Source organism: Aegilops tauschii, chromosome 2 (genome assembly GCF_002575655.3).
Source record: "Aegilops tauschii subsp. strangulata cultivar AL8/78 chromosome 2, Aet v6.0, whole genome shotgun sequence".
Classification (NCBI taxonomy): domain Eukaryota; kingdom Viridiplantae; phylum Streptophyta; class Magnoliopsida; order Poales; family Poaceae; genus Aegilops; species Aegilops tauschii.
In genome coordinates, this window is record NC_053036.3 from 475,091,726 (window position 1) to 475,163,814 (window position 72,089).

The 72,089-nt window shown below is 47.3% G+C and overlaps 2 protein-coding genes and 1 long non-coding RNA gene across 4 annotated transcripts; 1 reads left to right on the forward strand and 2 right to left on the reverse strand.

Annotated features, from left to right (window-relative positions):
• The first annotated feature begins 16,364 nt into the window (after positions 1–16,364).
• On the forward strand, positions 16,365–18,422 carry LOC120973608 (uncharacterized). 2 transcript variants are annotated; one of them, XR_005768805.3, is made up of 3 exons: positions 16,365–16,596; positions 16,729–16,816; positions 17,910–18,422. It is a non-coding gene; the product is annotated as an uncharacterized lncRNA (long non-coding RNA). The 2 variants fall into 2 exon arrangements; XR_005768804.3 differs by having other exon boundaries at positions 16,365–16,816.
• An 89-nt stretch (positions 18,423–18,511) lies between these two features.
• Positions 18,512–20,147, reverse strand: LOC120973607 (salutaridine reductase-like). Its single transcript, XM_040399450.3, has 5 exons — positions 20,041–20,147; positions 19,698–19,941; positions 19,522–19,584; positions 19,100–19,294; positions 18,512–19,012 (listed from the first exon to the last, which is right to left on the reverse strand). The coding sequence occupies exons 1-5, from the start codon at positions 20,076–20,078 to the stop codon at positions 18,632–18,634; spliced, it is 921 nt and encodes a 306-aa protein (XP_040255384.1). The 5' UTR covers positions 20,079–20,147; the 3' UTR covers positions 18,512–18,631.
• Positions 20,148–20,269: 122 nt separating this feature from the next.
• Positions 20,270–23,904, reverse strand: LOC109768420 (salutaridine reductase). Its single transcript, XM_020327142.3, has 5 exons — positions 23,736–23,904; positions 23,404–23,644; positions 22,909–22,974; positions 21,310–21,504; positions 20,270–20,762 (listed from the first exon to the last, which is right to left on the reverse strand). Exons 1-5 carry the CDS (start codon positions 23,768–23,770, stop codon positions 20,379–20,381), a joined length of 921 nt encoding a protein of 306 aa, XP_020182731.2. The 5' UTR covers positions 23,771–23,904; the 3' UTR covers positions 20,270–20,378.
• Between the last annotated feature and the right edge of the window lie 48,185 nt (positions 23,905–72,089).

A 72,089-nucleotide genomic window follows, 5' to 3' on the forward strand; every position in this document is an offset into this window, starting at 1 on the left:
TTCCAACACTTTATACATGAAAGTTGCTCAGAACGACGAGACGAATCCAAATATGCAGTCCGTTCGTCCGCCACATATCCCTAGCATAGCAAACGTGCAACAATCCCCCTCCGGTTCGTCTGTCCGAAAACGTCAAACACCGGGAATACTTTCCCGGATGTTTTCCCCCTTCGTCAGTAGCACCTACTACTATGTTAGGTCACCTCTAGCACCACGTAATGCCATGTTACACTTTGTGATGCTTTGATTGCTTTGTTATTTATTGTGTTCCCCCTCCGTTACTTCTTTCCGGTAGACCCCGAGACTGCCGGCGACCCCCAGTTCGACTACGGTGTTGACGACCCTTCCTTCTTGCCAGAGCAACGAGGCAAGGCCCCCCCCCCTTGATCACCAGACATCGCCTATTCTTCTCTGTACTGCTTGCATTAGAGTAGTGTAGCATGTTACTGCTTTCCCTTAATCCTATTCTGCTGCATAGCCTGTCATTGTTGCTACAGTTGTTACCTCTTACATGCAATCCTAAATGCTTAGTATAGGATGCTAGTATTCCATCAGTGGCCCTACACTCTTGTTCGTCTGCCATGCTATACTACTGGGCCGTGATCACTTCGGGAGTTGATCACGGGCATATGCTATATACTTATACTGTTACATTACTTATGATACTGTTCGGAGATGGGGGCTGAAGGGGCAGGTGACTCCATCCTGGTAGAGGTGGGCCTGGGTTCCCGACGGCCCCCGACTGTTACTTTGTGGCGGAGCGACAGGGCAGGTTGAGACCACCTAGGAGAGAGGTGGGCCTGGCCCTGGTCGGCATTCACGGATACTTAACACGCTTGACGAGATCTTGGTATTTGATCTGAGTCTGGCCACTGGCCTATACGCACTAACCAACTACGCGGGAACAGTTATGGGCACTCGACGTCGTGGTATCAGCCGAAGCCTTCGTGACGTCAGCGATTGAGCGGCGCGCGCCGAATTGGACTATAAGCCTGCGCTTGTATTAAGGGGGCTAGGTCTGCTTCCGGCTGCCCTCGCAACGTGCAGGTGTGCAATGGGCGATGGGCCCAGACCCCTGCGCCATAGGATTTAGACCGGCGTGCTGACCTCTCTGTTGTGCCTAGGTAGGGCTGCGACGTGTTGATCTTCCGAGGCCGGGCATGACCCAGGAAAGTGTGTCCGGCCAAATGGGATCGAGCGTGTTGGGTAATGTGGTGCACCCCTGCAGGGAAGTTTATTTATTCGAATAGCTGTGATCTTCGGTAACAGGACGAATTGAAGTTGTACCTTGACCTTATGACAACTAGAACCGGATACTAAATAAAACACACCCTTTCAAGTGCTAGATATAACCCGGTGATCGCTCTCTAACAGGGCAACGAGGAGAGGATCGCCGGGTAGGTTTATGCTATGCGATGCTACTTGGTGAACTTACCATCTATTCTCTTCTACATGTTGCAAGATGGAGGCTGCCAGAAGCGTAGTCTTCGACAGGACTAGCTATCCCCCTCTTATTCTGGCATTCTGCAGTTCAGTCCACCAATATTGCCCCTTTACACAGATACCCATGCATATGTAGTGTAGATCCTTGCTTGCGAGTATTTTGGATGAGTACTCATGGTTGCTTTTCTCCCTCTTTCCCCCCTTTCCATTCTACCTGGTTGTGGCAACCAGATGCTAGAGCCTAGGAGCCAGACGCCACTGTCGACGACGACTCCTGCTACACCGGATGTCGTGGAATTGTCACGGCAGATGTCCTTGGGCTAGGACTTAGTCGTGGAGCCATCGCAACTAGGAAGCTTGAAGGGGTTATGCGGGACAAGGAACACGAGGGTTTATACTGGTTCGGCCCCTTACGGTGAAGGTAAAAGCCTACGTCCAGTTCGAAGTGTTATTGATTAGGGTTACGATCGCCGGGGAGCTAAACCGCTATCCCGGCTCTCGGAGAGATTGTTGTCACCCCCAAACCGCTGCCGGGTCGTCCCTTTATATAGGGAGGCTGACGCCCAGCAGCCCTTAGAGTCCCGGCCGGCTCATAAGAGTGTCCGGCTCGGGCTCTAAAACAATACTTGCCTTACACTACAAGTCTACTATAACAATGATTGTAACTACGGGCTTTAAGCCATATCCGGGTCTCAGCCCATCTCTGGCCCATTATCCTGAAACTTAGCTCCGGGCTTCTGGTAATGATCCTTGGAGTAACCCGGCCCTCCTGGCGGGTGACCCCCAGGTCTATATCCTCAACATTAGGCCCCAGATTGACTTGAGCCGGCTCGTGTCAATCTTCAGCTCCGCAGTCAGAAAAAATCTCCGGCTTATCATTCATGTGAAGGTCATAACCCGGAGTGACGTCATCCTCTGGACTCCGGGTAATCCGCCGTGACGTCATCCTCCATTAAGTCCGTTTTTTACTCCGCCAGATCCGCAACGGATCTTTGCTTTTACTGTCCTTCCGAGAATCGAGGCGCCGTGAGGGGGAGATAACCACACCGTGGCCTCCTCAAATCCCGCGCCCACTTATGACTCGGCCTTATAAATAGGCCGGCCCGGCACTCTCTTCTTCACACTCTCCTTCTTCTTCCTCGCACTGCCGTTCCTCTGCCCGAGCTTCTGCTGCCGCCGCCGCCGTCGCACCCCTGGTCTTCCTTAACCCGGCCGCTGCATCAACCTGACTCGGACCAGATAACGTCGGCGACCTCCGCTCTTCTCCAGCTCCGGTGAGTCCCCTCTGCCTTACTAGCATAGATCTAGGACAGAGTTCATCTGTGTTCTTCATGTTCATCACTGTTACCGCAAGTTTCGGTAACCCCTGTAGCCACTGCCCCCGTTGATCCTTAGGCTTGTGTAGAACCACCGCGGTAGATATCTGAGGTTCATTTCTTCTGCAAGAACACCTCTTTTTACTGCATAAGGACTGGGTTCCATCTCAAGAACCTCCCCTGCTTCTGTTTTTTAGGTCTAGAAAACTTTCTCTGCTCCGACTATTTTGATCCAAAAAAGTTACTGTAATATGTGAAATCTGTTTACCACACTTAGTAAAAACTGCAGTCCTTGAATCTTGGCGGCTTATATTTCCGACTTAGAGAAAACACGCGCCGTAGAACTTTCCGGTTTAAAGAGAATCATGCTCTGTAGTATCTTCCGACTTAACCGCAGTAAGCCATAGACGACCAACTTATCCTGAAAGCCCCGACGGCTTAGATAACCCACCGTATCAGTACATACCATTAGTTCCCTTCATAAGCCGTCATTGTAACTTTGAATGATAAACTCCGGCTTATAATTAACCCGGACACTTTTCTCTTCCTCGTAGACCACCAACCGTCACCATGCCTCCCAAGGCTCCCATCACTTGCAACTGGATGAAATCCAGCGTCACCGAAGAGACCCTGGCCAACTTCGTTAAGTCCGGATATCTGCCTAAGAAGGAAGTGATGTCCTACCGTGCCCCTGACCCGTTCGAAGAAAGGCCACAGCCGAGAGACGGGGAGGTAGTGATCTTTGCCGACCATATGAGCCGGGGCTTCGCACCGCCGGCTCAAAATTCTTCCGGGACGTGCTCAACTCCTTTGATCTTCGGCCTCAGGATATAGGACCCAATTCCATATCCAACATCTGCAACTTCCAAGTTTTTTGTGAAGTATATCTTGGAGAAGAGCCGAGTCTGCTGCTCTTCAGAGAGCTGTTCTATTTGAACCGCCAAACCGAGTGCGCAAACGGTCCAAGTCTAGAGTTAGGCGGCATCTCCATCCAACGGCGCAGGGATTGTCTGTTCCCTTATGCAGAACCGCCAAGTCACCCCAAGGACTGGAACATGACTTGGTTCTACTGCCAAGACACGTCCCCGGCTGATGAGAGCCCGCTGCCCGGCTTTCGCCCAACGCGCCTGGAGCCAACTCATCCATTATCCGACAAGCTGACTGCCGCAGAACGCCAGCCTCTGCTTCCAACGATCAACAAGATCAAAGCCCTGCTAGGCAATGGTCTGAACGGAATTGACCTGGTCCGGGTCTGGATCTCATGGCGGGTGATCCCATTGAGCCGCCGCCCCGGCTTAATGTGTGAGTACACCGGGCGAAAGGATGACCCGCAGAGGCACAGTCGCAATGATCTTCCAGAAGACGTTGCTGAAGAAGAGACCAAGGCTCTTTTAAACGAGAGCCTGGCAGACTGTGGAAGAATCGGGCTAGCCCCGTTCTGCAAGACCAATCCAGCCCCAGCGGTAAGCCGCTGACTTTAACCTTTCCATTTTGTTTTACCTGTCATCTTACTAAGAGCTCATTACTGTATTTCTCAGGCTGATGATAAATTCTGGCGGGTCAAGTATGACCACGAGGCGGCCAAGAAGGCCAGGAAGGCGAAGAAAGCCGCCAAGAGAGCCGCCCCTCGCAAAAAGGGAAACAGACCCACTGCTTCGGAGCTGCTGCAATTAAGCGATAGCTCCGAGTCAGAGGTAACCCTTAAATCTTTTAAATTCTTGCAGTATATGTTGTCTGATGCTGTCCGCCTTATCAACACTTGCTTATTGACAGGATGACACCGGCGCCAGTAACCCGGTGGTCGAAGAGGTAACATCACTTTCCTCCGGCTCGGAGCCTTTACCGCAGCTGAAAGTCCGAAGGGTAACCCGGAAAGTAAGCTTTTCCCATCGATTAGCTCACCGAGACCCTCAATTTCTTTTGAAGCAGCAGGTTCACGAGAGCCGGCGTCACACCCGGGCCCGCAAGGACACCGACCTCTCCACTGGGTTACCCGACGCAACAAAGGAAACGCCGCACTGAGGTTTTTTCTCACATGTACCCTTTTCATCCATTGGCGGGTGTCATCCGTCAGCCACTCAACTCTTCTGACTCCAATTACCAGGAGACCTCCCCCTCCTCGGGTGACTCCATGCAGTCAAGTCTGCCGGCCTTCAAGACTGCCCCCGGGTAATAACAATCTCCTTACATTATCTGTCTGTACTTACCCTTTGTATGCCTAACACTTCTGCCTTTTCAGTGCCCAGGAAAAGCTCACCAAAAGAGTAAAGAAGACCAGGTCAGCCGGAGTGCCCGACTTGCCTGAGCCGGAGACGACGGCTCAAGAGCCGCCAGTCGCCTCCGCCCCTGAAGCCACCATTCCCATGGATACGGCGCCTGAAGCCCCTGCCCCGACCACCAAGACAACGACCGAAGCGTTAGCTAACCCGGAGGCCTCCGGCTCAGCCCCACCAGCTAACGACCCGGACGTGGTAATTACCCGGACGGGGTTTGTTGAGCCGGGAAGGCCGAACGCGCTGGCCAAATGCTCCGCGAGGGGGGAGTTGCTGCAACCCCACCGGGTGAATCTGGATCTCTCCAGCTACACCGACTTAAGTATTGGAGAACTCGTCTCAGGCTACATCAGCCAGGTTCACAAGAGCCGGGACGCCGAGATCGCCATGGTCAACCAGATCCAACAAAAATCTGAGGTAACCTTCTGCTGTTCTCTTACTTTCCGCATAGTGATCCTTGCCATTCTAGCCCCCAAGTCTAGGACTTATACTTGAATATGTTGTAGACTTTAGATTCCGGCTTACTGAACTGAGCCGGCCGTACATAGATAGATACGTTCAATATGCATTAGCCCCCAAGTGCCAAGTGTCTTTGCTTGGAAAGCGCTTGGGACTTTATAGAATGACTGTTAATAACCCGGAAATACATGCAGGCTGTTGGCAAGAAATTAGAGTCGGACCTGGCGGATCTCAAGAGCCGGCTGAAGGCACAAGAGATGGAGACCCGGAAGGCAAATGCCAAGTTTGTCTCCAGCATCGCCGCTCAGGAGAAATTGAAGACTGAATTCGACGCTGGGCGGAAGGCCTGGGCTGAGGAGAAAGCTGCACTGGTGACCCGGGCAGAACAGGCGGAGAAGGCCCTCACTGAGAAGACCGCTGAGCTCTCCGGTCTAAAGCGCCAAGTGTCCCAAATGGTAGCTGCCATCTTCGGTAAGTTGCCTCACCGGTTTTCATTCAAGTTGGAATGTTTACATCTCTTAACTCATCCTTATCACCGGGTCATCTGATGTTGTTTAAACAGGTTCCAGAAGCGCCAACTTGAACCAGAGCGTGGTCACCAAGTTAAAGGCCGTGTACACCCTGGTGGAACAGCTCTACACCGGGTCACAGCGGGCCTTAGCTGTGGTGGCCCTGTCAAATGAAGTGCCGACTCATCTGGCCGAAGTCCTGCGCCGGCTTGCAGTTCTGCCGCAGCGGATCCAGGAGCTACGACGAGCATCCGCGAGATCCGGAGCAATCGCCGCACTGAGCCGGGCCAAAGCCTTCTTGCCGGAGCTAGACCCGGCAGATATCGCCCTGGGTTACCCCAGCCTGAAAGAAGACGGCTCAGCGTTCGACCAGAAGGACTTCGCGGCTTGTGTGAAGGCTGTGCGCCCGGTGGCCACCATCATCGGGAACGACACCGATTTAACCAAGTATCAGCCGGGATACAACGCGGAGAATCAGAGGATTCCAACCCCTCGCTATGAAGCTATCAATCTGATTCCCCCGGCTCGCCAGCACACCTTCGCCCCGGAGATTAACCCGGCCGGGTTAATTGATGAAGAAGCTCAGTTCGAAGCTCTCAGCGGCATCAACTGGAAGTCGTCGACCTTCGAAGCCTTGGGATCAGCCGAAGCAGAAGATGAGCCGGGGACTTCAACTCAGCAGGCGTTATAAACCGGCTAGCGGCTCACCAAACAACGCCCCATCCTTGAAACTGTGAAAGACTTTTGTAATAGAGTAGGTGCAACAATTTATCTCTGCCGTGCCATCGTGCACGTAATGAATGCTGAAATCCTTTGAAGTCATTCTTGTGATGCTCCTCCGGGTCGTAATTATCCCTTTGTCCTTCTCAACCTTAAAAAGTGCCTTCAAATATCTGCATAAAAAGGCAAATTACAAGTCGCAAGGCGGCTTACCGCCCTGAGAATCAGGTGTTTGAGACGGATAACCCGGGATACGAACCAAAAAAGATTGGTCCTTAACTATACTCGAACATAGCTGTGATGACACACTTAACAGCCTGTAAGCATGCTTTCCGGGTTAAATAACCCGGGTAGCACGGTTGGTACCTTAACTCGAATTTATTTGTTTTGATGACATCCATGATGCTCAACTAACAAGATAAACCAAAATTAAGCCGGCAAGTGAAACCCGGCAGTACATACTTTGACATGATCAAAGCAAGTTTGTGGTAAAATATAAAAACTTAAGGGCTTCCGGTTCGAATACGACCAGAAACTCGGTCCAAAGGGGTTAAGCTAAGATTCGGATGCGATCATATAGCCCCCAGTGGGTTTGGCGATGCCAATCAAGAGGGTATCGACAGCTATGTTCTCTTTGGTTCGAATACGACCCATGTTTGAACAGGAAGGCCCCAAGTGATTCTGAAAATTTGTTTAACGACGCTGATTCGAATACGATCCACGTCGGCTCTCAGAGGGGTTACACTATGATTCAAATATGACCAGAGGCAACTTCCCAATGAGCTCGGCACTTTGCCAATCAAATGGGTATCGACAGCTATGTTCTCTTTGGTTCGAATACGACCCATGTGTGAACAGGAAGCCCCCAAGCGACTTTACTGCTTACAGCTAGATTCGAAGATGATCATAAGCCAGATCTTCTGTAAGTCAGCATGTAACAACACACATTTTTGGAAGAGAGCAAAGGACAGAGGTCCTGCTTTATTGCTTTATCATAATATATACATGGCTGAGATAAATATGTACATCACAAGAGTCGGAAGCTCAAGTGTAGTAAGGCCGAAGCTGAGCTATGTTCCACGGCCGACGGGTCTCCTCCTCAGATTTACGTGAGTCCTTCTGCTCCCGGATATCAATGAGGTAATATGACCCGTTGTGCAAGTTCTTACTGACCACAAAAGGCCCTTCCCAAGGTGGGGATAACTTGTGTGCATCTGTTTGATCCTGGATGAGCCGGAGCACCAGGTCGCCCTCCTGGAAGACCCGGGATTTGACCCGGCGGCTATGATAACGGCGCAGGTCTTGTTGGTAAATCGCTGAACGGGCAGCTGCCACATCACGCTGTTCGTCCAGCAAGTCCAGAGCCTCTTGGCGCGCCTGTTCATTATCCGTCTCAACATAAGCCACCACACGAGGTGAATCATGACGGATGTCGCTGGGGAGAACTGCTTCTGCTCCATAAACCATGAAGAAAGGCGTGAAGCCTGTAGACCTGTTAGGAGTAGTGTTGATGCTCCATAAAACGGAGGGCAACTCCTCCACCCAACAACCTGGCGTTCGTTGCAAAGGGACCAAGAGCCGGGGTTTAATGCCCTTCAGAATCTCCTGGTTAGCTCTCTCAGCTTGACCATTGGATTGGGGGTGTGCCACTGAAGAGACATCAAGCCGGATATGCTCTCTTTGACAAAACTCCTCCATAGCGCCTTTGGACAGATTAGTGCCATTGTCTGTTATGATGCTGTGTGGAAAGCCGAAGCGGAAGATCACCTTTTTCATAAATTGAACCGCCGTGGCTGCATCACACTTGCTATCTGGCTCAGCTTCCACCCACTTCGTGAATTTGTCCACTGCCACCAAGAGGTGGGTCTTCTTATCCTTGGACCGCTTAAAAGGCCCGACCATATCAAGCCCCCAGACCGCAAAGGGCCAAGTGATCGGGATCATCCTCAATTCCTGAGCCGGCACATGAGCCCGTCGGGAGAACCTTTGGCAGCCATCACATTTACTGACCAAGTCCTCTGCATCAGCGTGAGCCGTCAGCCAATAAAAACCATGACGGAAAGCCTTGGCCACCAGAGATTTTGAACCGGCATGATGGCCACAATCCCCTTCATGGATCTCGCGCAAGATCTCTTGACCTTCCTCAGGGGAGATACAACGCTGGAATGCCCCTGAAACACTGCGATGATGCAACTCGCCGTCGATAACAATCATTGACTTAGCCCGCCGGGTTATTTGCTTGGCCAGAATTTCATCCTCAGGCAACTCTCCCCGGGTTATATAAGCCAGGTATGGCATTGTCCAGTCTGGTATGATATGAAGAGCCGCCACCAGTCGCGCTTCCGGGTCAGGGATAGCCAAGTCCTCCTCTGTAGGCAACTTAACCGAAGGGTTATATAGGATATCCAGGAAAGTGTTAGGCGGCACCGGCTTTCGCTGAGAGCCGAGCCGGCTTAAAGCATCAGCCGCCTCATTCTTCCTGCGGTCAATGTGCTCCACTTGATATCCCTGAAAGTGCCCGGCAATGGCATCAACCTCGCGGCGATAAGCCGCCATTAGAGGATCCTTAGAATCCCAGGTGCCTGATACTTGCTGAGCCACCAAGTCTGAGTCACCAAAACACCTCAGCCGGCTTAAGCTCATCTCCTTAGCCACCCGAAGACCGTGGAGCAAAGCCTCGTACTCAGCCGCATTATTAGTGCAAGGAAACATCAACCGTAGCACATAATGGAACTTGTCACCTTTAGGGGAAGCCAAGACCACACCAGCCCCCGAGCCCTCCAGCTGCCTGGACCCATCAAAGTGAATAGTCCAATAAGTGTTATCCGGCTTTTGCTCGGGTACTTGTGACTCTGTCCAATCATTGATGAAATCTATCAAGGCCTGAGACTTAACAGCAGTGCGTGGCACATATTTGAGGTCATGAGGTCCAAGTTCTATAGCCCACTTAGCAATTCTCCCTGTAGCCTCTCTGTTCTGGATAATATCACCGAGAGGGGCGGAACTGACCACAGTGATGGGATGACCTTGAAAGTAATGCTTAAGCTTCCGGCTCGCCATAAACACCCCATATACGAGCTTCTGCCAATGCGGATACCGCTGCTTGGACTCAATGAGCACCTCACTGACATAATAAACCGGCCGCTGAACCGGATGCTCCTTATCCGCCTCCTTGCGCTCCACCACAATAGCCACACTGACGGCTCGTGCGTTTGCCGCTACATACAGTAGCAAGGGCTCCTTATCAACCGGAGCAGCAAGGACGGGGGGCTCTGCCAGTTGCTTTTTCAAATCCTCGAAGGCGGTATTAGCTGCATTATTCCAGACAAAGTTATCAGTTTTCTTCATCAATTGATATAAGGGCATAGCCTTCTCACCCAAACGGCTTATAAACCGGCTTAACACAGCGATGCGACCCGCCAAACGCTGAACGTCATTTATACATGCCGGCTTAGCTAGAGAAGTGATAGCTTTGATCTTCTCTGGGTTAGCCTCAATGCCCCTGTCAGAAACCAAGAAGCCCAATAGTTTGCCTGCAGGAACACCAAAAACACATTTGGCCGGGTTAAGCATCATCTTATAGACCCGGAGATTGTCGAAGGTTTCCCTTAAGTCATCTATCAGGGTTTCCTCCTTGATGGATTTAACCACAATGTCGTCCACGTAAGCGTGAACATTGCGCCCGATCTGCTTATGAAGGCAATTCTGCACACAACGCTGGTAAGTCGCCTGTGCACACTTGAGTCCAAAGGGCATAGACACATAGCAGAAGGCTCCAAAGGGAGTGATGAACGCCATCTTCTCCTGGTCCTTAACTGCCATCTTAATCTGATGATACCCGGAATAAGCATCCAAGAAACTTAAGCGTGCACAACCTGCCGTGGCGTCAATGATTTGATCGATACGGGGGAGAGCAAAAGGATCAGCCGGACACGCCTTGTTCAAGTCCGTGTAGTCCACACACATCCGCCAGGTGCCGTTCTTTTTAAGTACAAGCACCGGGTTAGCCAACCACTCTGGGTGAAAAACCTCAACAATGAACCCGGCCGCCAAAAGCCGGGCCACTTCTTCACCAATAGCCTTCCGCCTCTCTTCGTTAAATCGTCGAAGGAACTGCCTGGCCGGCTTAAATTTTGGATCCACATTGAGAGTGTGCTCAGCGAGTTCTCTAGGTACACCTGGCATGTCAGAAGGTTTCCATGCAAAGACGTCCCTATTCTCACGGATGAACTCGATGAGCGCGCCTTCCTATTTCGGGTCCAGATTTGCACTGATGCTGAACTGCTGAGATGAGTCACCTGGAACAAAATCAACAAGTTTAGTCTCATCGGCTGATTTAAACTTCATTGCTGGTTCATTCTCCGTGGTTGGCTTTTTCAGAGAGGTCATATCTGTTAGGTCAACATTATCTTTATAAAATTTCAACTCTTCTGTGGCACAAACAGACTCTGCATAAGCCGCGTCACCTTCCTCACACTCCAGAGCCACTTTCCGGCTGCCGTGAACTGTAATGGTCCCATTGTGACCCGGCATCTTGAGCTGTAAGTACACGTAACACGGCCGTGCCATGAACTTGGCGTAAGCCGGCCGTCCGAATATAGCATGGTATGGACTTCTTATCTTGACCACCTCAAAGGTCAACTTCTCCACCCTGTAGTTGTTTTCATCACCAAAAGCCACTTCCAATTCGATCTTGCCGACTGGATAAGCCGACTTACCGGGTACCACACCATGGAAGATAGTATTTGACTGGCTGAGGTTCTTATCAACTAGCCCCATACGACGGAAAGTCTCATAATAGAGGATGTTGATGCTGCTGCCTCCATCCATGAGTACCTTTGTGAACTTATAGCCTCCCACCTGAGGAGCCACTACTAAGGCTAGGTGGCCCGGGTTATCCACCCGGGGAGGGTGATCCTCCCTACTCCACACTATGGGCTGCTCCGACCACCGTAAGTAGCGTGGAACCGCCGGCTCAACAGCATTAACAGCCCTCTTGTGAAGCTTCTCGTCTCGTTTGCACAAACTAGTGGTGAACACGTGATACTGTCCACCGCTAAGCTGCTTCGGGTTGGTCTGATAACCCCCCTGCTGCTGTTGATGACCCTGACCAGACTGTTGATTAAAGCCCCCTTGACCGTTCTGAGGACCGGAATTTGAACCGCCGCCCGGGCCATGAAAGCCGCCGGCGGCTAAGCCGCCGCCCGGACCATTGTAGTTTTTAAAGGCCTTCATGATAGCACAATCCTTCCACAGATGAGTCGCTGGCTTCTCTCTAGAGCCGTGTCTCGGACAAGGTTCATTCAACAGCTGCTCCAGAGAAGGTCCTGACCCGCCGCCTCGGGGAGGGGGCCGCCCCTTGCGTCGCTGGTTGTTGCCTTGGGTGTTGGCTACGAACTCCAGGCTGCCATCGGCCTTGCGCTTGCCTCCTCCTTGATTCCCCGGGTTAAACTGAGGGCCCTTGCCATTGCCGTTCTTCTTTCCCTTCCCTGTCCTTTCATCATCTGAAGGGGGATCCTTGGTACCATCGGAATCAGCGTATTTGACAAGAGCCGCCATTAGTGTACCCATATCCGTGCAGTCACGTTTAAGCCGCCCAAGCTTCATCTTTAGGGGCACAAAACGACAGTTATGTTCTAACATCAAGACTGCCGAGCCGGCGTCCATCTTATCTGATGAATGTATGATCTCTTTGACCCGGCGAACCCAATGGGTCGTGGACTCACCCTCCTGCTGCTTACAGTTAGTCAAATCCACAATTGACATAGACTGCCTACAGGTATCCTTGAAGTTTTGAATGAACCGGGCCTTCAGCTCAGTCCAAGACCCAATGGAGTTCGGTGGCAGCCCTTTTAACCACGTGCGGGCAGTTCCATCCAACATCATGGTGAAATACTTGGCCATGGCCGCCTCGCTGACCTCTAGCAGTTCCATAGCCATCTCATAACTCTCAACCCAGGCCGCAGGCTGTAAGTCAGCTGTATAGTTAGGCACCTTCCTAGGGCCCTTGAAATCCTTAGGTAGACGTTCATTCCGGATGGCCGGCACCAAACAAGGGACACCCCCGGTCCTGGTAGAAATACCCACATCAACGGACGCCGCTGGATAAGCCGGGGGGGGTCTGATAAGCCGTCAATTGCGGCACCTGCTCCGCCTCTTGCCGTGCTTGGTCTGCGGCGTAAAAGGTTCCAACATGAGCCGGGCCATGGCCAGGGGGTGGGTCATGGCGTCGGACATTACTTGAGCCGGTCGCCGAGACCATGTGCCGGCTGTAACTCGGGCTCTGGCCTGGGCGAGGAGTTGAGTGGATCCTGTCCCGGCTGTAGGAGTACGCCTCTTGCTGCGCTAGGGCTGTCTGCAGGAGTTCCCTGACCCGGCGGGTTTCGACGGCTGCCGGAGAATTACCGTCAACGGGAAGAGCCGCCAGTCGTGCTGCCGCAGCTACCATGTTCTCCAGCGGGTTATCGTAATGACCCGGGGGTATCGGCACATACTGAGGCGGGGCAGGGGCCGCCTGGGGAGGCCCCATTACTAGTGGCTGAATAAGGGGTCCCGACCCGGGCGCAATGACCCCTGGTGGGTTACTGGATCCCGCACCCGGCGTGTTGAATAGATTGCGCGGATCGTAAACCGGCGGGAGTCGAGACTGGGCCTTCTGATGCCTCCTTCTCATGACCTCGTTGGCCGCGTTCTGATCCATCGTGAGTTGGAAGGACTGCGCCTGAATCAACTGAGTCCGGGCGTCGAGAGCCGCCCGCTCCGCCGCCAGCCTGATCCCTTCTGCTGCAAGATCCTCTTTTGCTTTCATCAGATCCAATTTTAACTGTGCCACCTCCGCGTCATGCTGGGCTTGATCTGCCGGGTCAACCGTGGCAGTTAACAGGGCCGTCATCTTATCTGTGAGATCCATCAGCACCTGAGCCGGGGAAGGCTCCGGGGTTTCTGATCCGGTAGCGGGGTTCTGAACAGGCTGCGCACCAGCCATAAAAACTCCGACCTGACTTGGCGGCTCAAAAAGGTCCGGAATACTGTTGCCATCGGAATAACTCATGAGCCTGCCATCTTGAAGTTGGTACAACGAGTTTGACTCATCAGCGGCCGACTCGCCGTCAGAGCCGGCGGCCGCCTCATCCCCAGACCCAGATGGATCGGAGGGCTTTCCATGGATGCATCCCACAAAAGCGCGTTTTAAGGCAGGCCGGGCCCGGGCGGGTTGTGCGCGCTGAGCCGTTTCGACGAGATCGGCGCAGAGACCCGGCTCGGGGCCCGGCTCACCAACCTTGCCAATGAAGACATGAATTCCGCCAAAGGGGACCCGGTACCCGTACTCCACTGAGCCGGCGTCGGGGCCCCAGTCCGCGTCGTCGATGTAGAGCCTGCCACGACGACTCTTGGTCATCCGGCCCACAGCGTATCCCTTGAGCCCTTCGAAGCTGCCCTTCAAGAACTCAAATCCACCGTGCGCTGGCCCCACGGTGGGCGCCAACTGTCGTGGAATTTTCACGGCAGATGTCCTTGGGCTAGGACTTAGTCGTGGAGCCATCGCAACTAGGAAGCTTGAAGGGGTTATGCGGGACAAGGAACACGAGGGTTTATACTGGTTCGGCCCCTTACGGTGAAGGTAAAAGCCTACGTCCAGTTCGAAGTGTTATTGATTAGGGTTACGATCGCCGGGGAGCTAAACCGCTATCCCGGCTCTCGGAGAGATTGTTGTCACCCCCAAACCGTTGCCGGGTCGTCCCTTTATATAGGGAGGCTGACGCCCAGCAGCCCTTAGAGTCCCGGCCGGCTCATAAGAGTGTCCGGCTCGGGCTCTAAAACAATACTTGCCTTACACTACAAGTCTACTATAACAATGATTGTAACTACGGGCTTTAAGCCATATCCGGGTCTCAGCCCATCTCTGGCCCATTATCCTGAAACTTAGCTCCGGGCTTCTGGTAATGATCCTTGGAGTAACCCGGCCCTCCTGGCGGGTGACCCCCAGGTCTATATCCTAAACACCGGAGGTGCCTACTACTACGTGGAGGTCGCTGACGACGACCAGGAGTAGTTTAGGAGGATCCCAGGCAGGAGGCCTGCGCCTCTTTCGATCTGTATCCCGGTTTGTGCTAGCCTTCTTAAGGCAAACTTGTTTAACTTATGTCTGTACTCAGATATTGTTGCTTTCGTTGACTCGTCTATGATCGAGCACTTGTATTCAAGCCCTCGAGGCCCCTGGCTTGTATTATGATGCTTGTATGACTTACCTTTTTTTAGAGTTGTGTTGTGATATCTTCCGTGAGTCCCTGATCTTGATCGTACACGTTTGCGTGCATGATTAGTGTACGATTGAATCGGGGGCGTCACATACGGAAAGAGTAAAGAGACTTGCCGGTAATGAGATTGAACTAGGTATGGAGATACCGACGATCGAATCTCGGGCAAGTAACATATCGCTGGACAAAGAGAATTGCATACGGGATTGACTGAATCCTTGACATCGTGGTTCAACGGATAAAAATCTTCGTTAAATATGTAGGAATCAATATGGGCATCCAGGTCCCGCTATTGGTTATTGACCAAAGAGAAGTCTCGGTCATGTCTGCATGATTCTCGAACCCGTAGGGTCGCACGCTTAACGTTCGGTAGTGCTAGGGTAGTGTTGAGATATTAATAGTGGAAAGTCCGAAGGTTGTTCGGAGCCCCGGATGGGATCCGGGACATCACGAGGAGCTCTAGAATGGTCCGGAGGTAAAGAGTCATATATGGAAAGTTATTATTGGGGTTTCGGAAAAAGTTTGAGTTTTTTCGGTATTCTACCAGGAAGGTTCTAGAAGGTTCCGTAGTGGGGCCCACCTACTTTGGGGGACCCACATGAACGTCGGTGGGGAAAGTCCCCACAACCCTGGTCTAGGCGCACCAAGATCCTCCCTTAAAAGGAATAGTATCATATCCCGAAGGGACAAGATCAGGATCCGTAAAAAAGGGGATATCGATCTATGGGGAAGGAAAGGAGGGATTTCCTTCCTCTCCCTTTGACCAACGACCCTAGGGCCTTGGAGGGAAAGCCACCAGCCCCCTTCACGCCTATATAAAGGTGGGGAGGCATTGGGGGAAGCCCCCATTCGACCCTTGCCCGTTACCTCTCCCAACTCCTCCCACGTTTTACCGATACGCGCTTGGCGAAGCCCTGTCGGAGTTTCGCTGCCACCACCACCACCATGCCATCGTGTTGGTTTACACCTCATCTACCTCCTCTCCCTCACTTCGTGGATCAAGAAGGAGAGGACGCCGCCGAGCCATACGTGTGCTAAACTCGGAGGTACTGCGCGTGTGGTACTTGGATCGGATTGGATCGCGACGCGAGTATGACTACGCCAACCATGATCTCTAGATCGTTAACGCTTTTGGTCTACAAGGGTATGTAGACACCACTCCCCTCTCGTTGCTACACATATCCTAGATTAGATTTTGGGTGTTTCATAGGAATTTTTTTGATTTTCATACTTCGTTCCCCATCATAAACTATTGAAGCATTTTTTCAGTTTTGCTAATTTTCATCCGATTGAAAACAATTCATTTTCAGTCAGATTTTGTGTCCGTTCGATCCTTGCGCAGCAATTCGTGCATGGTCCCCTCATTATTTGTTTATTGGTCTCGTTGTTGTGTTTATGGTCTCCCATTAACTCGTGTCGCTGCATGTGTGTTTTCCCTCTTGACTTTGTAGTTGTTTCCTCTTTCCCCTTTTATCTGCGACTGTTCAAACAGAGATTTGGAGAGAGAGAGAGAGAGAGAGAGAGAGGCCATCTCCATTCAGAGCTCCCCTTCTCTCGTTGCTTGAGGCGTTCGGTTACTGTTGTCGGCCCACTAGTGGTTAGAGTGCTCTTCCAAGTGGTTTGCATCTGTTGTTCTCTCTCCTCTCCATTCATTGTTCTTTTTCTAGATCTTGGCGGACGTGATTCGTGAATTTTGTGAGTTCTCACCCGTCCAATCCTAGGTTGTTCATGTTTTTGCCTTGTTTTTTAGCTCTTCAAATCGATTGGAAGGATCCCTTGCTTCAAGTTTAGATTGTTGTGGTCGGCTTGCTGGTGGTTGGAGTCTTCTCTTCCCAACGGTATGTTCTTCTTCTTCATCATCCATTACTCTATTTTCTAGATCTGTGAGCTATGGTCCTACAATTCTGTGAGTCCACTGATGGTTGTGCTTTGTTGAATCTGTGAGCTATGGTCCTCCAATTCTAGGTTGTTCATCTACTTTGTGTTGCATTTTGCTGTTCCCATCCTTGTGTTTTGGGTCAGCCTTTTGTGCTTGTGTATGTGTAATGTTGGTGCAATTCTAGAGTATTCTCTGCAATATCCTCTCGTTGGAGAGGATTTAACTTTATAAGGTTATTAGATTCTTATATGTTGCTTCCCATCTTGAATTTTTTAGTGGTTGTTGCTCCATAATTCGTTTTGTTATTTTGCAGTAAATTGAGTGAGTTGTCTCTGTAAGTTATGTTTAGGTTAACATACACAACAATTTAAAGTTATTTTGTTGTAACTCAATAATGAATTGCAGTTTGAGAATATCTCTTTAACCCATTATGATATATTAGGTGTTACTTAGTGTTACCTTGTTTTATGAGTAGTGGTTATTGTTTATATTACCCCTGCAGGTTCTAATTGGACGTTTAACTATTTTTCTTACATTAAGCATAATTACACTGTCACGTTATTATATTTCTCCAACAAGGCTACTGTAATTTTCAAGACCCTACCAAGATTTAACTATTTTTTGTTACATTGCATTTATGTATTATTTACAGTGTCGGAAAAAAGTAATTCCCAAGCAAGGCTACCGTAATTTTTACTACTCCTTTAGGGTTTAACTGGTTTTCTCGTTATAGTGCATTTCTGTATTATTTATAGTGTAAAAGTATTATAATTGTGAAGCAATGACAAGCGAACACACACACGGGCACATATTTACGAACTTTAATGAGGAAGCTTAGTTGGAATCATCTGATTGAAACAAATCAGAGTAAGGGGTCACACCCCCTGAAATTCAAGGGGTGAAGGTGTGTCTATGAAGAATCAGGCTGTAGGTGGGACTGTTAATCCATTAGTCCCAACACGGTTTGGTGAAAAAAATGATGGAAGTCCCATCTAGACTAGCGTAGATTATGTGGGAGTAAGTGGGATCCTACTTAACAAATGCACTTGCAGGCTTGCGGCTGAAAACATCGGTAGATGCTTATGGATGCCTCAATTTAAAGAGCAGATCCCGAAGCAAGTGTCAGGGTTGGGGCTGCTGTTGACCTGCCAATCGCGTCCGGACGAGTCGAGGGGATCGTCGATTCTTGATTGGAACAGCGGTGAGGCGAAGGAGGCAGAAGCTGCGAGGTAGGGGAGGGGATACGTGCGAGCCGGAAGAGGTGGGGTGCGAGGAGGAAGAAGCAGCCGTGGAGCGGCGGCGGCGGCCATCGATTCTCGACGGCGGTGGAAGTACGCTGCGACGCCGCCCTCAGCTCCCTGCATGAGAAGCTATGTGGATGGCCTTTTTTTTAGAAGAAGCTATGTGGATGGCCTAATAGGGTACCAGTGGGCTAAAGGGGCTAGCCCATTTAATTTCTTTCTGGTCCAACAGGCTCCCACTATTGCGTTTATCAAACTGTTGAAGCATACTTTTTTACTTAACTTGTCCTAAATTATTATTTTTACGAGAATGAGAACGCTTTGAGATACTCTCATGATTTTTCGGTAGCCTTTTTTTGTGAGTGTGTTTTCTCGGTAGTCTGTTTCTTGTGAGATGACACATCCTATTTCCCTAAAAGAAAAGACACATCTTATTCGCAATCTCAATCTAGCACGTAAGGTAACACATCCAGCCAGTAACCCAGTGTACGGCACACGAGCCGCGCAACACGCACGCACGTACCGCCGGTATCTCACACGAATGGTGCCTCCTCGCCCTGGGCGAAGTAGGCGCCGGTTGGCCCGCCGCCAGGCAGCAGCGCCACCTTGGCCAAGTTGCATGCGCCCTCCTCCGGCGTCAGGACCCCGAACCCCATGCTCATGTCGGTCTTCACGAAGCCTGGGTGCGCGCAATTGACGCGCAACTCAGGGTGCCTCCTCGCCAGGATCCTCGAGTAGGCGTTCATGGCGGCCTTGGACACCTTGTACGCCGAGAACTTCGTGGGCCACCCATGCATCTCCAACGAGCCGGCCTCGAAGTCCTTGATGAACTTCTCGAGCAGCTCGTCAAGCCTCCCCTGTGTCAGGTTGTCGACGTCGTTGAGCTCCTGCCTCACCTCCTCGTTGCCAATATGCTGCAAAAATTGACACGGAATCCCTCACATGTTGTACTGGGTTAGCTATGAATGATCAGTGGGAAAAAAGAGTACTAGCTTACTTACCCTTAGCAGTCCATAATTGGAGGAGACGTTCACTATTCTTCCTTCGGAGGAAGCTTGAAGCAGAGGCAGCAGGGCTTCGATTACATGCTTAGTACCGTAGTAGTTGGTCTGCACGGTGTTCTTTGCGCTGTCGATGGGCTCCCGGGCATTCTTCAACATCCACTCAACTCTCTGGTGGAAATCAAGGCCAGCGAACTGTTGTATATGTATAGGCAAATAAACTTGTTCAGTCTGGTGTGTCCGAACAATTTTGGAAAAAAGTCGCGCCGATTTCACTTTAACGAATGAACCAATCAAGTAAAATTGCTCGCTGCGCTTGAGGCCTATCCTTGGTTCTTGGTTGGGTTCCTCCAGGAGTATATATAGCAGTAACAAATTACAAAAACGCTAAGAAAAGAAAAGGACAAAAAAGGTGATATCACCTTTTCCTCGTTGATATCGAACTCTTGGCCGTACTCAACCCCACAAACCGCGGCATTATTCACCTGCAAATCATCCGAGTACATCCATCCATCCATCACCGGTGCTTCAAACCTTGGATGCTGCTAGCAGCCGTGGTATACTAGTAATAAACTGAAAATGAAACGAAAAGACTTGCCAGAATGTTTAGCTTGCCAAAGCGGGCCTTGAGAAAACCAGCCAGCGCAGCGGCGCCCGAGGCGTCCGTGATCTCCAGCCGATGGAAGACGACACCAGAGAGCCCCAGCGCTTTGAGCCTCTCCACGGCCTCCCCGCCCCTCGTCTCATCCTGGGCCGTCAAGACGACGGTGATGCCGCCGCTGGCCAGCTGCCGGCACACCTCGAAGCCGATCCCCTTGTTCCCTCCGGTGACGACGGCGACCCTTGCAACCCCAGTGGATGAGATTCTTGCAAGTTGTAACTTGTAAGGCTACATGGCCACGTCAAGAGCTGCTAAGCGCGTATAGTATAGGATAACTAACCTCGTGTTTGGCAAGCTGGGGAGGATGGCTCCTTCCATGAGGTCGGGCGCACAACGAGCTCCAACAGCACCTGTGATGGCAGAGGTCGATGGGCCGCTCCTCGCAATCTTGACACCAAAAATCCTAGAGCTATCTGAGACGGTTATGGTTATGGTTATGGGAGGAAGGAGAGCAAGACACTTATAGCGGCTCCGGTCGGTCGCCGTTGTGGTGCTCGTCGTCGTCTTCGTCCGGCACAAACATCGAGCATGATTTATAGCATCCTCACAAAAGGATCAACTTTTGGCAAGTTCGAAACATTCTGAAAGTAAAACCGGACGAAACCATTACACGTACAGTCACACAAATGACACCACGCCATCCCTACCAAAATAAGCACCCATCGGGCCATCGTCGGGCAAGAGAGCGACCTTCACCAGGTTGCTAGCGCCCTCCTCAAGCGTCAACACTCCCATGTGCATCGTCATGTCGCTCTTGACAAAACCAGGCGTCAAACAGTTGATGCGCATCGCGGGGAACCTCTTGGCAAGGATCCTCGTGTATGCATTCAGGGCAGCTTTGGCGACTTTGTAGGCCGACGAGCCACCGGTCGGCCACCCATGTGCCTCTATCAAGTTGGCCTTGAAATCTTCTAGGAATAGATCCAGAAGCTCCTCTAGTCTCTTTTCAGTAAGGTTGTCAATGTCGTCGAATTCCTTCTTCAGTTCTTCGCTGGTGAAGTTCTGCTCAAGAAAACGATACTTATTAGAAGGAACTAGTTTCTGAACCTGTGCTTTCTGACAGGGAGAAAAAGATCACATGGAGATGATGAAGGATGAGGATTTGGAAGAAAAAAAAATCCATATCCCACAATCCAAAAAATGTGAACCTATGTTGTATTATTTGGAATGAGCACGAAGCTAAACTGAAATAAGATCCTGCTTAGTGCATCTGACAAAACAAGTTAAACTGAAATAAGATCATTTATGCGAACAGGCATGCCCTATCTCTTACTCCCTCCGTCCCATAATATAAGAACGTTTTTGACACTAGTGTAGTGTTGAAAACGTTCTTATATTGTGGGACAGAGGGAGTATTTAATACTCCGTAGGACTGTAATAATATTCTGGAAGACACAACACAAGGCTGCACAGATACTTTTTAAAAACTAAAAAACTAAATAAAGTGGTAAAGAAAGCTATATCAGAAACATACTGGCACAAATAATGTTAAATATATTTTCTGACTAGTAATTGGTCTTATCGATCTGTAGCGTGGTTAACAACTTACCCTTAGCAGTGAAAAGCCTGATGAGACATTGACAATTCTCCCAGAGGAGGACCACTGAAGAAGAGGCAGTAGTGCTTCCGTGACAAGCTTTGCCCCATAGTAGTTTGTTCTCATGCATTCTTTTGCTTCCTCATATGTCTCCTTAGAATTTTCTTTCATCCATTGAACTCTTTGATCTACATCCATGCTTTCAACCTATCCATGCATAAATAGGTTAATTATTACACAACATCTTATTAGAAATGCAGAAGCCTAGATGCTAGGCTGGTTGGGTCAGGCAGGAGTATTCATCTTTAAAATCTAATTAAAGTATATGAAGTGAAGCACCAATTAAACTATAAGTTATTTTTGTTAACTAAGCGAGTTGAGGCCGACCCACTTCAAATTTTCTCTATCCATTAATAACTTAATCTTGGAGCAGAACACGCGTTATAGGAATTAAATTAATAAATGGAAAGGATCGGGTATTAATTCATGAGGAATTCTGCTTGCATGCCCAAACTTATAATAAAATATTCATTGCTCCTGTATGTAATATGGACATCCATCAAACACCTCTTTCTTGATTGCCCAATGGCAAAAATACTATGGCGGTCTATCCACATAGCATTTAATATTACTCCTCCGAATACTATTAACACGTTGTTTGGGACGTGGTTAGATGGAATAGATTCGGAAACGGCGAGACAGATTCGTGTAGGAGTATGTGCTTTATTATGGGTAGTATGGAACTGCAGGAATGATATGGTTTTTAACAGAACAACAAATTTTCACTTCTTGCAGGTTATTTTCCGGGCCACTGCATTGATCCGTATGTGGTCGCTACTCACTCCGACGATGCCAGGGAGCGTATGGTTACTGGGTCTATCCGGTAGGAGACGGTAGCACGGGCTATCTTCAACCGGTTTGGATGGCGGTCATGTAATAGGATAGGTGTTTAGTTTCCATCTTCTATATGCCAGCCGGTTGTGGCTTTTTTTTTTTCTTCTGTTTTTGCCCTTTGTGAGCTTTGTTTACCTTTGAGACCTGAAAACTTTGTTGAACCTTTTTACTTGTTTAATAATTTGGCCGCATGCATCGAACTGATGCAGAGGCCGGGGGATAACCTCCTTTTCGAAAAAAAATGTAATATGGACATCATTGAAATGATATATTTTAAGGAAAGTTGTATATTTTGACACATAATTCACTAAACAAATATAGTGGCAACAATGGAGAATTTTAGGACTTCAACTTCGATTAATGATTTCTACAATATAATATTCTAGTTTCATCTTGTATTGCAACATCAGTGTGATGTGTTTTCTCAAACTAAACTATGCTAGTTACAAAAGAATGATGGTGCGGTTGATGAATGATTTCTGGAATCCAAGCTTCTATGTTCACCCTTAATACAACATCGGTAAGATATGTTTTCTCATACTAAACTACGCTCTAGGAGTTACAAGAAACAGTGATGTTCATGCCTGCCACAGTTGATAGATACCAACAAACGACTTATTATTGTTTTGACTTAACCTGATTCTGAAATAGGTATATATTACTGCTGACAAACTGCAATCCTATACAGAAAACATCAAAATGTTTCGCTTTAATTACCTGTTCTTGAACTTGTGCAAACAGAACTGGATCTCGATCAACACCTGAAATGCCTGCATTGTTAATCTACAAATAACAAAAATCACATGATTATGGTGATGAATTGGAAAAATCCGAGAAAAATCACTTCTACATAAACACCAATGAGAAGTCAATAATGTGAACAGCGTAGTTTACCCATATCAACCACAAGCCAAGATTAACTAGTACAAGCCTGGTAAAAGAAATCTACAGCACCGATACTTGTTAACAGAACTCTTAAATTCATTTCAAAAGTATTCAATGCAACAATGTGCTGAGTAACAATTTCTGCACCTTCAGATGCAATTTTACTAAGTTCACCTTACACCTAAGAGTCCGGGAAAAGAAAAGTGCACTTCTATGAATCTATGATTCTATCTGACGAGCTCACAGTGGAACAGCACGAATGTACACTTGCGCGAGCCCAAGCCCGCGAGGCCCTAAATTCAAAGCGCAAACCGGAGTTACACATACCAGGATATCGAGCTTCCCGAACTGATCCCTGACGAAATCCGCCAGACGGGCGACGCTGTCAGGGTCGGTGACATCCAGCTGATGGAAGACGACGTCAGCACCGGAGCGCCTGACGCCTTCGACCGTCTCCAGCCCCCTCGCCTCGTTCCTCGCCGTCAGCACGACCTTGAGCCCCTCGGACGCCAGCTGCCTGCAGGTCTCCAGCCCGATCCCTTTGTTCCCTCCGGTGACCAGGGCGATCCTAAATTACGCACATAGCACAGCGCGTGCAGAAATTCCAGTAAATTCGCTGAGCGGGGTACGGAAAGGGGAGGTAGATGGAGTGATCGAACCTCTTGCTCGACGGATTCGAGGTGACCGCCTCCATCTTGATCTTTCCCCTCCGACTCGTCGCGGCGTGTCCAGCACTGTGTGAGCTCTGGAGTCGACAGCCTTGGAGAAGATGATGATACGTTGTGCATTTTCCGAAGTCCCTAATTAAATAGTACTCTTTGTAAAGGTCAATTTCACGTTTCAGGTTATAACAAATGTCATACTGCATGTGCGTCATTTTTTGTAATCTGAATTTTTCCATAGATTCGTTTATACAAAATACTTTATCTCTCAAACCGCGTGTCTAAAAACCGTTTTTGTTGTTGAATTCCTCGCGTCGAAATTTTTAAAATATTAGATTCTGCGTTGATAGTTGTTGATGAACTTTTTTTTACAAAAAACTAGATGAAAAAACGAACCGGAAGCATATTTTTTTTCTTTCCTCGCGGAAACAAATCCGCCTCTCACGGTAGGAAAAAAAACCTTTTTTTACCTTTCCAAGAGGCACGGCCGTGCCTCTAGCAAAAGAAAATCTGTGCCTTCACAAGAAGTAAATCCATGCGTCTAGCGGAAGGAAAAAAAACCTTTTTTCTCTTTTCGAGGGGCGCGATCGTGCCTCTCGCGGAAGAAAAAAACGTGTTTTTTCTTTGCGACGGGAACGACGGTGCCTCTCGCGGAAGCAAATTTGTGCTTTCGCTAGAAGTAAATCCGTGCCACTCGTAGAAGGATGTTCTTTTTCTTTTCCGAGAGGCACGGCTGCGCCTCGCAGAAGTAAATCTGTGCCACTCGTAGAAGGACGTTCTTTTTCTTTTCCGAGAGGCACGGCTGCGCCTCGCAGAAGCAAATCCGTGCCTCGCAAAAGAAAAAAAATCGTTTCTTCACGCAAATTTGTTTTAAAAATATTTGTCCAAAAGCTAAGAAAAACCAGAGAAATCCGAGAAGCCAAAAAAATCATCTAAAAGCCGAAAACTCTTATAAAAACTAAATAAAAAATAAAACTTGAAGAGAGCACCCAAACCGCGACACGTGACGGTGGCTAAGAGCGCGCCAAGTGATACACTTTCAACCCTCAAACGGCGTCCCTGATGGGCCTTGGTAGTAAGGCAACAACAAGTGCCAGCCATGACGTTTGTGGCCGAGCTATCTTAATGAGCTGGCGTGTCAGTCTGTTTCAACATTTTTCGTTCTCTTATCTTTTTATTTTCTCCTTCCGCTTTTCCTTTTTTTTACTTTACTTTTTTATTTCTTCAAATCTGAGATCGTTTTTAAAAATTCGTGAACCTTTTTTATAAAATCCAAAACACAATTTAAAATTCATAAATTTTAGAAAATCGTGAACAAGTCTCAAACAGTTTTTTTTAAACAATAAAAATTGTCAAAAATATGACTTTTCAAACTCATGAACGAACATTTTTTTAACTTTCTAGCATTTTTTTGAACTCGCGAACATTTCTTGAATTTATGGATATTTTTCAAACTCGTGAATATTTATTGAAATTAGTAAAACAAATGAAGTCGTGAATATTATTTGAAATTCAGGAACACTTTTTGAACTCAAGAACATTTATTCAAATTTATGAACATTTTTAATTCACTAACATTTTTTAAATTCATGAACTTTTTTGAACTCATGAACCTTTTGTTAAAATCGTCAATATTTTTTGAATTCGTGATTATTTTTAATTAATTTTTTAAATCAAGAATACTTTGTGGATTCAAGAACATTCTTTTAAATCACAAACATTTTATGGATTCAAGAACATTTTCAAAATCATGAGCATTTTTTAAAATTTTGATATTTGTTTGAAATCTCTGGCATTTTTTATGAAGGAAAAAAGTGATAAAAAAGAGAGGAAAAAAGCGCGCGCATGGGAGGGGGTGCGTGTTTGGGCGTCAGGCGTCGCCGTGTGGAAGAAATAGTAGGTCCCCTATCTTAATTGGACACACACATTTCTTGGGGCGAGCCATGACGTTGGGCCGAATTGGCATGAACTAGGTCGATGGGGTCATCATTCTATGTGGAGTTGTAGGATCGAAAATATGTATAGAGGGGGGTGATTAGACTATTTGACCAAATATAAATCTATCATTTTCTCAATTTTAGTTGTGGCCAGATTTTAGCAAATCTAACAAGTCAAGTATCAGCCTACGCATGAATTCTAAGAGTATAGCAACGAAAAATAAAACATTGCACATGTAAGTAAAGGAATGGTTTGGAGATTTCAAATGCAATGAAAACGCGATGATTTTTGGTGTGGTTCGGATAGGTGGTGATATAGTATGTCCACGTTGAAGGAGGCTTCAACCCACGGAGGGTAACGGTTGCGCGAGTCCACGGAGGGTAACGGTTGCACGAGTCCACGGAGGGCTCCACCCATGAAGGGTCCACGAAGAAGCAATCTTGTCTATTTCACCATGGCTTTCGTCCACGAAATACTAGTCTCACTCGGGTAGATCTTCACGAAGTAGACGATCTCCTTGCTCTTACAAACTCCTTGGTTCAACTTCACATGATCTTGGAGGCTCCCAAGTGACACCTAGGGCCTGTTCGGAGGGATTCCGCTCCACAACTCCACTCGTGGAGTAGGTGGAGCCGACCCGAACTGGATAACTCCGTGGAGTTGGCAGCATGGAGCGGAGCGAGCTACAGGCAGAATTCTCGGGGCGAGGAAAGTGGCGCTCCACAGCTCCTGGAAACGGAAGAGTTCAACAAATTTACGCAAGGCTGCCACCGATAAGTGAACGTACCGGTTCGTTCCGAGTTATATCTCTCGTGCTTGTGCGTTTTCTATCGTACCACATCCCCTCAGCATGGGCCACATGCTAGATTATTGGGCTTTGGGCCCAACTCATGAATCGGAGCGGAGCGAAAAGCCGAACAATTTTCCTACCTCACAGGATCCATCGAGGAGTGGGAGCTCGCCCGGAGGAGCCGGAGCGCGGGATTTAATGGAGCAGGAGGATTACCGAACAGGCCCCTAACCAATCTAGTGGACATCACTCTCGAAAAGGTAATAGACGATGTTGTGTTGGTGATGAACTCCTGGCTCTTGTGTTTCAAATGATAGTCTCCTCAACACTCAATCTCTCTCTCTCTCTCACACAGATTTGGCTTGGGTAGGAGAAGGATTGGAGTGGGAAAAAACTTGAAGAGGCTAGAAATCAAGGTTCAAATGGTAGGAATGGAATCTCTTGATCTCAACACATGAGTAGGTGGTTCTCTCTCAGAAAATGAATGGTGAAAGTTGTGTTTCTTTCTGATGGCTCTCTTAGAGAGTAAGTGGTGGTGGAGGGGTATAAATAGGCAGCACCAAAAATCTAACCGTTACAAGACTTTGACCCAATTCGGTGGCACCGATATGATAATCTCAGTGAGACCGACTAGTGCAAAAGACTTGACCGTTAGGATTTTCGGTGAGACCAATTATACCAACTCGGTGGGACCGAAGTGCAATGGCTAGGGCAAAACCTCGTTTCGGTAATTCCGATCGATTCATCTCGGTGATTCCGAAATGAAACGACTTCATTACAGAAGCTTGGCAAGGCCGTTTCGGTGGGACCGAGAACCATTTTGGTCAGACCGAATTGTTAGGGTTTTGGCTGTGGCAATGGAATGATCATCTCGGTGGGTCCGGAATAGGTGATATCAGTGGGACCGAAGTGATGAATTAGGGTTTGGACTGTTGTGTTTTTGGGAAAGTGATTGAGGGTTTTTTGCAGCAATATCATTAAGCACTTTGAGCAATGACCTCATCAACAATACCTCATCCCCTTTAATTAGTATTGGCTTTACTAAGGGACTCAATGTGATCTTGGATCACTAAACCAAAAATGTAGAGTCTTGGGGTAGCCAATTCTTGTTCTGGACATTTTGAGGGGTCCACATCCATTGGTCCATAACATGCCAATAATTGGTCTTTTCTGAAATCTATCATCAATGTTCATTAGATAAATGACATGTATGTTGTTATTAATTACCAAAATCACCCGGGGATTAGTTGCACTTTCAAGAGTGAAGTCTAATTTAAATCCTAAGATTTTAGAGCTCCAGGAAAATAAACCTCCAAGTTCAAATTGCTGAAATTGGCACCCTTTCCTCGCCGCATCCTGGTCGTTTAAACCTTGGGCATTTTTAGGAGTAGATTTAATGACATGGCACCGAGAGGCTAGGATCATTTAATCTAACCAAATTAGTGACTGCCCCGTGAGCACTCAAGTGTGGGCGACGCCTTCTTCCCAACGTGCAATGCTTTGGCCTCCATGTACAACATGGTGGGGAGTGATATGTCTCCAGCGTATCTATAATTTTTTATTATTTCATACTATTATATCATCACCTTTTTATTCTTTATATGCCATTTTATATTATTTTTATGGACTAACCTATTAACTTAGTACCTAGTGCGAGTTCCTACTTTTTGCATGTTTTTTATTTCGCAGAAAAACCATACCTACCGAAGTCCAATCACGATGAAACTTTACGGTGATTTTTTCTGGAACATAAGAGACCCAAGAAGCTTTGGGGAGAGACCATAAGACACACGAGGGGGGCACAAGCCCAGGTGGAATGCCCTGGGGGCAGAACATGCCATGCAAGTTTGTGGGCCCCCTGATGCTCCATTTACCCTAATTTGTAGCATATAAATTCTATGTATTCCAAAACCCTCGGAGTGGGACCCAAAACAGTTCTTCCGCCGCCTCAAGCCTCTGTTCCAAATCGATCCCATCTAGAGCCCTGTTCCAGTACTCTATCGGGGGGGGAACCATTGGGAAGACAATCTTCATCAACCTTGCTGCCTCCATGATAATGTGTGAGTAGTTCCTTCAGGACCTACGGGTCCATTGTAGTAGTTAGATGACTTCTCTCTCTCTCTCTCTCTCTCTCTCTCTCTCTCTCTCTCTCTTGATATTCAATACAATGATCTCCTCTCAGATCAGTCCGATGTAATTGATAACCCACAAGTATAGGGGATGAATTGTAGCCTCTTTCAATAAGTAAGAGTGTCGAACCCAACGAGGAGCTAAAGGTAGAACAAATATTCCCTCAAGTTCTATCGACCACCGATACAACTCTACGGACGCTTGACGTTTGCTTTACCTAGAACAAGTATGAAACTAGAAGTACTTCATAGGTGTTTTTTGATAGGTTTGCAAGAGTATAAAGAGCACGTAAATAAAAACTAGGGGCTATTTAGATAAAGAAGAAATAAAGTTAGTATAGCGAGTGTGGAAAAGTGGTGGTAGGAGTTGCGAAATTGTCTCTAAGCAATTGACTACGTTACTAGACCGATAGCAAGTTTTATGTGGGAGAGGCCACTGCTAGCATGTCATCCCTGACTTGGAATTCTATGCACTTATGATTGGAACTATTAGCAAGCATCCGCAACTACTAACGTTCATTAAGGTAAAACCCAACCATAGCATTAAGATATATTGGTCCCCCTTCAATCCCGTATGCATCAATTTCTATGCTAGGTTGAAGCTTCTGTCACTCTTGCCCTCCAATACATAGTCCTATCAACATACAACTAACCCTATGGCGTGATCCACGCGCGCGCTCATATGATGGGCACCAAAGGATAGCAACATAACCACAAGCAAATTAAACCAATCATAGCAATTCACCAATTACCGATAGGACAACGAAAATCTACTCACACATCATAGGATGGCAACACATCATTGGATAATAATGTGAAGCATAAAGCACCATGTTCAAGTAGAGGGTACAACGGGTTGCGGGAGAGTGGACCGCTGTAGATAGATGGGGGAAGGTGATGAAGATGTTGGTGAAGATGACGGAGGTGTTGGTGTAGATCGCAGTGATGATGATGGCCCCGGCGGTGTTCCGGCGCCACCGGGAGAGAGGGGGAGAGAGCCCCCCTCCTTCTTCTTCTTCCTTGACCTTCTCCCTAGATGGGAGAAGGGTTTCCCCTCTGGTCCATGGTCTCCATGGCGTGGGAGGGGCGAGAGCCCCTCCGAGATTGGATCTGTCTCTCTCTGTTTCTGCATTCTCAGATCTGGCCTTTCACCGTTTCTTTTATAACCAGAGATTCGTAACTCCGATTGGGCTGAATTTTGGACACGATCTCAATCCGGAAATTAGCTTTCTTGCGACGAAACAAGGGCTCCAACCGCCTTACGGGGTTGCCACGAGGGTCCAGGGCGCGCCCGAACCCCTAGGGCGCGCCCCCTGCCTGGTGGCCTCCTCGGGCATCGTCTCGCGTTGATTCTTCTTCCCAAAAATCATAAATGTTCCAAAACAAATCTTCGTCAGTTTTTATCCCGTTTGGACTCTGTTTGATATGGATTTTCTGCGAAACAAAAAACATGCAACAGACAGGAACTGGCACTGGGCACTGGATCAATATGTTAGTCCCAAAAATAGTATAAAAAGTTGCCAAAAGTATATGAAAGTCGTATAACATTGGCATGGAACAATCAAAAATTATAGATATGACGGAGACGTATCAGCATCCCCAAGCTTAATTCCTGCTCGTCCTCGAGTAGGTAAATGATAAAAAAAGATAATTTTTGATGTGGAATGCTACCTAGCATACTCTTGATCATGTATCTAATCATGGCATGAATATTAAGACACGAGTGATTCAAAGCAATAGTCTATCATTTGACATTAAGACACTAATACTTCAAGCATACTAGTAAAGCAATCATGTCTTTTCAAAATAACATGGCCAAAGAAAGTTATCCCTACAAAATCATATAGTCTGGCTATGCTCCATCTTCACCACACAAAATATTCACATCATGCACATCCCCGATGACAAGCCGAGCAATTGGTTCATACTTTTTAACGCGCTTCAGCCTTTTCAACCCTCACGCAATACATGAGCGCAAGCCATGGACATAGCACTATGGGTGGAATAGAATATGATGATGGAGGTTGTGTGGAGAAGACAAAAAAGGAGAAAGTCTCACATTGACGCGGCTAATCAACGGGCTATGGAGATGCCCATCAATTGATGTCAATGAGAGGAGTAGGGATTGCCATGCAACGGATGCACTAAGAGCTATAAGTGTATGAAAGCTCAAACCGGAAACTAAGTGGGTGTGCATCCAACTTGCTTGCTCATGAAGACCTCGGGCATTTGAGGAAGCCCATCATTGGAATATACAAGCCAAGTTCTATAATGAAAATTCCCACTAGTATATAAAAGTGATAACTCAAGAGACTCTCTATATGAAGAACATGGTGCTACTTTGAAGCACAAGTGTGGTAAAAGGATAGTAACATTGCCCCCTTTTTTTTTCTTTTTTTCTTCTTTTTTTTCTTTTTTTTCTTTTTTTGCGGGCTTCTTTGGCCCCCCTTTTTTATTTAGGCTTCTTTGGCCTCTCCTTTTTTTTTCTTGGGGAAATGCTCTAATAATGATGATCATCACACTTTTATTTACTTACAACTCAATATTACAACTCGATACTAGAACAAAGATATGACTCTATATGAATGCCTCCGGCGGTGTACCGGGATGTGCAATGATCTAGCATAGCAATTACATCAAAAAACGGACAAGCCATGAAAACATCATGCTAGCTATCTTACGATCATGCAAAGCAATATGACAATAAATGCTCAAGTCATGTATATGATGATGATGGAAGTTGCATGGCAATATATCTCGGAATGGCTATGGAAATGCCATGATAGGTAGGTATGGTGGCTGTTTTGAGGAAGATATAATGAGGCATATGTGTGATAGAGCGTATCGTATCACGGGGTTTGGATTTACCGGCGAAGTTTGCACCGACTCTCGAGGTGAGAAAGGGCAATGCACGGTACCAAAGAGGCTAGCAATGATGGAAGGGTGAGAGTGCGATAATCCATGGACTCACATTAGTCATAAAGAACTCATATACTTATTGCAAAAGTTTATTAGCCCTCGAAGCAAAGTACTACTACGCATGCCCCTAGGGGGATAGATTGGTATGAAAAGACCATCGCTTGTCCCCGACTGCCACTCATAAGGAAGACAATCAATAAATACCTCATGCTCCAACTTCGTTACATAACGGTTCACCATACGTGCATGCTACGGGAATCACAATCCTCAACACAAGTATTTCTACAATCCACAACTACCCACTAGCACGACTCTAATATCACCACCTTTATATCGCAAAACTATTGCAAGGAATCAAACATATCATATTTAGTGATCTACAAGCTTTATGTAGGATTTTATGACTAACCATGTGAATGACCAATTCCGGTCATCTCTCTAAATAGATATAAGTGAAGGAAGAGAGTTTAATTCTTTATACAAAAGATATGCCCACTCTCTAACAAATATAAGTGAAGAAAAAGAGCATTCTACAAATGGCGGTTTTCTATGTGAAGAGAAATAGGCAATCCAAACTTCAAATGATATAAGCGAAGCACATGAAGCATTCTATAAAGCCGTACTCAAAAGATATAAGTGAAGTACAAAGAGCATTCTATAAATCAACCATGGACTATCTCATACCAGCATGGTGCATAAAATAAAAGTGAAAACTAAATGAAAAAGTCGCTCCAAGATTTGCACATATCGCATGAACGAAACGAATCCGAAAACATGCCGATACTTGTTGAAGAAAGATGGGATGCCTTCTGGGGCATCCCCAAGCTTAGATGCTTGAGTCTCCTTGAATATTTACTTGGGGTGCCTTGGGCATCCCCAAGCTTGAGCTCTTGCCTCTCCTCCTTCTCCTCACATCTTGACCTCCTCGATCTTCGAACACCTCATCCACACAAAACTCAACAGAAATCTCGGTAAGATCCGTTAGTATAATAAAACAAATCACTACTCGAAGTACTGTGGCAAACCAATTCATATTTTGTTTTTGCATTATATCTACAGTAATATAACTTTTCCATGGCTTAATCCACTGATAGAAATTGATAGTTTCATCGAAACAAGCAAACTATGCATCAAAAACAGAATCTGTCTAAAATAGAACAGTCTGTAATAATCTGAACATTCACCATACCTCTGGTACTCCAAAAATTCTACCAAAATTAGGAAAAATAAAAAATTTGTATAGAAAGACAGTGCAAAAAGTTTCATAACCATTTGACGTTCCAGTAAAAAAATGGTAAAATCACGCACTATAGCCAAACTTTCTGTCCTGCACCGCATAAACCAACAAGCATTGTAAACATCCTAAAGGCAAACCTTGGCACATTATTTTTATAATACAATGGAATTGTACAAGGGGATAATTATTTTCGTTGAAAAGGTTCTGTAATCAAGATTCACAAAGTTTCCGTGAGCATGAACAAAGTTCAAGGAGCTCCCCCCACTTCAACAATGCTTGTCTTTCTCACTTTCACTTTCCTTTTTGAAAATTTTTGGGTTCCCCTCTTTATTTTTTTGTTTTAAAACTATATAAAAGCACTCAACAGAAATAAATGACTCTCTAAAACTTCCGGGTTGTCTCCCTGGCAGCGCTTTCTTTAAAGCCATTAAGCTAGGCATATAGTGCTCAAGTAATGAATCCACCCGAATCCCAAGGTATATCAAAGCCAATTTTAATTAACAATGATTTGTAATTTAGTAGTGAGCACAAAGTAACATATATCATGAAACAACGAAGTCTAACTCTCTTCCTATGCATCGGCATGTCATAAAAGAACAATTCATGCACACAAAGTAAAGGCCAATGCATATTATAAACAGTTTCTTGCAATTTTATCATATTGGAAACATAGAGAGGTGGAGATATAGTTCCTCTCTCATAATAATTGCAAGTAGGAGTAGCAAGCACATGCATATTATATCTATCAAAATCATCATGTGTAGTAGTAAAACGCAACCCATCAATATAATCCTTAATAAGGGCAAACTTCTCCGATATAGTGTAGTTTGGAGAATTGAAAAAGATAATAGGACTATCATGCGTGGGTGCAATAGCAACAATTTCATGTTTAACATAAGGAACTATAGCAAGTTCATCTCCATAAGCATAATTCATATTGGCATCTTGGCCACAAGCATAGCAAGCATCATCAAAAAGGGATATTTCAAAAGAATCAACGGGATCATAACAATCATCATAGCATTCATCCTTCGGTAAGCACGAAGGGAAATTAAAAAATGTATGAGTTGAAGAGTTACTCTCATTAGAAGGTGGGCACGGGTGATCAATCTGCTCTTCCTCCTTTTGTTCTTCGCTCTCCTCATCATCTTTTTCATCCAATGAGCTCACAGTTTCATCAAGTTCTTCTTCCATAGACTCCTACAAAATATTAGTCTCTTCTTGGACAACGGAGGAGTCCTCAACATATGGTTTAACATAGGCATTAGAAGCATAATTATCATAACAATATTTAAGTATGGCAAAAATTTCAGATTTATAAAGAGTATCATCATATTTTCAATCAAAGAAGCAATTTCATAAGCACCCTTAAAAGCAACAAATTCTTCAATTTGTTGAACATCATAGTAATTATAAACACCCTTAGCATACGAAGATACGATTCCATTATCACTAAACTCACATTGGTAAGGAAGGTGTTTCTTAGGGTTTTCAGAACAACAAGTAACATCATATATTTCACATAAATTCCAAGCATAGCACTGCAAACGATGAATTTGATCCAGTAAAAGTTTCCCTTTTTGAGATAAGCGGCGTCGCACATAACAAGCATGCTCATCTAAATATTTGCCCTCAACTAAGCTAGTTGGGGTTTCAGCACGAGCACATAGGGATCGAAGATGATCCAGGTAAAAAGCTTCAGGAGTGTGATAGATTTTGAGTGGTTCTTCAACCATTGGTGTAGCAGGTGCAACTAATTTTTTTGGTATTTTGCGTTTCCTACCCAAAAATAAAGATAGAAAACAACTTAGAACAGCAAATAAAAATTACTTAGTGATAAAGCAAACAAGCACACACGAGAATATTCGCCCCACGCCATGACTCCCCGGCAACGGCGCCAGAAAAAGGTCTTGATAACCCACAAGTATAGGGGATCAATTGTAGCCTCTTTCGATAAGTAAGAGTGTCGAACCCAACGAGGAGCTAAAGGTAGAACAAATATTCCCTCAACTTCTATCGACCACCGATACAACTCTGCGCACTCTTGACGTTCACTTTACCTAGAACAAGTATGAAACTAGAAGTACTTTATAGGTGTTTTTGGATAGGTTTGCAAGAATATAAAGAGCACATAAATAAAAACTAGGGGCTGTTTAGATAAAGAAGCAATAAAGTTAGTATAGCGAGTGTGGAAAAGTGGTGGTAGGAGTTGTGAAATTGTCCCTAAGCAATTGACTACGTTACTAGACCGATAGCAAGTTTTATGTGGGAGAGGCCACTGCTAGCATGTCATCCCTGACTTGGAATTCTATGCACTTATGATTGGAACTATTAGCAAGCATCCGCAACTACTAACGTTCATTAAGGTAAAACCCAACCATATCATTAAGATATATTGGTCCCCCTTAAATCCCGTATGCATCAATTTCTATGCTAGGTTGAAGCTTCTGTCACTCTTTCCCTCCAATACATAGTCCTATCAACATACAACTAACCCTATGGTGTGATCCACGCGCGCGCTCATATGATGGGCACCAAAGGACAGCAACATAACCACAAGCAAATTAAACCAATCATAGCAATTCACCAATTACCTATAGGACAACGAAAATCTACTCAGACATCATAGGATGGCAACACATCATTGGATAATAATATGAAGCATAAAGCACCATGTTCAAGTAGAGGGTACAGCGGGTTGCGGGAGAGTGGACTGCTGTATATAGATGGGGGAAGGTGATGAAGATGTTGGTGAAGATGAAGGAGGTGTTGGTGTAGATCGCGGTGATGATGGCCCCAGCGGCGTTCCGGCGCCACCGGGAGAGAGGGGGAGAGAGCCCCCCTCCTTCTTCTTCTTCCTTGACCTTCTCCCTAGATGGGAGAAGGGTTTCCCCTCTGGTCCATAGTCTCCATGGCGTGGTAGGGGCGAGAGCCCCTCCGAGATTGGATCTGTCTCTCTGTCTCTCTCTGTTTCTGCGTTCTCAGATCTGGCCTTTCACCGTTTCTTTTATAACCAGAGATCCGTAACTCCGATTGGGCTGAATTTTGGACACGATCTCTATCCAGAAATTAGCTTTCTTGTGGCGAAAGAAGGGCTCCAACCGCCTTACGGGGTGACCATGAGGGTCCAGGGCGCGCCTGACCCCCTGGGGCGCGCCCCCTGCCTCGTGGCCCCCTCGGGCATCGTCTCGCGTTGATTCTTCTTCCCAAAAGTCATAAATATTCCAAAAAAAATCTCCGTAAGTTTTTATCCCGTTTGGACTCCGTTTGATATGGGTTTTCTGCGAAACAAAAAACATGCAACAGACAGGAACTGGCACTAGGCACTGGATCAATATGTTAGTCTCAAAAATAGTATAAAAAGTTGCCAAAAGTATATGAAAGTCGTATAACATTGGCATGGAACAATAAAAAATTATAGATACGACGGAGACGTATCAGTAATCTTTTGCGGTGAGTTTATTGGGATCCAATGGATTGTGGGTTTATGGTAAGAATTATCCATTCAACTATTTGAGTCTCTTGAGATTTATTTGATGCGTAATTCTATAGCTTTGTATTTGTCTCCGATCTATCCTTATATTTTGGCCAATTAGATAGATTTATCTTCAGCGGGAGAGGTGCTTTGTGGTAGGTTCAATCTTGCGGTGACCTTGCTCTGTAACAGGAGGGCTAAAGGCACATATTGTATTGTTGTTACTAAGGATAAAATGACAAGGTTTGGTCATATTGCTTGGTCTTACTTTGTATACATTATGTCATCTTTCTTAATGTGTTATTCTATTTGTATGAACTTAATACTTTGAGATGCATGCTACATATCGGTCTTAGTGTGGAGTAATAGTAGTAGATGTAGTTGGATTAATGGTCTATTTGTCACGAACGTAAAGCCTATGTGTTGATTATGCCTTGGATGATCATCATAACTATGCACAATTCTGTCAATTTCCTAGTAGTAATTTGTTTACCCACCAATATTATGCTGACGAGAGAGATGCCTCTAGTGAAACTATGGCTCCGGGGTTCATTTTCAGTTATCATCAAGAAATCCTACAACCACCGTGTTGTTTTATTTTGTTTTCTTTTATTTATTTGTTTACCTATCACTACAAGATTTGATACTTGCAACTCGCAAGAACAAGGGGAGTGAAGACCCCCTTACTTTGTCAGGTGCAAGCATTTGATTTGTGTGTGTGTGCAGGTACCGTTCATGTTGTTTGTGTGTCATCTCCTTCTGGTTCGATAACCTTGGTTCTTTACTGAGGGAAATACTATCTCCTACTATACTACTTCGCCCTCTTCGGGGAAATCCAACAACTCCATCATGAGTAGCAGAATAATTTTCGCGCCATTGTCGGGGAGGCTTCACCAAAAAAAACCAGGTGCCTTCGCACAAACATATCCCCTTTGCCTTTTTCCTTTTTATTTCCCTTCTTGTTTTGTTTGCCAAATTTTCCAAAGTACCAAAAATATATATATCTTACATTACTATCATGGATCCTTCTCCACTAGCTGTACTTTTCAAAAATTCTAATTATGGTAAACCAATTGCTAGTGAAAAAATGTTGTTGCTATAAGCTCTTTGAAAGAAAATGTGAAGCCATGTGTGCTTCTTTATCTTGATGATTTTTTCTTGAAAATCGTGAATCTGGATAATGTTATGAAGTGTTAAAAGAAGAAATTTATAAAGTGATTCATGATAGTTCCTTGAATGAAAAACATGATTATAATGGTGTCAGTATGAATTTTATGAATGTCAATTGTGCCAATGATATGCAAAGCTACAAGCTTGGGGATGCTGAATTTGATGAGCATGATATTTTAAGTCCCCCTACTAATGAAGAAGTTATAAAGGAAAAATATGATAATCTTTATGATTCAAGTGATGAAGATGACACACTCAATGAAAATATTGCTTTTTATGGGGGACACTATGTCCATAGACACTATTGATGATGATTTTTTCGTACCTATTAATTATTATGATGATCATGATTGGGGCGATAATTATGATGCTTCTTGTGATCTTGAGAATTCATTTTAGACTAATGATGGATCTATTGTTTATCATAATATTTGCAATACTACTAAACGTTGGTTTGGAAGGCCATCAACTTTTGGTGTTAATGATCCCACTATTTTGGAGAATTATCAATCTTATGAAACTTTTGATAAAAGTGGGTTTAGAGAGGTCATGCATTTAGTTAATGTTAGTCCCACTATCTAGGGAGAGTTTAAAATTTATATGCATGTGGATCATGAAGAGAATGTCTTACATGAGAGTTATTGTTGGGAAATGTTGCATGGAAAACAAAAAAATTTCTACGCACATGCAAGATCTATCCATGGCGATGCATATCAACGAGAGGGGGAGATTGTGTCTACGTACCCTTGTAGGCCGTAAGCGGAAGCGTTTAGTAACGCGGTTGATGTAGTCGAACTTTCTTCGCGATCCAACCCATCGAGTACCGAACGTACGACACCTCCGTGTTCAGCACACGTTCAACTCGGTGACGTCCACGCCTTCTTGATCCAGCAAGATGGCGAGGTAGTGGATGAGTTCCGATAGCACGACAGCATGGTGATGGTGATGGTGAAGTGATCTCCGCAGGGCTTCGCCTAACACTACAAAAAAAGGCACATCCGTGACATTTTGGGCCGAACGAATTTTTTTTCTGTCATACATATGACACTTCTATGACGATAATTGTGACAAAACCCGGTATCATCATAGATGTGGTGGGCTCCTACTTCGATGACAAAAAATCATGACAGAAAATGGGCTTTTCGTCCTGGGCGGGCCGGAGACGCAGCTGCATGACATTCTTAGGGTCGTCCATGACGGAAAAAACCGTGGTAGAAGCGAGGGGGAGGAAAATTTCGGGGAGTTCCCGGTTACGGTGGGAGGTCGGGGGCCAAGCGATGCGCGTTTCTCTCATACACGTACGCGCATGTGTGCGAGGTGTTGGCTCTAACTGAACCCGAGCGAGGCGTTGGGCTCTAACTGAACCCGAGCGATTGCACTGCAGGCTACGCGTTACTGAACCCGAGCGATCGATCGATGGCTGTTAACTGAACCCGATCGAGCGATTCCTTCGCTACTGCTGCTAACTGAAGCCGATCGATTGGATGAACAATGAGCGTTGCGGGGGGGGGGGGGGGTTGGATGAATAGTGAGCGGTGGCGTTGCCTCTGGATGAACAGGGCCCCGTGATGTGGTGGAGGGCTGGATGAACAGTAGACGGTGGAGGGGTGCCCGTGGAGGGGTGGTTGAACAGGACCTCGTGGTGTGGAGGGGTGGTTGAACAGGACCTCGTGGTGTGGAGGGCTGGATGAACCGTAGACGGTGGAGGGGTGCCCGTGGAGGGGTGGTTGAACAGTAGCCGGTGGAGTAGCGCGTGGTGGAGGCTGGATGAACACGAGCCCGTGGAGGCTGGAGGAGGTTGACGGTAGCCCGTGGAGGCTGGAGGAGGTCGACGGTGGAGATGAACAGTATCCCGGGGAGTCCCGTTTTGCGGTACGCCACACCCTTCCCGATGAACAGGACCCCCGTTTCGACCGTAGGAGGTCCGTTTCATCCGTTTTGCGGTACGCCACACCCCTCCCGATCAACAGGACCCCCGTTTCGACCGTAGGAGGTCCGTTTCGTCCGTTTTGCGGTACGCCACACCCCTCCCGATCAACAGGACCCCCGTTTCGACCGCAGGAGGTCCGTTTCCTCCGTTTTGCGTATGCCAGACCCCTCCCGATCAACAGGACCCCGTTCCGAATGTAGGAGGTCCGTTTCCTCCGTTTTGCGGTACGCCACACCCCTCCCGATCAACAGGACCCCGTTCCAAACGTAGGAGGTCCGTTTCCTCCGTTTTGCGGTACGCTAGGCCTCGTTTCCATCGCCTGTTCCGTCTAAGCCCTCCCGATGAACACGACCACGCATTCCGTTCTGACCCAGCCGGTTGGCTCCCACGCGTTCCGTTGCCTCCCGATGAACACGACGCATTCCGTTGCCTCCCCATGAACACGACGCATTCCGTTGCCTCCCCATGAACACGACGACGACGCTGTTTCTCCGTTCCGACCCAGCCATGTACACGAGCCCTGGCCGTACGTATGCGCGAGTAGGCGTTCGAGACCCCGCCCGTATGTACACATACGTGGCCGTATTTTCTTTCTTGCACCCTAGCCGCTGTACGTACGTGTACATGCTACGTGCGCGCCTCTACTACGACATGTACGCGCCTCTACTACAACACGTGCGCACCTCTACATCCACCAGTATATATGTACGTACACGTTCGCGACCAGAATGACAACGCTACGTACGCTTCGACCAGGTGGGTCCCGACTGTCAGGCACTTCCTTGCCTGCGAAGATGTAGCTGGTGGGTCCCAGTAGTCAGGGGGGCGAATCGTTTTTTTGCCCGGATGCACTTCCTTGCGTGCGAAGATGTAGCTGGTGGGTCCCAGCAGTCAGGGGGAAATGTTTTTTTCGTGAAATACAGTGGCCTGTCAGGTGGGTCCCAACTGTCAGGTGGAGGAATCATTATTTTCCACGTAATAAGGAGGCACTTCCTTGCTGCGGCCGTGGACCCAGCTGTCAGCCTCTCCACGTACAGTCCACGTCCGATGGAAGTCGTTCCTTGACCACGTTGACCACGCCGCGCCGAGAGCACCAGGGCGGTGGACGACGGCGAGGCCTAGGAAGGGGACGACGGGGAGCCGGGGAAGACGCGGCAGTGGAAGCCCGCGCGGAGAGGAGTACGAGGGTTCACTGGTTCGGCTGCGGTGTGAGGCTGCCGTCGCCGCAGGGCCTGGCCAGCGGTGGGGATAGTAGGGGGCGGTGAGGCCTCCGCGGCAGCACAGCCGGCCATGGGAGGCAGAAGCATGCGGCACGACCGGCGCTGCTTTGGGCAGCTGGAGCAAGAAGACCAGAGGTTGAAGAAGCACTACGGCCGTTGGATGGACATCATACGGTCACTCGAGCTAGAATCGTTCATATTGACTAAAGTTGACAAAGGCCCCCGTCCCAGTCAACTTAGTAGGCCCACAAGTCAGCCTCCCACCATGGTGGGTCCCAGCTAGCAGGGGGTATTCATTTTTTTGTGCGTAATAAGGAGGCACTTCCGGTGGGTCCGAGCTGACAGCGGGGGGAACGTTTTTTCGCGAAATACGCTGGCCCATCCGATGGGTCCCAGCAGTCAGGGGGGAATGTTTTTTTTCACGAAATAAGGTGGCCCGTCCGGTGGGTCCCTGCTGTCAGGTGGAGGAATAATTATTTTACACGTAATAAGGAGGCACTTCCTTGCGGCCGCCTGGACCCAGCTGTCAGCCTCTCCACGTACAGTACTCTTTCGATGGAAGTCGGTCGTTGACCACGTTGACCACGCCGCGCCGAGAGCACCAGGGCGGTGGTCTGGACGATGGCGAGGCCTAGGAAGGGGACAACGCGGAGCCGGGGAAGACGCAGCAGTGGAAGCCCGCGCGGAGAGGAGTACGAGGGTTCACTGGTTCGGCTGCGGTGTGAGGCTGCCGTCGCCGCAAAATAACAGGGGGTGTGGGTGAGTAGAGGGATGGCCTGGCCAGCGGTGGGAGTAGTACGGGGCGGTGAGGCCTCTGCGGCATCACAACCGGCCACGGGAGGCAGGAGCACGCGATACGACCGGCGCTGCTTTGGGCGGCTGGAGCAAGAAGACCAAAGGTTGAAGAAGCACTACGGCCGTTGGATGGACATCGTACGATCACTGCAGCTAGAATCGTTTATATTGACTAAGTTGACAAAGCCCTTGGTACGCGTCAACTTAGTAGGCCCACAGCTTGGATTTGGCAGAGAACATATAGCCCATTTGCGATTTGTAAGAATGTACATCCCATTTTTTAATTCTAATGGAATTTACTACAGCCCATTTACAGTTTGTTAAAAGTACAGCCCAACTTCTAGCTAGGACAACGATTAATAATTTCAAACAACCGCTCAAAACAGAATTCAAAAAAAAAATCCCACATTTTGATGGGATCCGAAATATTTTTATCGGAAATTTCTAGTCAGGTTAAATATAATTTCAAAATAAAGTTGTATTACGTTAAAATCCAACGAAATATTGCGCGCGCAACAAGTAATGAAATTAAAATTTTCAAATTCCAAAAATAATATATTTTTCAAACTAATTACATGTTTGGTGCATAGTAACTGTCCAGTTATTATAATTACATCCCATTTATTATTTCTTAAAGTCCATTTTCTTGTTAAGCCTAATGCATACCTCCTAGGAAAGTTTGCCGCCCAACGGGGCGGAGAATAACAAGTTGACCCGGATATTGTGTACAACTGTCGACTCAGTTGCATTGCTGATGTTGAAAAAAGGCATGTGTAGTACAGTACAACCTAACATGGTTACTCAGCCCACATTCAGCGACGCCAGAAAGGCCCAAACAAGGCTTCTGTACAACTTTTTGAAGTCACTGAGCTCAATTAATAACTTAAGAAAAAATTTAGATTACAGTGGAACCTAATTAAAAGCTGTCACGAGCAAATAAATAATTCAACGGGTCCCACTTGTGCGTGTGCGCGTGTGTGTGCGTGTGTGTGTGTGAGAGAGAGAGAGAGAGAGAGAGAGAGAGATAGAGAGAGACCCATCGGTCGATGCTCGTAAATACATCTTTCAGCCATATGCATTGTTGATGCTTAGTAAAAACTTATATAGTTGACACAATCATATAGAACATCATAGCACACTGAACTTGCATACAAAAATTTCACGCAGGCGGCACAATCAGGATGGAAGCAGTGGATCTCTACGGGAAGGGCTATGTTGAAACCAACAAAGTTGTACATAACGGTTCATTGTCTTTGTCAATGACGGGGAAATATCTTGAATGTTGTGCAAAGAAAACAGTGAGACAACACAATAAGTTCTGCTAGCACATTAAGTTGACGTACAGCCCTTTCTAAAAAAAGTTCGGGTACAAAATTAGAACAGGTCACAATCAAATGTACTGGCATATCAGTGCTTCACACCCATAGCTCGGATTTAACTAGTATCTGACAAGATTTAGTTGTTACCTCAAATTAGAGCACATCCAGGTAGCCAGCCCTGCCTCTTCTCCCAAAGAAGCAGTGGCCTCCGCCGCGCGATGGAGTAGGCCCTGTGCCATCCATCGTTCCGAGCAACACGGGGAAAGTCTAACGTTGACTCCCGTAATGGACGTCGTCGACGGACCCTGGCACCAGCGGTGGCGGCAGGACTTCGATTGATGGATTGACCACTTCTTCGACATGCACGAACACTCGATACAGGTACATCCCTAACGTGGTCCGCGGCGGCCTTGGTGGCGACGAATAGTACAACCCCGGTTCCTGCATCGGTATCTCAACACCAATCACCTTCGGTATGGTGGACGGCTTCTTCATCCATGCCATAACCGTCAGAGCCCAGCTGTCAGCAGGAACAAACATACTTACGAGCTCACCTCCAAGGTCGTTGATAAGCTCGTTCATGGACTCGCTATTCCAAGCACGCCGAGGCATGCCGTGGAAGGTACTTTGTTAAAAACTCAAGCTCAGAGGGCACCGAGCCCCATCCTGGGTGCCACCGATCAAAGCTCACCAGCGCGCCATCGCAGAACAAACGCCGGGAAGATTCGAACACACGACTGCAGTCCAAAGTTGTCCGGAACTTGATGAAGAAATCAGCCGGTGGCGAACAGACTTCGACGAGCAAGTCACTTATTTGGATGCCGTGCGCAATGCCAAGAGCTTTGACAAGGTCGTCCGGCGAGACAGGAGGCCGGTCGCCGTTGATGGTTACCATCAGGACTTTGCCGGCAAACTGGTCGTCAAGCGCCGCCATGCCACTGTTGAGCGACAGCACGCAGCGATCGAAGGCAGGACGGACCTAAGGATCTCCGGCTCGGAGATCCGCGTTGACCGGCGACATGATAGTGTGCTTGAGTACAGGGAGTACAGGAGGGGGATTTGGGGGAACTGGAGTAGGAATCGAGATTCCAGAGGTGGGGGAGGGGCGGGAGACTGGGGATGAAAAGGTAGCATGAATTTCGAGCACGCGCCAATATGCTCTCGGTGCGCAAGCGCACGAAAACACCGGTGGCGCCCACATGTCGGCCTAAGAGTCCTTATTCTTTCTTTTTTGGAGAGCCTAGCCTTTTTTTCAGGATCTTTTGAGAGCCCGGCCTGAGAGTCATAATTGACCTGTTTGGCATTGCGTTACTACTCGGCCCATATTCAACGACACCTCACTGGCCCAAACAAGTGTACATCATCGAAAAGACACTGAGCTCAAATTATATAACTTGAAAAAAGGAGATATACTCTGAACACTGGAGAATGGTGATGCCCTCATTTAGCCCACTAGTAGTTCGAGACAATAAACAGTTCAAAACAACGATATATACAACATTCAAACACTGACTAGTGACTACTACTGACATGAACAACAAGACATGATAGTTCATAAGAAGTCTTGCTACACCACCAAAACGCACCCATCTGTAGCGCTCAGACTCTCGTGATCCAGACGAGAATGACATTATAAACAGAAGCAACTATTACATAGTAAGAGTGACATAGACGAGGATGACCAAATGACAAGGAATATGCATAACAAAAGAAAGAACTACCCATCCAGAACCAGCGGCAAAGACAACAAAGTCATTCGAAGAGATGATCCAACACCATCATAATTTGCAGCCCCGCTTTAGCGACCAGTGATCCGGAGACACCAGTACTCCACCCTTTTGATGCAACAGCCCAATTACCTATCAACCTGAAGGCTTGAACCACACCACTTCCTGTCGTAATTGAGACATCCAAGGATCAAAGTTAATCCGGATGCCTTTGTCATTCTCACCTTCTTTTGGCTGCAGGCTGTATCGTTGACAATCAGGGGAGTTTGCTCCCGAATTCCTAGGGCTCGCCATGTAGACACAGTTTTCCATAGCAAACAGAGCCTCTCTGCCATCAAGGTCCTTGCCAACGGTGATCTCCTGGTTAATCGGATAATTGAGTCCGAGAAACAGAGAGTGTGAACCAAGGCTGTTTACCCACCTCCAACTAAAAAATCCTAAAGGCCCCAACAAGCTGGTATCCTGCTCATAGATGTAACAGCCACTGTTCGGATACTCACGTATTACACGGTGCTTGTATACAGTGGGGTTTTTGCAATATAACTTTTCCGGCTCATGTGTCCGAATGATCATCAGTCTTTTGCCGTTGTCTGATCGAGCGAGGAACCAGTTGTGCTTCCCTGTTTTTGGCAAAGGTGGTGTGATTACAAAGGGCAGTAACTGTAGGGACACTGCATCATATCAAAAAGGACAGGCATTGTTAATGTAAGATCAGCATTGTTCAGAGTATGAGTAGGATAATGCAAGAAACAACATTGATATGTCCCTGTTGGAACTGGGAGGAAAATACAGGGAAATGTATACTGGGTTCGAAAATATAGAAGTGCCATGCATGGTTATACTCATGTTATCTCGCAATCGATTCTTCACAGGAAACTACCATGTCATGCATGTTATGTACTCCCTCCGTTCCCAAATATTTGTCTTTCTAGGCATTTCAAATAGACACAACATACGGGTATGTAGACATATTTTAGAGTGTAGATTCACTCATTTTGCTCCGTATGTAGTCACTTGTTAAAATCTCTAGAAAGACAAATATTTGGGAACGGAGGGAGTAATCATGTTCTGTCCTCACAAACAAATTCTTCAAGGTAACTAACAGACCATGCATTGTTATATACTCGTGTTCTGTGGGAAATTTTTTTGTGAGGATATTATTCTAGCCATTGATTGCTGAAGGGCGAATATAGGTATGTACACATGGTAAGCATTGCAGGATTTCACTACTTCCAAATATAGAGTTCTCCATATGCACATTTACTTCCCTAATGTATGGTTAGATGAAACCAACAGTGTGGTGCATGTTTCTACATCATGAAAATGAGGAAACTAACATGGCCATTGATACACACTCATATTTAGTAGTAGTATATAGATTACTGTAAAATAAGGATAATATCCATATATTCCTAACCGTTTGATTATCCAGGGTACAAATTGGCTGTAATGACATGGTCACAATCGCATGAATTAACTCATTCCAAATATAGCTGATTTACGGTGTCTCTAATACATTGCCATAGTTCTACTCAAATTCTGCTCAAACAGGGATATGCCAATCATCACAAAAAGTTCAAACAGTGTCATGGCGTCATCATTAACATGAGACAGAAACAACTTACACGCGCCGTCCCAGCAATACGTGGTGCCATCTGCTTTGTCGATCGCGTAGATGATGCCATTGTGTTCAATAGCATCACAGAAGTGTGTATCAGCTTTGACGATGATCCACTGCGAGCCGAGTTGTCTCCAGCTAAAGAAGGCACCGGTGTAAAGATAGGCGAGTCCGCGGTCGAACAAGGCAATTAGCTTGAAGTCTGCGTAATTCGCATGTCGTGTGGGCACTTGGCAGATTACAATCTTTTGCAAAACAAGGTCCGTCCAACTAACGTAGTAATCTAGATGACTTGGACCGCGATGGTAATACTCTATATAATCCAATGGAGGAAGGATAATCTCATGGGAGGTCTGGAAGTTCACGAGCACCAACTTTTTACCGTCTTCTCTGAAGGTAGCCATCCAGTGGGAGTTCATGCCGACCCAGTACATACCTGCCAAGAAGTTTCGGGCGATGGTGATCGGATCGATGTCGAGGGAAATGATGTACGGCAACCCACTACATACCTGCAAAGAAGTTTCGGCTAATGGAGATCGGATTGAAGTCGAGGGGCATCATGCACGCCTCCGTATCATGGTGAGCCAATCTCGCAAGACCAGATAGCAGCAAGCAGGGTGTCTTGAAAAGCTTAGGCCTCGCTTCGACGATGGCCGTGTGCATGTCCCTCGAGCATGCAGCCAGCCGCAGGGCGCTCAACATATCCATACACGAACAACAGAGGTCGAGGATGTCACTGGCGAGATTGCTCCAATCGCGGATCATATGGATGCTGCGTGGTTCACGTTCGGCCATGGTGGAGTTTGGAAGGGGGGCTTGATTTACGGGGGAGAAGGATGTCGGTGCTGGAGCGGCTAGCGAGGGAATAGTGGTACTGGGGGAGGCGAGTGAGGCGACGGTACACGGGGGCACAGTGAGATGGAGATGGAGACGGAGACGGAGAAGGAGATGGAGTGGTGCTATGGGAGCGGTGAGGGAGACGAGGCGAGGCGCCAATGTGCTGTACAGCGGCGGTGACAGACTGCACAGTGCACAGGGTGAGGCTGACTTTGGTAACCCGAACATGCCGCCTGGACTAGTGCCAGGCGCAGGGTGTTGTCACTTCACTGTGAGGACTGGATGAATAGTATTTTGACCATCAAGTGTACCACAGTTGTACTACTACTACTACTACTACTACTACTACTAGTAGTAGTAGGAACATGAGTACTCCAGTATTGTATAGCAGAAATAGGTCTCCCGTGCTAGCATGCCTATTCACTTCATCGTTCAGGTATCATCCATATTGCGAGCAGAACCAAATTCTCGTGCATGCCCAATCAACGCCCTGCCACGATGCATGCAGTGGTCGTTCTGGTGCATCAAGGATGGCATGCAGATCGTTCCACACTTGAGAAGAGGAAAAATGGAAAGGTAGAACGCGGCAGCAGAGGAAGAGAACGCTGGCTAACGAGGCTGGGAGGGGATCGAGCAGGATGTTAATGCTCCGCGCCTAAAGGTTTTGGGAAAACCTGATTTTCATAAGGTGACTTATACTCACCTAAACGGAGGGAGTATTCCTTAACCAGAGAATGTTGTGTCTCCCACTCACGCGCACAAAAAAAAACTATGACACATTTTTTATCTGTTTGCATAAGTCCCACCTATCAGGAAGGATGGGCATGTACACGAACAGGTACGACTCATCAGTCTACCCGCATAGCCTTTTCATTTAGTCTACCTAGCCGTCTAATCAACTGCCTGCACGCCACTTCTCCCATTTACTTCTCCATCGGGAACCGATTCTCCTCGGCTTCTTCACCTCCCCTTCGTCTTCATTTGCATCCAAAACCCACTGCGTTCACATTGTTTTAACCTCTTTAAATAATCATCTACTACTTCAGTTAGACTAGCCATCTAATCCTAATTCTCCAAACCATAGCCCTCCGTTCCAGCGGTTCCAAATGGTGAAAGAGATCGAGATGCAGGTTTTTAGCGTCCAACATGTCCTCGTCGAAGGCTCGATGCGCATAGTTGCCACCGTCACCGTCCACCCAAGGGTTGTTTGGCAGTGGATCAACAATGTATCCAACTCCCTCGAAAAGGTAGAGACGAGGGTCATCGGTCTCGACGCAGAATACACGGAGCGTGCCCCTGGGAAGATCCAGCGCGCCGCCGTCCTTCAGCTGTGCCTCGAAGATGATGTTTTGGTGTACCACATCATACACTCGCCCTCCATACCAGGTGTGCTTCATGATTTGTTGTCTCGGGAGGACGTATACTTCTGTGGGGCAGCCATCGAAGGGGACAAACAGAAGCTGGAGCCGTACAACCATGATTTGAAAAGCATCACTAACCTACAAACCAGAATCAAAATTCCGGTAGAAGATTGTGATAAACAGACACCATCCCTATTCGACTTAGCAAATTTTGTGCTCGGTACAAATCTTCAGAAGGGTGACGAGACGGTGGCATTAAGGTCGTCTGGATGGGAGAATTATCCCTTGACGTACGAGCGGATAAAATATGCTACCCTCGATGCCCGTGTGAGTTTCGAGATAGCTGCAAGGTCCAAAGAGCTTGTTGCGAAGCCGTCTCCCACAGAGAATGAGAACAAGAAGAAGAAGAAGAAGAAAAGGCTGCACCAGCAGGAGGGCATTATGGATGGATGAACTATTTCATCTCTTGTAAAAAAAATTATTCCCTCTCGGTGTATATTGATATAGATGGACTATTTCGATGGTGTGCATGTCTTTGGAACAGAGTAGTAGCGTGGGTCCGCTTGACTATAAGGAACTATTTATCCGCATATATAGCATTCTCTGCTACTCCTTCCAGTGATCGGTATGCAGTGCATGTGTCCGTAGACATGACAGCTTGTCCATGGAAGTTCAACTACGACGACCATCATGTTTCATCTCGCGATTCCCACGACGCCTCTCCAACCCACGGCACCACGCCCCCGACGTGTGCCTCACCCTTCTCGGCCGCACCGCCCCTCTGCCTTTGTGTGCATGACATGTGGGCCACCTAAAATGCGGCGAGCATCAAGTTTCTACCACAGCCACCCGCGATTCCCACGACGCCACTCGAACCCATGAAACCACACGCCCCCCCGACCTGCGGCTCACCCCTCTTGGCCCCACTGCCCCTCTGCCTATGGGAGCATTACCTGTGGACCAGTCACCTATCGGGTCCACATGTTATTGACTCAAAGGTAGGTGTAGTAAGGCGCTGAAGCTCAGCCCCGACGGCCCTGAGAGGGAAATGTAACTCCTGCGCCAGGGCTTGTGGTGCTCCCGCAGCACGAACTCGTGCCAAACTCGAGATTTGTTTCTTTACTATACATGCACGCAACGATTTAATGGACATTGTAATCTCAACATGTGATGGGGAGCTCTAAATTTGAATTTGAAACTTATAAAACGAAAAGATTCAAAACAAATAAACTGGGAGAGAGGGAGTATATCGTAGGATGTGTCCCATACAAAATAAGTCCCCTGGTTTGTCACCGCGAAGATGCGGTTAGAAAGGAGCACATCGTCTTCCTACTCGTACGGCAACAAATCGGCCGCAGACAGCATGGTCCGCCTTTGACCGCCATGTGCAAGGTTCGTGCTATCTTATTCAATCTCACCGTGGTTCCATCGTACCAATTCATGCGGTGGCCCGTTGCATGGCTGATCCCAATGTTGGACAAAGGTTCTACGGGAACGGTGTCACCGTTGTAAATGTTGTGCAAATTGATGTTGGTACCCTCCCGTACATATGCAAGCCAATCTCCACTCGCACTGAGCCTAACCTGTGAAACAGTGGGCAGGGGGAGAATTAGAAAATGGACACGGAAGTAGTCTTTAGAATGCATTTACTACGTGATCAAACTCATCTTACCTGCTCATCGGAGGAAATCCGAGTGCCCCTCAACGTCGGCATCTCAAGGGGCGTCAACTTGCAACTACGGCCACGCCGTGCTGGAGAGACCCCCAAGGAAACATCCTCGTGCGTTCCACGGAACATCAAGATGCATTTGTATGAGTTGTTTATCTTGTGAGAGAAAAGGATGAACGAGGGAAGGCCTCTAGAGATAGAGATGGACACTACTACTACCAATGTGCTGGCCCGTGCGTTGCAATGGATCCAAAGTAGTAGAATAATACTTGTTCACGTGCTTGAAATAAAAACACTCTAGTTTTGATATACATGTGTCAGCAAACATGACAGCTTGTCCATGGAAGTTGAACCACGGCGACCATCACGTTGTTTCTACCACTGCCACACCCACACGTGATTCCCACGACGCCGCTCCAACCCACGGCACGACGTCCCCCGACGTGGACATGGATCCTCTGACGTGGCTATCACTGCCTTGCCCTGCCTTTCCTTCACTGATAGGTGGGACCCACGCTTATGGGTCCCACATGTCAGTGACGGAATGGTTGGATTGTTCGCGTCAGGGATCCTCATCCCCCCGACGTGCCCCTCATCCCTCTCGGCCCCACCGCTCCTCTGCCTTTGTGTGCATGACATGCGGGCAGCTGAACTGCGGCGACCATCAACTTTCTACCACAGACACACCCAATTGGACGCGGTTTGCCTGTTCCGCTGCTGTGCTCCGATCCGTACTCCCGCACCATCGAATTTTCATCCAGTGGCTATGACACATTTCGTCCCGGGCATCAATCCTCAGCTGGAGTACTTATGTACTACAGGTAGTACCCGCCGGTGTGGCCATCTACGCCTCGTAACGCCCCGACGCCCAGCTGTGGCACCCTCGCCACGGCCACGCCACCACCGGCCGGTTCATCTCGAACGAGTGAGTCGTGAACCACGCCACCACCATGAGAATGACATGTGGGCCAGCCGCATTTAATGTCAGCATGTCATTGACTTATAGGCCGGGCACTAAGCCACTGAAGTTCGGTCCCGTGGGCCCCGAGAGGGAAATGTAACTCCTGCGGCAGGCCTTGTGGTGCTCCCGCAGTACGAGCTCATGCCAAAACTGGAATTTGTTTCTTACTACTACCAACTAGTACTAGTAAGGTACATGTGCATTGCACACATGAGATTCTGGTGGTTTGTGCATTATGCTTCTACATGTGGAGCTTTCTGGATTCTAACATGTGGCAAAATCTGGTGGAATGTAAGGTTAGGCAAGTTTGATTAACTTAGGTGAGTGTTTGGTTCAAGCCACACCTTAGGCAAGCCACACTAAGGCCCCACATGACATACACACACAAAATGTGGCAAGATTCCCTTAGGCTTGCCAACTTGTGGCTCTCATTTTGAAGAACTAATCACTTTGCCTAAGCTTAGTTGTGGCAAAGTTAGTCATGAATTAAGTTCAACCATGGAGTCTTCTAGATTATACATGTGGCAGAATCTGGTGGATGATATCCAACGGCCAGTAGTGCTCGGATTTGCCATCTTTGTACCGTCGGATTGGCTTCATCCAACGACTAACTTTCAAAGTTTTTCACACATTATATAGGGGGTATAGATATAGATGTGCCGGTCCGTTGCAATGGATCCAAAGTATATCTATTTAGTGGAGTGCACTCTAAACACATTATCTATTTATTTTTCTCTAACCTTCCGTAGCCATGCAACCAAGCCACATAAGCTTCATGGGTGCCCCCCACATCATATTATTCATACTACGTTAATTGAAAAAAAGATAAATCACCCAAAACAAGATCTTCCCATTTTTTGTTCCTACGATGTTGTGCCATGCACGTACCTACTAGTTGTATAGTGGTAGTACTAGTAATATAGTATTAGGAGTACAAACTTGGTACTAGTAGGAGCAGTACTAGTACGGAATGCTCATACTCTATCAACGAGCCCTGTTTGACACCAAATTTCTTGGCTTCCGTGCTACAGCTAGATCTTCCCCTCGTTTCTGTTTTCCAACCCGGCGGTGGGCGGGGTGTCGGTTTGCTCAACGGCGGTCCCACATGAAAGTGAAAATGCTAGGCAACACGCCTTCCCTAAGCTATGTGTCGTGCCGGACGGGTCGTGTTGTACTCCCGATTCCCGGGCGTGTGGGGGTGCGACGCGAACGCGGCAGGCCTTTTCCTTCTACCAGCAATGTGCCCGTGCGTTGCGACGGATCCAAAGTAGTAGAATAGTAGTATTTGTTCACAAACGTGAAAGAAATCACTATTGTTTTGATATACTCCTAATATATTACTCCCTCCGTACCTAAATATTTGTCTTTTTTTGAGATTTCAAATGGACTATCACATACGGATTATATAGACATATTCTAGTGTTTCTAGCAAGATGCCCACGCGTTGCACGAAGTTGATGGAAAAGATAAGCACAACTTATAAATTGACGGATGGAGTACTAGTTACAGTGATGCATATAATTAAGCAAAGGGATCGCACATGTCGGTATTGACTGGAACGAGAATGCAACAACACAATAAGAATTAAGGCCACGATGATGCGATCGCAGTGGTGGTTACAGAAGGCAAGAAGAAAGATGGATCCATGAACGTACGACCTCGTCCTCCTTAACTTAGTGCGCCGGGCCACCGACTGGCGGCTAAGGAGCGGCGGCTTTTGTGGCGAGGTCGAGGTGCTTCTCAGCAAAGGCATCCAAGGCTTCCAGCCGGTTGAGGAAGGCCAACGTCGTAGCGTCCTCACTGGCCTTGTAGATACCTATGTACGATTTGCTCGTACACGTGGATGTGTAGGTCAACGAATTCTTGCAGGGCGAGGCGCCTCGCGGCGAGCGTGACCTCCAGGTGGGCATTCTTCGTGGCGTCGGCGGGCAGTCTCAGGGCCACCAGTGCTTGAGAGAGGTTCCGGCCATGGAGGCCGATTAGGGTGGCAGGCAATGAGGAGCTCGGGCACGTGGGCTGGAGGAGTACGGCGATGTCGTCCGCGAGCTTCTTGAGGACGGTGAACTTGTTGCTGCTGCAACGATCATCTGGTCCAACTGAGAGTCGTAGTTGGCGTCGACGGCGGCCATCCACCAGCCGGTCTCCAACACCGTCTGGAGACGATCCTCGGCGCCATGCCGCAGGCCGGCGTCGTGGACCATCTGGCGCAGCCGCTGGCCGCTCACGCGCATCGCCGCCATGGGTCTGGAGTGATCTCTTTTGCGCTTAGTGTAGGTGCTTAGGCAAATGCTTAGGTGCGTACGATGTGGTAGATGCATTGGAATGGAGGGGCGCCTTTATATGAGGGCAATGAGGGCAAACTGCGTTGCATTCACATCATGCAGCCTCTTTTCCCGGACCTCCTCCCATTACTTCCCTCATGCATTAATTGAAGGAGGATGCATTGGCCGTTCAACATATCGGGAACCGCTACTCCCTCCCTCGTCTGCATTAAAGCCGTATCCGGAACTGCGCCGCCCGCTGTCAAATCGAATACTCCCTCCGTCTAGGTGAGTATTAAGTCATCTTACGAAAACCAAATAGTAAACACATAGGCGTGGTGCATTAACTCTCACATTGTTTCTTATTTTTTGACATAAATAGAGGAATCAACCAAGAAGAGTGTGGGGCTTGTATGCTTTTAATGACTTGAGACTATCAAACATGACATGCAGTGGTCAGTTCGTTGCACAAGAACAAATACAACCCACGTCGGCACACACGCATCTTATATAGCATCACATCCAATGGCTATAAAAGATGAATGAGACCAAATTATATCTCATCTAGATGAGTTCTAGCAAAACTGTATTAATAATACTTAGTACTCCTGCGCCATGTATCATATATTAGTATCATGTAGTACTTTATTTATTGCCATGTATGACACATAGTACTCAACTCTCTCTCTTTCTTCATTTAATTCTATGACACCTCATCAAAATTGCTAAGGCTAGTACCATTACAACCAGCCTTAGCAAATACTAAACATTAAGTTCTCTCATTTTCCTCTCCACCTTGGTCACCTAGACGGAGGGAGTATACTGCGCGGGCTTTTCCTGCGCGGTAGGCGGGGCAGTTCCGCCTAGTCAGTTCGACAGAGACGTGAGAAGACGAGGGAGTAGGCTGCTGCAAACGTAGGGCTGTGTGATTTGACAGCGAGTTACTGCTGGAAAGGTGGGGCCCCGTGATTTGACTTGCCATTATCATTTTAACTGCGGCGCTACGACCGGCGTGAGTCTCCCGATTCCTGACCACCTCCATACAGGTGCCTCTCCCAATGCTCCACCATGTAGTAGAGGCTGGCTCTTGCATGAGAGCCCACTTCTCCACTTTTTCCTTGCCTCTCTTTCCTCCACATATGCAAAAATGCCATGTAAAGCGCACTATTGTACTTACTTGCTCCTACAGGTGCTTAAGCTTGCCACATAGGCATAAAGTCTGATGTGGCAAGTTAATCAAGAAGAGAGAGACTAGTTTGGTGACCCAAGGAAGAAACGGTGCTAAGCACGTGTACCTAGGTGAAAAGACAATTTTGAGTCTATAGCTAATTAAATGAAGAAAACTTAGCAACACCATTCCATTGGAAGAGGTCACTCCTTGGCAAATGCAATAAATACTAGTACTCCCTATGTCCCATAATATAAGAACGTTTTTGGCACTACACTAGTGTCAAAAACGTTCTTATATTATGGGATGGAGGGAGTACGAAGAAAGATATAGAGAGAAGTAAAAAATTAATACACTTATAGCCAACCTTATAGCCAAAACCTTGTTGTAGTATGAGTGACTAAGTGATGACTATGTGTCAGGACCCCGATTCCAAGTCACATCGATCTAGCCGGTAACACCTCATATCACTTTGTGGCCTCACGCACGGTATTCCCACGGGTGTCGCCTTACCATGGCCCGGGACCGTTTGCGCCTTTTGGCTCACGTATATGATAGTGTCGCTAGCAACCATATGACAGAGAACCCGGGCCGACATGACTAGTCGTGAACCCAAAGTGGCACTAACTTACGGGGACAGGCATACATGAATCAACATCGAGCATGTCGGTCAGCAGCGTGTGAATCCGGGCTGTAGCACTGGGCTAACAGGACTCCGGGAACCCGGGCTGTAGCAGGCTAGGCAGGACTCCGGATGTCACCGCGTGACATTTCCCCGAAGGGACAGACACAAGAATGAAGTGAATCACATGCCGGCCAGTCAAGTGTTCCGGAGCAGTAGTGCTGGGCTAGCAGGACTCCGGTGAACCGGGCTGTAGCGGACTACTATGGCTCATGGAAGCACAAGACTACATTTCCCCATAAAACAGGCTACCAAGGATAAACAACTAGGTTGTCGGATCCCGCACATACCAAGCATTTCAATCATACACACAATATGCTCGATATGTGTAAATACAACATGGCATCACAACATAACTCTACGACCCAAGTACTTATTCATTAGGCTCCGAGGAGCGAGATATTACAAACATGGGTCTCATGACCCAACATTCAGAGCATACAAGTCAAAGCACATGCAGAAGCTCAACATGTCTGAGTACAGACATCTACAAATGAAAAAGGCTGAGAAGCCTGACTATCTACCAGATCCTACCGAGGGCACAAGATCGTAGCTGAGGTATCAAGCTAAACGTCGAAGTCCACACGGAACTACTAGCGAGACTGACGTCTCTCTGCAAAACATAAAATAGGCCAACGTGAGTACAAATGTACCCAGCAAGACTTACATCAGAACTAACTACATATGCATCGGTATCAACAAAGGGGGTAGTGGAGTTTAACTGCAGCAAGCCAGCTTTGACTCGGTGGCTATCCTAAACTACGACTGCAAGTACCTCTTTTGAGGTGGCGCACACGAGTCCACATATTCACCATATCAATACACCACTATGGATCCGCTCCCGTCTTCCTACGAGAACGCCATCCATAGCACTCACGCTTATCTTGCGCATTTTAGAGTATCCACTTTCACTTTTCTATGAACTGTACAGGCAACCCAGAAGTCCTTTTTCGCGGACACGGCTATTCGAATAGATGATGTTAACCCTGCAGGGGTGTACTTCTTCACACACGCTCTCGCCACTTACCACCATGTACACATCGTGTATCTCGGCAACCTTCAAGCGCAAGCCTGGCGAGGGAGTCGGCAACGACCTGACTAACCACACAAGTCTCTCGTCCAGGTTTATTGCCTATTCGGGTTCCATCCGCAAGGAGATCCGGCCGGGGTGTCGCTCACGGCCCCAAACGATGTGTGCAGGGTTCCCAAGCCCACCATCCGGGTGCCACTTGGTACACCGGGCCACTGTGCCTAGTCTGTCCCAAGCCCACCTATACCGGGTGCCACTTAGTAGACTACTAGCACTACCTACAAACACCAGAAACTAGTTGCAATTCCTGGACAGAGATCATGTTGATTAATAAGTCGAGAGGGGTCGAGTTACCGGAACCCAATGTGTGGTAGTAACTGTTCATGGATCACAAACACATAACTCAGTTCCTGAGGACGGCTGCAATGAGACAACCCACCATGTACTCCTACATGGCCTCTCACCGCTACCTTTACCAAATCGTGTTCACACACTTAGCTCTCACACAGTAGGACATGCTCACCACATTCCAATCCATCCCCGATGAATCAGACCTAACACAACTCTAAGCAATAGCAGGCATGACAAACAATCATGAATGAGTAGGCACATCGGAGCTCAAACAACTCCTACTCATGCTAGTGGGTTTCATCTATTTATTGTGGCAATGACAGGTCATGCAGAGGAAAGGGGTTCAACTACCGCAGCATGTAACAGTTGAAACGTTGTTGTCCTAATGTAGTAAAAGAGAGCAGGAGCGAGAGAGTGGGATTGTATCGGAATGAACAAGGGGGTTTTGCTTGCCTGACACTTCCGAAGATAGTATAGTTCTCCATCGGTGTCATCGATCACATCATCGAAGCAACGTCTACTGAGAGGGGACAATTACCGGCAACAGAGAGAAAACACAATCAATGCAATGCACGATATGATGCATGATCATGACATGGCAATATGAGTGTGTTGGGCTAATGCAACTACAACCAGAAGGTTTTGAGCTTATTTGAACCAAAGATTCAAATACAAACTCAAGTTATGGGTTCATATTAGTGCATTAACATGTTTGACCTAAACAGCAAGGTTAAGTTGCTCTAACATGCATGAAACCAGTACAGATGGATAGATTGGATTTTTCTGATCATTTTCCATATATAACTTATTTCATTCTGAGTTACGGTTGATTTTATATGATTTTTAGAAGTTTATAACATTTTCTGAAATAAATAAATCATTTAAGATTTATTTAAATTCCAGAAAAATTACTGCATCAGCATGACATCACTGTGATGTCAGCAGTCAACAGGGCCGGTCCAGGTCAAACCTGACCAGTGGGGCCCGCGTGTCAGTGGCTAACTAAACTAACCTAGTTTAATTAGCACTAACCTAGGTTAAACTAATTAAGTTTAAACCTAAACTAGATTAATTAGCCGGGCGGGGCCCGCATGTCAGTGTGAGAGAGGGTCAAACCCCTGGGCAGAAGGGGTCAAACCCAGCCAGTCAAAGCGGTCAACCCGCCGGCGTTTAGCCGCCGGCGAGGCCGGACGCGGCGGAGCGCGTCGGGATCCACCTACAGTGGCTCTTTTGGCGCGCGGGGAGCAGCTACGGGAAGAGGGTGGAGTGGCGCACCCAACGGTGGTGGTGGCGGAGGCTGGGGTGGCCGGGAGCAGCACCGACGACGAGGTTTGCGGCGGCCGGAGCTCGGGTGCAAGCGGGGATGGGGCTGCGATGCGCAAATGAGCGCGGCGAGGTGCTAAGAAGGCTCTACACGATGCGGGGAGCGCGTTGGGCGCATGACCGGGACCAAATGGTCACCGGAGCATCACCGGCGATGAGCGCGGGCGGCGGCGCGTGCGGGTGAGCGCGGTGCAGTCGCTATGGCGCACGAGGAAAGAAAAGAAGAGGAGGGGGGAAGGTCGGTGGCTCACAGCGGTCACGTAGAGAAGCTCGGTGGGCTCGGGGAAGGGTTGGTGACGGCGTGCGGTCGCCAGCGATCTCGGCGGACCGAGGTTGAAGAAGACGGCGTTGGCAGCGATTTAGGGCTTCCGGCGTCGCGCGGCTCGGTGAGGAGGAAGAGAAGGTCAGGGCGGAGCACGGGAACATGTCGGAGAGGCGCGGGGAAGGCGGTGGCCACGGCTGCGGCGGTCGGCGGCGGCGAGCACGCTCGGCTGTGGTGGGGAACAGTGAGAGAGAGAGGCCGAGAGGAAAAGTGCGGTGTCCAGGGGGGTCGAGGGGAGGCCGGGGAGGCGGTTCAGGCGTCGCGGTGGCTAGGGACACAGGCAGGCTGGGAGGTGGTGTGTCACCACGGCGCGCGCGTGCGCTGTCTCCCTCCTCTGCCTACTGGCAGAGGTAGAGGAAGACTGCATGGGCCCTGGTGGGCTAGGCCACCAGCTGGGCCAGCCAGGTGGGCTGCCAGGTAGGTCCAGGTGAGTGGCCCAGTGGCCTTCTCTCTCTCTCTTACTTAATTGTTTCTGTTTTCTATTTTATTTCTCTGTCTTGAATTAGTAAAAATACTAATTCGTTTTGTAAGATCCTGAAAATAATTCTGGGCACTTTTGAAACTATTTCCAACAGCCCTCAAATGCTTTCAAGATTATTTGGACATTTAAAATATTTTATAGAATTTAAATGTCCAAATTCAAATACTTATGATTTAATTCAAAAATCCAGAATGTCCTAGAAAAGTGTGCACCATTTTTGCCAGGGGTTTTAGCCCAATCCAGAAATGATGAACATTTTGTGAAGGGCATTTTGGGTTCATTGAAACCAATTTTAGTAAACCCTAGTTGGTTTCAGGGGGTGCTCTGGGGGTTCTGTCATCCCCATTTCAACTTTCTTTCAAGATTAAACATGATGCACACATGAGGCTAGCCTAGTGCATTACCAGAAGCTAGGGATGTGACAACTCACCCCTACTAAACAAGAATCTCGTCCCGAGATTCGAGACGTGAGGTAAGAAGACAGAGGGGACGCAAAGCTAACACGATCTTCATGATCCAACTGTCCTTCTCGAGGATGTTGATTCATTGCATCATCTTGATCGCGACGTCTTGCTTTGAGAACTTCCTCCGACACGGGGACAGAAGAGCGAGATAACTCCACAGGAATGGATCATCTTAATGATCACAGGATCAACCCATGGAACGAGACGTAGAAACATCTCTTGAGCTGAGGGGCAACACACATATGAGGGGCGATGGAAAGAAGCAGGTGATGAAGGTTCAGATTAGAAGGCAACGATTCCATGCTTAGAAGATGGTGCATGGTTTCAAGACAGCGAGGAAATAATCGCCATGATTCCCTAACAGGGCACCTTAGGAAAGGTGACTCATGGAATTATTCCCTTAAGTGGCAAGAAGAATTACTTTTGATACATAGATCATTGAGACTCGTTATGCCAACCTAAGGCAATCAAAATCGATCATTTGAAGGAGTTCAAAAGAATGACATACTCGGACTAGAATGGATGATGTGGACTACCTTGTTGAAGACAACGCAGGGAAAGATTTTTGCTTGTCATCGGAAATGGATGGGACCCATGGTAGGACCCCTCTTGAAGGTGATCCTAAACAACAATTACTGAGAGGGCAGCCCATGGAAATTGGCACAATGGCGGTGCAAGCTGGGAACAAAAGTAGATGTTGGGAATGTTCCAACCATCATATCTGCCTGAGATTCAGATCTGGTTGGTGTCAGGATATTCCAGACTCATCTAGTCTAGAGAGAAAAAAATGAAAGATTGCAACACAAATCGACGAGATGACGTTGCGAGATTCTCAGGGAGTGAACTACAATAGCAAGCTCCAAAACATGAGCTGGTTCTGCTACAAACCTGTGAACATGTTGTCCAAGACAAGAATGACCACATAGTAGTCTTATAATAAAACACTATCGAGTTCAGGTTAGGATCCAGCATCAAGGATTTCGAAGTCTTTACGCGCGCTAGACTTCTTTTCCTTGAACAAGTCAATCAGTGGCTTGGGTGCTAGGAATTCATATGTAACGAAGATGATCAGTCTAACATACCACAGAATACTTTGCACGTGCATGGCTGACTTGGGATGATTCCAGAGGAAGCAAAAACAATCTTTCTCGAATTCACGGCGGCAACTTGCACCTAATGCACGTGAACTTGGAGGAAGTCACTTCTTACACCAAACATGTATTTCATGAACGGGACATGAAGATAATGCTTACAAAAGTTTCCAACACTAGCTTGATGTTCAACATGAATCATGGAGGAGACAAGATGCTGCTGATGGGCTCAATAGCAACTCATCGGAATTTCCATATCACTGGACTTCCACCATCATGTGAACACGCTGATAGCATTGGTCAGACCAAAAGATGTAATGGTGTATGCTCGAGGGATCAACCACGAGTAAGACAACATTACGAACATCGTTGGTTCTGATTTGACTTGACGATAGCCCATACTCAAGTCAAAGTTCTGACAAGGCAATAGATCCAACAACTGATCACGAGGACCAATCGATGGAGATATCATCTTTCTTCAACACACACACACACACACAAAAGATATCCCTTAACATGAACTAAGTCGGACAAGCTTTTATCTTCCAACTCTCCAAGTTGTTGTTTAGCTTAACCAATTAGTTCAGGGGTATCCAACACAGATTCTTGGAGAATGGGTGGTTTGGAGGAAAACCAACATGATCACGAACTAAACATAGCGGTCAGGTGACAACCTGGTAATACTTCCGAGAAGATATTCGGAACATCACGAACCACCGATATGTTACTAAGTTCGAGAACAATCTTGCTTTTCAGGGCAAGACGATATGATCAAATAAGCAAAGTTTGACACTATCCTAACTCATTGATCAAAAAGTGCACCGAAAATAAGGACTAGGTAGCACGATAAACCTTAGGGTGATGATTCAATAATCAACATGCTAAGGATAAGATTATTGGCCCTTAACTACCAAGCAACACAGTTGCTAGGAGTATTGATTCCACACATCACAATTCACTTGTCGGTATTCCGGTTATAATAACACGGGGACCGAGGAATGAACGATGATGGCGAGGAGTATCACTAAATCAAGAATTCATAAGAGGTGGTGCAATTCTCATGACACTCTTGACATAAAGATGGTAACACTCCAAGGTAGAACAGAACAAAAACTGGATTGACATTTTTATCTGTGGAATACAACTACTTTGACCCAATCCTAGATATGGACGAGGTACCGGAGTTTGTTTCTCCTAGTTATTCCGGAATAGAATGGCTTGACAGACCACAAGAATAATAGGCATCGATGAACACGATCACACACATACCCTTGACTATCAATTGATAGATGAAGGTCGGAATACAACTAAAGAGGGACAACCCAAAAGAACATATGATTATCTGAGTTGTGGATGCATGGATTAGTATGTCGAACAAGTTCAACATATTTCTTTCGGATAACCCATGCAGAAGAAGAAGGACTGGCAGATTCACAATGTGAATGGAGAACTCGTCAAGAGCACTCTGGTTGTGATCTTTCGGTTCAAGAGAACTTCTGCCATAAGCAGTTCATGGTATTTGGAAGAAGGACCTCGAGGACTATCACAAAGGTTACTAATATCCTAAAGGAACTAGCAAACACTAACAACATGAAGTAATTAGGGTGAACCTCAGGTTCAAGAACCCAGGAGTAGAATGCCTACTAACTAAATGGCATCACGGGATGCTTTTGAGAATGACGACCAGAATCATCACACTGGGACACAAAGCATAGCTAGGTTACTAGATGATCCCCTAAGGCACCTAGGGTCATAATAATAATTCCAACATATATGTCAAGGCAATGGAGTACCTCAACAGACCGTTTAGTCTGCTTAATCTGGCCCAAAAGAACATCGGAAACTGGGAGGAAGGATTTGCAAATGCATCAGATTCTTTAGAAACCTGGGATGACTCGAACAGCATAACAGCTGTAAATGCTCAGAAAAAGATTTGAGACATTCACAAGGATTTGCATAGTCACTTAACAACATCATATCAAGGTTCTGGTTCAACTGACAACATACTAGAAGTAGTAGAAACAGAACTGAAGATTGAGACCAACAATCCTACGAGTCTACGGATTAGTAACACGTGATCCTGATAGAAAGATGAGAAAGCCTAGTTCCTAATCCCCGTAGAAAAGAAGAGGATGACTCAGATCAGAAGGGCATAAGGTAAAGGAGTAAAAAAAAGAGCCTTATGTTCCCTTCCACAATCAATTCCCTTATATAACTAAAGCATTTCTAGACTCAACTTCGACCAGTTTGGCTTGGTAATCCTACAGGCAGTCAGGCTCTGATACCAAAGCTGTCAGGACCCCGATTCCAAGTCACATCGATCTAGCCGGTAACACCTCATATCACTTCGTGGCCTCACGCACGGTATTCCCACGGGTGTCGCCTTACCATGGCCCGGGACAGTTTGTGCCTTTTGGCTCACGTATATGATAGTGTTGCTAGCATCCATATGACAGAGAACCCGGGCCGACATGACTAGTCGTGAACCCAAAGTGGCACTAACTTACGGGGACAGGCATACATGAATCAACATCGAGCATGTCGGTCAGCAGCGTGTGAATCCAGGCTGTAGCACTGGGCTAACATGACTCCGGGAACCCGGGCTGTAGCAGGCTAGGCAGGACTCCGTATGTCACCGCGTGACATTTCCCCGAAGGGACAGACACAGGAACGAAGTGAATCACATGCCGGCCAGTCAAGTGTTCCGGAGCAGTAGTGCTGGGCTAGCAGGACTCCGGTGAACCGGGCTGTAGCGGACTACTATGGCTCATGGAAGCACAAGACTACATTTCCCCATAAGAGAGGCTACCAAGGATAAACAACTAGGTTGTCGGATCCCACACATACCAAGCATTTCAATCATACACACAATATGCTCGATATGTGTAAATACAACATGGCATCACAACATAACTCTATGACCCAAGTACTTATTCATTAGGCTCCGAGGAGCGAGATATTACAAACATGGGTCTCATGACCCAACATTCAGAGCATACAAGTCAAAGCACATGCAGAAGCTCAACATGTCTGAGTACAGACATCTACAAATGAAAAAGGCTGAGAAGCCTGACTATCTACCAGATCCTGTCGAGGGCACAAGATCGTAGATGAGGTATCAAGCTAAACGTCGAAGTCCACACGGAACTACTAGCGAGACCGACGTCTCTCTGCAAAACATAAAATAGGGAAACGTGAGTACAAATATACCCAGCAAGACTTACATCAAAACTAACTACATATGCATCGGTATCAACAAAGGGGGTAGTGGAGTTTAACTGCAGCAAGCCAGCTTTGACTCGGTGGTTATCCTAAACTATGACTACAAGTAACTCTTTTGAGGTGGCGCACACGAGTCCACATATTCACCATATCAATACACCACTATGGATCCGCTCCCGTCTCCCTACGAGAACGCCATCCATAGCATTCACGCTTATCTTGCGCATTTTAGAGTATCCACTTTCACTTGTCTATGAACTGTACAGGCAACCCAGAAGTCCTTTTCCGCGGACACGGCTATTCGAATAGATGATGTTAACCCTGCAGGGGTGTACTTCTTCACACACGCTCTCGCCACTTACCACCATGTACACGTCGTGTATCTCGGCAACCTTCAAGCGGAAGCCTGTCGAGGGAGTCGGCCATGACCTGACTAACCACACAAGTCTCTCGTCCAGGTTTATGGCCTATTCGGGTTCCATCCGCAAGGAGATCCGGCCGGGGTGTCGCTCATGGCCCCAAACGATGTGTGCAAGGTTCCCAAGCCCACCATCCGGGTGCCACTTGGTACACCGGGCCACTGTGCCTAGTCTGTCCCAAGCCCACCTGTACCGGGTGCCACTTAGTAGACTACTAGCACTACTTACAAACACCAGAAACTAGTTGCAATTCCTGGACAGAGATCATGTTGATTAATAAGTCGAGAGGGGTCGAGTTACCGGAACCCAATGTGTCGTAGTAACTGTTCATGGATCACAAACACATAACTCAGTTCCTGAGGACGGCTGCAATGAGACAACCCACCATGTACTCCTACATGGCCTCTCACCGCTACCTTTACCAAATCGTGTTCACACACTTAGCTCTCACACAGTAGGACATGCTCACCACATTCCAATCCATCCCCGATGAATCAGACCTGACACAACTCTAAGCAATAGCAGGCATGACAAACAAGCATGAATGAGTAGGCACATCAGGGCTCAAACAACTCCTACTCATGCTAGTGGGTTTCATCTATTTACTGTGGCAATGACAGGTCATGCAGAGGAAAGGGGTTCAACTACCGCAGCATGTAACAGTTGAAACGTTGTTGTCCTAATGCAGTAAAAGAGAGCAGGAGCGAGAGAGTGGGATTGTATCGGAATGAACAAGGGGGTTTTGCTTGCCTGACACTTCCGAAGATAGTATAGTTCTCCATCGGTGTCATCGATCACATCATCGAAGCAACGTCTACTAAGAGGGGACAATTCCCGGCAACAGAGAGAAAACACAATCAATGCAATGCACGATATGATGCATGATCATGACATGGCAATATGAGTGTGTTGGGCTAATGCAACTACAACCAGAAGGTTTTGAGCTTATTTGAACCAAAGATTCAAATACAAACTCAAGTTATGGGTTCATATAAGTGCATTAACATGTTTGACCTAAACAGCAAGGTTAAGTTGCTCTAACATGCATGAAACCAGTACAGATGGATAGATTGGATTTTTCTGATCATTTTCCATATATAACTTATTTCATTCTGAGTTACGGTTGATTTTATATGATTTTTAGAAGTTTATAACATTTTCTGAAATAAATAAATCATTTAAGATTTATTTAAATTCCAGAAAGAATTACTGCATCAGCATGACTCACTATGATGTCAGCGGTCAACAGGGCCGGTCCAGGTCAAACCTGACCAGTGGGGCCCGCGTGTCAGTGGCTAACTAAACTAACCTAGTTTAATTAGCACTAACCTAGGTTAAACTAATTAAGTTTAAACCTAAACTAGATTAATTAGCCGGGCGGGGCCCGCATGTCAGTGTGAGAGAGGGTCAAACCCCTGGGCAGACGGGGTCAAACCCAGCCGGTCAAAGCGGTCAACCCGCCGGCGTTTAGCCGCCGGCGAGGCCGGACGCGGCGGAGCGCGTCGGGATCCACCTACAGTGGCTCTTTTGGCGCGCAGGGAGGAGCTACGGGAAGAGGGTGGAGTGGCGCACCCAACGGTGGCGGTGGCAGAGGCTGGGGTGGCCGGGAGCAGCGCCGGCGACGAGGTTTGCGGCGGCCGAAGCTCGGGTGCAAGCGGGGATGGGGCTGCGGTGCGCAAATGAGCGCAGTGAGGTGCTAAGAAGGCTCTACGCGATGCGGGGAGTGCGTTGGGCGCATGCCCGGGACCAAATGGTCACCGGAGCGTCACCGGTGATGAGCGCGGGCGGCGGCGCGTGCGGGTGAGCGCGGTGCAGTCGCTACGGCGCACGAGGAAAGAAAAGAAGAGGAGGGGGAAAGGTCGGTGGCTCACAGCGGTCACGTAGAGAAGCCCGGTGGGCTCGGGGAAGGGTTGGTGACGGCGTGCGGTCGCCGGCGATCTCGGCAGACCGAGGTTGAAGAAGACGGCGTTGGCAGCGATTTAGGGCTTCCGGTGTCGCGCGGCTCGGTGAGGAGGAAGAGAAGGTCAGGGCGGAGCACGGGAACACGTCGGAGAGGCGCGGGGAAGGCGGTGGCCACGGCTGCGGCGGTCGGCGGCGGCGAGCACGCTAGGCTGTGGTGGGGAACACCGAGAGAGAGACGGAGAGGAAAAAGTGCGGTGTCCAGGGGGGGTCGAGGGGAGGCCGGGGAGGCGGTTCAGGCGTCGCGGTGGAGAGCGACACAGGCAGGCAGGGAGGTGGCGTGTCGCCACGGCACGCGCGTGCGCTGTCTCCCTCCTCTGCCTACTGGCAGAGGTAGAGGATTACTGGCATGGGCCCTGGTGGGCTAGGCCACCAGGTGGGCTGCCAGGTAGGTCCAGGTGAGTGGCCCAGTGGCCTTCTCTCTCTCTCTTACTTAATTGTTTCTGTTTTCTATTTTATTTCTCTGTTTTGAATTAGTAAAAATACTAATTCGTTTTGTAAGATCCTGAAAATAATTGTGGGCACTTTTGAAACTATTTCCAACAGCCCTCAAATGCTTTCAAGATTATTTGGACATTTAAAATATTTTATAGAATTTAAATGTCCAAATTCAAATACTTATGATTTAATTCAAAAATCCAGAATGTCCTAGAAAAGTGTGCACCATTTTTGCTAGGGTTTTAGCCCAATCCAGAAATGATGAACATTTTGTGAAGGGCATTTTGGGTTCATTGAAACAAATTTTAGTAAACCCTAGTTGGTTTCAGGGGGGGTGCTGGGGGTTCTATCATCCCCATTTCAACTTTCTTTCAAGATTAAACATGATGCACACATGAGGCTAGCCTAGTGCATTACCAGAAGCTAGGGATGTGACACTATGTATGACATGCCAACATCAGATAGCCTAATGCACCGTGTTAAATCTCCAAGGGCGTGACCGCAGGAGCGACCACGATACGGGCTGCTGGCAGCCCTTGGATCTGAGATCAAACGGTCGCATGCTAAGTTGCTGAAAATTTGCAGAATAACCCTCCAGGATAGGATATTCACCCATAGGTCTAGAATCACGCCATGCGACCGTTCGATCTCAGATCCAAGGGCTCTCGGAAGCCCGTATCATGGGAGAATGGAAAGCCACTACCCTGCCGTTCGCACACTGGCAGTTCGCTCCTACTTGTCCCCGCACATCCTTCAATACTACGGCAGTTCGCTCCTAGTCGTCCCGTCCATTCACATTACGGCAGTTCCACTAATCCTAACCCTCCTCCGAAATCCATGGCATCCCAAATCTCCCCGGTTGGCGGTGAGTACAAGGTTAGAACCATCACCGGCGATGAGTTCGACGTCATCTACACCCGTTCTTCCGCGACGCTGAAAGGATGCCTTTCTCGCTTCAGACGCATGTTCGAAGACTCAGATGATGAGTGGGTCGCTGGGCTAGATGTTGAGTACACCAGAGTCCTGGGACGAGAGAAGGATCTAAAGGACGAAGAGAGGAAGAAGCCCGCCGTGATCCAGGTTTGCGTGCATGACTTATGCTTGGTCTACCACATATGCCATGCCGATGTTGAGTGCCAGGATTTTAAGGACTTCCTCGAGAGCAACCTAGTCAAATTCGTTACTGTAGACTTTGGTAACGCAAAGAAGTCCTGCGTCGGATAGGCCTCGTTGTAGGCAACACCTTCGACCTCCAGAAGAATCGGCTGGTGTCCTCTCGCCAGCCTTTAATGCTGACCCTGGCAGGAGCCATGGTTCATCCTTCGTACGGTAAACTGGAGAAACCTCCATACACGTTTCATCGTCATGCATGGCAGCGGAATGTACTAGATATAGACCACATCCACTACGCTGCAATGGATGGCTACCTTTGCTTCAATATCTACAAGGGTTGGATGAAGAGCAACAGCCAAGTGTGCGGTTCAAGCAAAGAAGTATCGGCCAAGAGGAAGAGGGACAAGGACGAAGTCGAGGACGTGGACGAGGACTCCGAGTAAGGTGGCAGTGTCGTTGCTCATGGTGGTTCTAATGCAGTATCTACCGGAATAGTTGCAAAGCTTAATTTCAGGTGTGCTTAATTTAATTTGAGGGGTGTGTTGTGCTGAGCCCCCAGCAGAACTATGTTATGTTTCTTCTTGTTACTTTAACTCTTCAGTATGTACATACTAGTATTTCTTACATTTCATCTTTTAGTTGGTATAGTACTACCACTCGTTTCTTCACATTATATACGTACAATATATATGGCCAACATCATATAGCCCGCAGTTTAGTTGTCAAAGAATTTCGGGGTGCTTAGTTTTGTCAAAGAATTCCAGGGTGCTTAATTTTATTTGAGGGGTGGGTTGTGCACTTGTGCTGGACACCATTATTGTGACAAGCCTTTTTAATAGTACTATATGCATAATTTGGCGATGAGCGCTCTCTATATGTACCACCTTTTTTTTTAATTTCAAGTTTTGCTCCATGGCGCAATCCATCGATACTACTACTGTACAAAAGTGGAGTATATACATTTTTTAAAAGGCTAGAGGGCGGTGCAGTCTAGCTCGGTCGGTTTCACAAGAGGCGACGACCTTTGTGATTTGACGGCTCATTACTGCTGTCAAATCGAATAGTACTGCGCCGCCCGCTTCACGCTCGGCGCCTCCATTAAACCCCTCCGTTAAACCCGCATGCAAACCGAGAATCCTACTCCTGCCACACGTCCGTTCATGAGCGGCCGGAATTAAACGCAACACCGGCCGAGCTCCTCCCGTCCGCCCTCAGTTTAAACGAGGCCAGACGCCGGCCAAGCTCCTACCGTCCGCCCTCTATTTACACGAGGCCAGACAGACAGGGGGCAAGAATCGCACCCCTCCGCCGCTCCCCCATCTCCTCCTTCACCATTTTCTCCACTCTTCCGATGGCTTCCGATGAGCCGTTCTCCGGCATATTACCCGGCTGGGTGGCCCGCCGAGCCCTCCGGATACGGGCGAGGCTGCTCGGTGCTTCACCAACCTCGCTTGGCCCGACAGAGCCAGTTGCCGCCCCAAGCAGGCGCGTGGTTCAGCAACTCGCCGCTCCAGTTCAGCTCGATGAGGAGTGGCGAGTTGCTCCACACCAGTACGGGCGCCGTCGCTGCCGCGTCGTACCGCGCCACCAGTGTCTGCGGTGGCCGCACCTCCCGTGTCTGTGGGCGCGCCTCCCGTGCCTGCGGCAGCGCCATGCAGGCAAAGACAGAAGCCGGGTGCGTGGAGAGCGACGAGTCGGTGGCCAGCTTCTCCGTGTCCGCCGCCATCATCGAGGAGAAGTAGAACACGGGAGGCCGCCGCCACTTGGGACCCATGAAGGCCACCGCCGAGGCGACGACCGCGGATTCAGGTGGTTTCTTTGTTGCTTCGTCTCATCCAAGGACCTTCGTCGACCCCGCAAGTGTCTGGCAGACATGAGGAAGACAAAGGGATCCGCGGGCGGCCATTTAGAACTAAAATAAGTCTAGATACATCCATTTCTAGGACAAGTATTTCCGGACGGAGGGAATATTAATTATACAAGAGAGCCGGATTGGCACCTCTTAGTTCATGTAAATGTAATTAAATCCATCATGTTTATATGAAGATCCGGCTTTTTTATACGAAATCCTTCATGCTTATATGAAATCAGTCCGTGTTTGCACGAATTTCATCTGGTTGGTTAGAGTTGTAAAATGTATGCCGCTGGCGTTTGATGTCGTCCTCCGCTTAAGGAAGCGGGAGGAATTTGCCGGCTGCCGTTGGAGATGCTCTTTATGCTGGAAATAATAGAGTGACATCCAATCCATTTGAGTTAATTGCCTGTATGATTGTCCCTCTATAAAAAGTTAATTGCATGTACAGTGTACACGTGACTTGCAGGGTGGCTACAGCTTCGTATAGAAAGTTAAAAAGAAACAAGTCCATCCTTAATCTTGTATTCTAAGTACTCTGTGGGTTCCACTGTCAGTACAGTAGCGAAAGAAGTATATATTAAATAAATAGAGTAATATATAATATAAAAATATAAAGTTAAAAGACAGAATTCGAACTCATGTCATCGCGTTGCGAGCATCCGGCGCTAACCAGCCCAACATATTTTTGTTGTAGACCATGCTGGAGATATATCTCCATGTCTACTCTTATATATACTCCATTCGTTCCTAAATATTTGTCTTTTCAGATTTCAAATGGACTACCACATACGGATGTGTATGTAGACATATTTTAGAGTGTAGATTCACTCATTTTGCTCCGTATGTCTTTTCAGGAAGGGGTCAGATTTGTCCTTGATTTATTTATGAGGTATCCAGATGGCACTGCACTGCCAAGAAGAGGGTAACATCAAAATTATGGACTACTTTTTTGAGTGTGTTGGTAAGGTCCGGTCATAGTCACTTGTTGAAATATCTAAAAAGACAAATACTCCCTCCGTCCGGAAATACTTGTCATCAAAATGGATAAAAGGAAATGTATCTAGACGTATTTTAGTTTTAGATACATCTCTTTTTATCCATTTTGATGACAAGTATTCTCGGACGGAGGGAGTAGAAAACAGAGTTGGTGATGATGGTGTGCGTGCCATCCTGCAATATAGGCCGTCAGATTTATATCTAACGGATAGGAAAGAAACTATGTCAATTTTGCAAAAATATACCCACACGTCTCTCCATGTTCGCAAATAAGGCCTTCCCTCGTTCAACCTTTTCTCTCACAAGATAAACTACTCATACAAATGCATCTTGATGTTCCGTGCAATGCACGGGCAGCTAGCTAATTTCTTTTAAAATAGTTGCTGCGATAATTGGGTTGAAGTGATATATTTTATGTCTGCCCCGAATGATTTCAGATTCACTAGTAGTAACAAAGAAAAGGTTGCCTTGTTAATTAACAGAAAACAGGGTGAAAACTATCACATGAGGCCGGTAAAAACAAGGCACACTGGGTTCAGCGTCATCGTCACTACAGTTGTGCGTGCGCGAGAAGTCTACATATCGAGGGGGCTACCGAGCGAGGCACCGAGACACAATGTTTGAGAGAGAAACCAATTGACAGATTATGATTAGATCGAGTTGTCACCCTTCTGCTGTCATTGTTGGGGGGGGGGGGGAGGGAGAGAAAGACGTATCGAGAGTGTGCGCGGTAGGCACAGAGGCACAACTAGCGAGTGTGTGTGTGTGTGTTTGAAAGAGGAGTAGATAGATTATTATCAAGATCGATGTGCCACCCTACTCCTTCGGTGCCGGGTAGTGTGTGTGTGTATGTTTGAGAGAGAAGCCAGTCGATAGATTAGTATCAAGATCGAGGTGTCACCCTACTCCTTCGGTGTTGGGAAGTGTGGGTGTGTGTGGGGGGGGGGGCAGTGACACTCACATATCTCTACTCTTATAAAAAAACAGAGTTGGTGATGATGGTGTTCCTGCCATCCTGCAATATAGGCCATCCGATTTATATCCGACGGACAGGAAGGAAACTATGGCAATTTTGCAAAAAGATACCCACACCCCTCTCCGCATTTGCAAATAAGGCATTCCCTCGTTCATCCTTTTCTCCCACAAGATAAACTTCTCATACAAATGCATCTTGATGTTCCGTGCAATGCATGGGCATCTTGCTAGTAGGGAGAAGGAGTTTGTGTGACACATATCTAGCTATATTAAGGGATAGGTAGATAGCATATGTGTGAGAGACATTATTATACTTTGAGACATTAGTGGCTGTGGGTGGGCGGAATTAAAGGGGTGGGCGTGTTAGACATAGAGAGCGTGTGTGTTTCTGTGTGAGAGACTTGTAGGATGGGGTAGAAAGACAAATTTAACCCTGACGGAGCGAGAGAAATACATGAAGTGCGCGTGTGTGATTCCGATGCCCATAGGGAAATAAGATATGTATGCGTGTGAGAGAGATTGCACAATTCATTCACGTATCACTATCTAGCGATCATGGACGTGCATCGCTTGAACATAAGTCAATATCTACTTCGTATCGTGGCCAAAGGTACAATATCGATTCAACGCTATAAAGATTGGACACTCAAATATCACATTTTTTCTATTTAAATAAACCTTTTCAGTTGTGCATGCCAAAGTTACAGTGATGTTTCTTCAAACAACCAATGTAGCTATCATGTATATGCACCATTGTTACTCTTGCATTCAAATTCATTAGTCTTGGATGATTTAAGTTTCTATTTTGAAGTAATATATGTAATATTCATATATGAATTCAACGGGTACGCAATTTATGAAATGGAGGCTATGTAATCATATGAGGTAACACTTTTAAGTAGCTGACTACAATATCCATTTCTTTTTGTGCGCCTCTACACTAACACGTCAATGCATTATGTTTAAAGTAAATAACCAATGGCACTAAATTATCTATTTACACAAGAAATACATAGGCTGAGCGTTTGATCCCTTTTTTTCTGAACGTGCCACTACACCCGTATGATTGGCCGTGCCCGTGTGAACGTCCAAGTTATTGGCGCATC

Excerpts from the sequence above, each read along its gene's own strand:
- LOC120973607 (XM_040399450.3), bottom strand. The coding sequence starts at position 20,078 with ATGGAAGGAGCCATCCTCCCCAGCTTGCCAAACACGAG. Across the intron at positions 19,295-19,521 it reads TCGATATCAACGAGGAAAAG|TTCGCTGGCCTTGATTTCCA; the intron begins GTGATATCACCT and ends CATATACAACAG. Across the intron at positions 19,013-19,099 it reads CCAATTATGGACTGCTAAGG|CATATTGGCAACGAGGAGGT; the intron begins GTAAGTAAGCTA and ends CAATTTTTGCAG.
- LOC109768420 (XM_020327142.3), bottom strand. The coding sequence starts at position 23,770 with ATGGAGGCGGTCACCTCGAATCCGTCGAGCAAGAG. Across the intron at positions 23,645-23,735 it reads TCGAATCCGTCGAGCAAGAG|GATCGCCCTGGTCACCGGAG; the intron begins GTTCGATCACTC and ends TGCGTAATTTAG. Across the intron at positions 22,975-23,403 it reads TCGGGAAGCTCGATATCCTG|ATTAACAATGCAGGCATTTC; the intron begins GTATGTGTAACT and ends TGTTATTTGTAG.